The sequence below is a fragment of the Hyalella azteca genome, unplaced genomic scaffold, assembly GCF_000764305.2.
Source record: "Hyalella azteca isolate HAZT.00-mixed unplaced genomic scaffold, Hazt_2.0.2 contig5696, whole genome shotgun sequence".
NCBI classification, from domain to species: domain Eukaryota; kingdom Metazoa; phylum Arthropoda; class Malacostraca; order Amphipoda; family Hyalellidae; genus Hyalella; species Hyalella azteca.
Window position 1 is genome coordinate 383 of NW_025935878.1, and position 71,934 is coordinate 72,316.

Consider the following 71,934-nt stretch of genomic DNA (forward strand, 5'->3'; position numbering starts at 1 on the left):
TAGTAAGAGTAGCGAATTAGCTGCTTAATTAGTTACTGCTCATTCTTATGATACTTCAATGTCACTTTTTAACGGGGACTAAAATAAAGGAGGCGAACCAGTGAACCAGTCTTTCACTGGTGGCCTGAGCCTGGCTGCCTGAGTGTCTGACTCTGACTCAGTGACTGGCTTCATCTTCAATCTTCATCGATGCCGTTGATAATAATGCCATTGATATTTAATCATCGAGTTGAAACAAAGCCCTCTATTATCTATAAGACTATAGCATAGTTGCAAAGAAGAGAGTTTTTTTAGACTCTTCCTAAAGTTCAATTGTGAATCCTATTGCTATAACTATAACGTAGACCAGCTCACCAGCAGGCAGCAAAGTATCATGGATTGGATAATTTGGATTAGATACCAGTACCACTATTTCACTACCAGCATAACCAACCCAGCCTTCTCATACATTATACATTAATACATATAATATTGGTTTAAACTTTTAAATTTAAATCTTGGGTACCATAAAATGGGGTAATTTAGACCGGCGGGGTAACTTAGACCACTTTTTGTTTTTTTAACAAAACCCCCACAACTCAAAAACTATTTGACATAGAAAAATTTTGTCAATGGGCATTAAAGGCCTAATACTGAGGCTACATAACACAATAGAAAGATTTGAAAAGTTTGCATATCCTGTCTCTTATACACATCTAGATGTGTATAAGAGACAGTCACTACACCTTTCATCATCTGCATCGATGCAAATGCCCACCACAAATCCTGGGGATCTTCCTACTCAGACCAGCGAGGCCGGCTCATAGCAGAGTGGCTTCACAAAAATAACCTCATACTGGCAAACACAGGAGCACCCACACACATAAGCCCAACAGGTACACTCACACACATTGACCTCACCATAACTACACCTACCCTGGCTCCCTCCTTAANTTTGCATGTTTCAATTCAAGTTTAATTTAGCTAGTAAAAAAATGGCATCATTTATAAAAAAAAGTGGTCTAAGTTACCCCATTTTACGGTAGATGAGGAAATCAAAAATGAACTGATTCTAAAAAAATGCTGGTTTGCTACTATGCCATCTAGCACATAGTGGCAAAGCGGAGAGTTTTTTAGACTCTCCCTCAAGTTCATTTTTGAGTCCTGTAAGTAGACCAGTAAAGTATCATGGATAGGTACCAGTATTATCATACTTAAGAAATTGGTTTAAATCTTGAATAAATAAAGAAATTAAAAATGAACTGATTCTAAAAAAAATCTCTGGTTTGCCACTATTAATTCTAGCATCTGCCATCTAGTCCATAGTGGCAAAGCAGAGACTTTTCTAGTAATTGTAGTTTGTAGAGACTGGACTCATCCTCAAGTTTGTGTTTGAGTCCTATATAAGTAGAACAGGGGGCAGACAGCAGAGGGTGCAAGCAGCCAGCTGGCAGCATCACCAAGATATGGATTTTTAGCCCAAAGCATCCTCAGCCATTTTCAAGTTCTGTCGCTGGGTAATTTTTAATAAGAAGGTACTGCAAGCATCTTTGATATTATATCCCTTACTCTCCATGCATTGCAACACAGTAACACTTACACACATTGCAACTGATTTCCAGACTAGCTTCACTGCATCCTGATCCATCCAGCATATCAGAAACCTTACTGTAAATTTAAAAGAGGAGATAACGCCTCAAAAATTCAGCATTTCTCTGTTGAAAATGTTTTGGAGACCAGCTCCATCGTCAGTTTGATAAATCTAGAATACAAATAGAGTCAGAAAGTTAATAATGTTTGGAGTCATAAGAAAAAAAACAAAAACAACAGAAGTTAAAACCTAAATAAGGCTAAATTTATGGGCAAAGAGCAGAATAATAAAGAAATACCTATCTATTCACAATTTCTTATGGATAAGAACTGTAGGCAGCATTTAAACTAGGCTTCTCATTAAAAATATACAATGATTCCAAAATGTGCAGATCAGAAGCACCAGAACTATAAGCTAAAACCTTAAAGTCAGTGTTGGACACGTCACACCGGAACATTGCACTGTTTGGCGTGAGTGCGCACAGCCAAATGAGGAGGGCACGATAGTAACTGCTCAGTCCTATAAGTCCTCCCTTTATGCTCAGCAACTGCGACCCTAATGTAAAGGTTGCATGCAGACAGTGCGGTCATCCCAACGTACGCAGATGCACATTGTGCACAACTAAATTTATAAACTAGGGATGATCGCATGTGAGAAGGGAGGATATCTTTGTATCTAAAAAACTTTCAAACATCTATCTTTAAACAGCTGTTTTCAGAACATCAACTTTCACCAGCCTAAGCACCAGCTTTTTTAGTTTTTATTTTTTTAGATTGAAGTTAAACAGGCTTCAAACACTATTACACCGTGGCTTTTGTATATGCTCAACTTTCCATGCCACGCATTCTGAATTTGAATTTTTGCGCAACGTTTTCTTGCTCAATGGATGTCCTTCTGGCATGGTGTTTACCCAGATTAAGAAATTAATGTCTAAGCGGTACAGTGAAGTTGTTCCAGAGCCTGATAGTAGAAAAGTTGTTTACTGTTCTTTTCCATACTTTGGCCATGCGTCCGAAGTTATGTCAAGAGAACTAAAAGATTTGTTTATGAAATACTTTCCGGCATTAATCTTTGTATCTTACTGGTTAATAATTTCAAAATAGGTTTGTTTTTTAGATACAAAGATATCCTCTCTTCTCACATGCAATCATCCATAGTTTATAAATTTAGTTGTGCACAATGTGCATCTGCGTACATTGGGATGACGGCTTGCAACCTTTACACTAGGGTCACTGAGCATAAAGGGAGGAGTTATAGGACTGGGCAGTTACTATTGCGCCCTCGTCATTTGGCTGTGCGCACTCACACCAAACAGTGCAACGTTCTGGTGTCCAACACTGACTTTAAGGTTTTAGCTTATAGTTCTGGTGCTTCCAATCTATGTATTTTGGAATCATTGTATATTTTTAAAAAGGAGCCTAGTTTGAATGCTGCCTACAGTTCTTATTCATTAGAAATTGTGAATAGATAGGTATTTCTTTATTATTCTACTCTTTGCCTGCAAATTTAGGTTTTAACTGCTGTTGTTTTTTTTTTCTTATGACTCCAAACTTTATTAATTTTCTGACTGTATTTGTGTTCTAGATTTATTGAACTGACGATGGAGCTGGTCTCTAAAATGTTTTCATTAGAGAAATGCTGAATTTTTGTGGTGTTTTCTTCGCTTTTAAATTTCTAGTGAATCTGCAATTCAAGCAGTCTAGTGACATTAGACCATACTGTGTCTCAGTGTGGCATGTGCGCTTGCGGTCTTTCAGAGTTGCAGTAATTTCTAAAATGCAATAATTTCAATCCAAATGCGCTGGGAAGTGGCAAGATCTTCAGAAGGTGTAAATTTTGCTGCATATGCATTGCCAAATATCTTTCAATATTCACTCACAGTCCCACTTTCTGCACCCTGGTAAGTAGACCTATAAACTGTGTAAAGTATCATAGATTACAGCATTATCATACAATGAAAGCAGATGGCAGTTGCCAATTATACATCTCCATAGATTGCAATCATAGTGGAATTACAGGAATGGAGCCTTGGAGAGAGGTACTTATTGAGGTCTGCCTCTTGGTTGCATGCTCGTGCGAGTGGCGGCAGTGCCTTGTGCTTCTGGCGGTTCAAACTCCAAACCCATCTCACAGCCCCTTGTACCGGTATAAACCTGGCGCACTTACATTCCCTACTCAAAAAGAACAATCTGACAAATTGATATAAATAAAAAAGTGAAGCTCTGTACTGTGATATTTCTTAATTACTTCAGTCATTTGCGAAATGCCATCAATGACTGAAATAATCACTATGATTTACTTTCATTGGTTGCTCAGACATCTTTCCAGCCCCCTTCCTTAAGTTCCGGCCTTTGTTTCTCTTTTAAGCTCTGCAGTTCATGTCACCACTCACAAGTGCAAAAGAATGTCGAAAATATAACGATCATAAATATGAAGAATATGTATCACAATCAAAAATATACATGATGCCACAATCAATCTATATCACAAGCAAATATCACAACATGGGTGTTGGGAGCTTGCTGTCAGACTCCAAACAGTAACAAATTTTTGGACTTCTTGGAGTGCTGGCTTTGTGGGGAAGGTGTAGTGACATGGCACTCTAGATTATGACAGAGCACTCTAATTTCCCAAAAGCTCTATTCTGTTATATTTACTATAGAATGGCACCATGATTGCAATGTTATGGTCGATGCACAATGCTTGGCACAGAGGTACATGCATCATGATTGGTATGGCTGATGCATGATTTTTGGCATAGATATACGGCCATTGTGATTGTTACGGCCAATGCACAATGAGTGGCATGAGCATACAGGAATTTTAATTGTTACAGCTGATGTGCAATAATTGGCATAGACAAAAGCACATTAGGATTGAGGCAAGCAACATACAAGCAATCAGAACAAGCAGGAGATGCACACAACAGCAGTTTTATCTATTGCTTCATTCATAGTTTGTGATTGATTGTGGATACCAATATGGAGGCAAGATGGCAGCTGGAGAGCTTGAAAAGATGGAAATATCTCAAGCTAAGAGAGATTAATTTAGAACCAGGCAAGATACTGTGGATTGGAATACCTTGGATGCTTCTTTTGGACGCAGAAGCCAGTCAAGTTCCAGCAATCGCTAGGTTAATTATGTCACTGCTTATCCTATTGAAAAATATGTAATTTATTTTTATTAAGAAAACTGAGACACAACTTTTCCAGGGTGCAGACTGAAAATACTCTATGCGCCTTTTTGGACACACAAATGCACTTAAAAAAGGTCCTTCTGGAACACAACTTATTTGTTACTTGTGGACTCCCTGTGCAAGCAGTTGATCCAGTAGGCAGATACACATGGTGACGGCATGTGGCGGTGTTGATTGATTAATCCATAGTTCTTGATTGATGATGGACACTATTTTGCAATTTAATGTTGAGATGGCTGATGGAGAGTTTGAAAAGATGCCAATATCTGAAGCCAAAAGGTCATACCTTAAGGGGACTGTTTTGGTCAAAATTTGAAAATTTAGACTTTTTAGCGCATTTTATCATTTATGAAAAAAATGCACTATTGTGCTTGCCATGTCTGTCTGTCTGTCTATTTGTCCATCTGTGACTTCATGATTTTGTTGACAAGAAAATGCGTGCTCTGTCATTCACTGCAGTGAGTACTGAGTTACCTATATCTGTTTGTATTTGCGCTTGGTTGGACTTATATATGATGAGAAATGAAAAAATGCACATAAAAGAAAAACAATGAGGAAAATGAAAAATCAAGGCTCTAGAGCCACTTGATTATTTTTTTACCAATCAAGTGAAATGTGTCTTGATATTGTAGCATGTGATTTACAAAAGTTATGAATTTTTTAAAAAGTACTTCCTTTTCTGCCATTTTCTAATAATTTCACATTTTCTACAATTTATTTCAGAAAATTCATAGGATTAAATTTTTTTTATTGTACCTTTTATGTGTGTGAAATTTCAGAAAGATCAGTTGATAAATGTAGAAATTTTTCCAGGATCTAAATGATCTCCTTAATGCTTAGGTATGTTACTATCCTTAATGATACCATACTAAATTTTTAACTAAAATGATCCTGAATCTCAGCTAATTATTTAATATCACTTCCTCTAGCACCCAATCCTATTCTGGTAGAAGCTTCTTGTGAATGAGACTAAAATGTACATGCTTCTGGTCAATTTCACCTGTTTTCTACCTTTGCCCAAGTTCTTTCTTAAAAATGAGAAAAACAGCCCTGTTTTGGGCATGATAGGATTTTCAAAAATTGCTTGTAAAACCAGTTATTTGTTTTTACCAGCAATTTTTGAAAAATTTTGCCAGATATTTTAAATTGAACCCATTTCCATTGTTGATAAACTTCTTCTAAACTTCCCAATAGTCGCACACTTTGTCTCAGAAATATTGTATTCCTGTGTTGCATCAGATGCATGCAAATGCCTTGCATCTCCTGCAAAATCTGAAGCACTTTTACAGCACTTTTTTTTTTACAAATAACGATTTGATCCTGGCATCTATGGATCATTTCAATGCATCTATAGTCTAAGACTCTTGAAAAAAAAACATTTCCAGTTTTTCCCCCATATCTGAAGAATTGCACATAGTACTGTGAAATTTGTTCCTAACTTCCTCAGTACTTCCTAGCATATATACTCAAAAATTGCCAGGCTTGTAATGTTAGTAGTTTTAATTATGAAGATAAATTATTCAAAATAGAAAAAACCCACATGTTCTTAAAAAAATTGAGCATGTTAGAAAGAAAAATGACATGTAAAATTTTTTTGAGTGAAATTAGCCTCTGAAAATTATATTTACCGCGAGGGTGTATGCTTCTTTCTTCATTACCAGCCTTATTTTGTCAAGTTCAATAAGATTTTAGTCTACCGTAGGAGCTCAAATATCAACTGGTTACATGACAAAAGAAAAAAGTCTATTGACATTGTTATCCTCATTTGGCCCACTTGACTGTAGGCTTTTAGCAATGACTAATATTTTTAAAGCTGGTTTTATGGGCTTTTGAGTTGTTTGATGCCAAAAATAATATAAAAGATGAAGTTATAGTCTCAAAAAAACGTGTTGTGTCCAAATGTAATTATATAAAGAATTGCATTTTTCCTAAGACTCAAGTGGGTTCTTTTTATAGTTCACTTTGAGGAAATACAGTACCGGTATGCAAATCAAATGAACAGCAAAGTTGAAATTGATGTCAGTCACAGTTTAAGTTGGGCTATCATAAATTTGTTATAAAAAATCTCTGTGAAGAATATTTATCCTGCAATTATGTGACAAAAATGACCAAAATAGTCTCTAAAAATTTATACAAAAGTGCAAAAAATGCAAAATTGACTTTGACATGAGGGAAATATCTGGTGATCAGTTTGATTTAATTGTATTAAAATAGAACTGGGATGACTATAGATGAAGTTGGAGGCCTCGTATATAATGTGTAGATAATTTTTAAATGGGTGGGTTTTCTCTCTACCCACTATTGCCATGGGTTGTTATGAGAGCCTATGACTGTATATATTGCTCCCAATATTGGAATTTTCCTTATGAATTAAATATTGCAGATCCAATGTGATAAGTTTTAAATGCATTGGGAATCATGTGGCACAATTGTGCTATTTAGTTAACAATTGAATGGGAGGTAATTAATATAACAGGAATCTCACTGCTCCAAAAATTCCAGAAATGCTCTGTTCAAGCTTGGGAAAAAACTTGAAAGGTAGATATATTCCATGCCTGATTACTCCAAATTTGTTTTGAAAATTTAATACCATAGCATCAAAATGCAAACTATTGAGGTTATTTAAACATTTGAATAGGCCAAAAGATATGATGATCTAAATTTAAAAACATCCAGAATGTCATGATGAAAATCAAATTCATTTGCATACCTATATCAAAATTGTTCTCTTGTATGACTCAGGAATATGCAAGTGTATTGCCCAACTTTTCATTGAGATGAAAAAGAAAGTGACATCACTGACATGAAATATGATCCTAAAGTAACTAAGGATGTGTGTCGTAAAATATTACGAGATGATCATAAGACGACCATTAAAACACACATCTTAAGTACGTGTAGCGGCTGATTTCTCGCCCGTGATAAGTTGGCTTAACTTGAAAAGCCGTAATTGATGGCTTGACGGTGGTATGAACTCGTAACTATTGATGATAATGGTGACATTGGTCAGTTGCTTCCGTGTGACTGACTGTGATATGATCTGATTTCTTTCGCGTTATTAGGAGAGATTTAATCTTGTTGTTTTAATAGTCTTGTCGGTTTAACTCAATTTTATCTAGTCTTGTTGGGTATTACGAATATTAGTTCCAATACCGTTATCTTTCTGCGTCTGTTTAAATCTTGAGCGCTACTTCAGTTCGATCCTGTTTTAAATTACTGGCACAATCTCTTCTATCACGACACACCGGTTGACAGACACGTCAATGATTCCCTAAGAATGAATATTTTTCTACGAAGACTATTTGGTTTGTGGGCATTCACATCTTGTAATTTAATTGTTTAGCCATAGTGTCCTTTTTAGTAACATAGTGTCTTGTTCTAATTCATGTTACTAAAAATGCCTCATTTTCCACCTGTTCCTTGGGAACGGAGCTGCATCGTGAACCCGTACAATGAACCGTCATAATTAACGACATAAATACGTACGTGTTCTACTATGAAATTGCATTTATGTCATGTGTGAAAACGCACTTTACAACCTATTTTTATATACCACTTCGGTACACTTTTAAATGAAAATATGAGAGAAAGCTACTCATCTTTTTCGTCGTCCATTGTTCTGCCTGGCGTCCTATTGTTTGAGCAATACTAACATGTCACCACACCGAGTGTTCTCAGTAGTTCGCAGGCGAAGCAAAAAATTTTTGTATTGTGAAAAAACTGCAGAAAAATTTTACATCGTTTTCATTAAACTTGAATTCAAGAGGAAGCTGGCAACGTAGAATGCAATCGCGCTAGTTTGCCGAGACTGTATACCGAAAATTTGGTATTTAATCTTCGAAACTTCATTGCTCATATGGCAAAAAATTTTGATCCTGGAAAGAATAAGAAGAAAGCTTCAGGTGACTATATAAAAAGACTTTGGTTTGCTCACTATATTCTTATTAGTTTGCTTCAATAACTCTTTGGTTTACTTAATTATTCTTTGATTTGCTTTATTCATAGTCGACACAGTCACACCTAAACTCCATGTGCATCTTGCTTGCTGCGAGCCGCGAGCCCAGCGTGCGGAGGGAGGCGCGGGGCTCGTAGCTCCTCCGTGGCGGCGTCCAGCAGCGTCGTCCTCAACGCCCTGCTCATATCGTCCAGCTCGGCCAGGTGCTCCTTCAGGTGCCAGTTGTCCAGCGCCTCGGTCTGCAAGTGAACCTTGTTCTCTAGGGATTCTCATGTGGCAAATCCTTTTTACATATGACTCAGGAATATGCAAGTGTATTGCCCAACTTTTCATTGAGATGAAAAAGAAAGTGACATCACTGACATGAAATATGATCCTAAAGTAACTGAATTTAGCTTTGCTATTGGCATGGATAATTTTGTTACTTATGAGCCTGGGCTCTCTTCAATGAAGTGTAAGCCGATCATATCAACTGGGAAGGCCTTTACATACAAGAATAAATTTCTTGGGCAAGGACCACTAACTGACAACACTCAAGCAACACCTGGTGAAATTCCAGTTGCCACAGTCATCTCCAGTATGAGCTCAAAAAGAGAAGCCATTACCAAGCCAATGCTGCAACCTAATCTCTGCCTTTATGAAGTAGTAAGCATGCTGAAATGTTGTTCGTGTAATGCTGTCTTCCATGACATGACTTCACTGCTTCATCATTACCAGACAACTCATCTTGCTGACTCTGAGGTAAGGGAGTTGTATTGCTGTTGTAGAGTTTGCTTGTATTGAAACTTAGGTGACTAGGTATCTACCCTAACAATCAAAAGATGAACCATTTTGAATTCTATTTATTACAATAAATCATAGACTCCTATTCTATTTATTTAATTTTGTCTAACTTCATTAGCTTATTTTCTGCTTTTCAGTGTTGTGCACTGTGCTGGAAATCTACTAAATTTTTTCTATCAGAAAAAAATTAGCATCATTTGCTCAAAGCTATTACTCTTCATTATTTCTACACAGAATTGTGAGTGATAACTAAGAAATTGTGAAGAAAAATCAATTAATGAAACTATTATGAAAGCTTTCTATTGTCAGGGGCCTCCTGTGTGCATCAGGGTCAGCACTGCCGATAAGAAAACCTTGCATCAATGCAACCGTAAGTAGCTTGCAAGTGAAGTAGCTTCTGTGTCATTGGCAAGCATTAAAAATCACTCCTTATATTATTAACTTAATAACTTTCACAATATAAATCCAGAGATAAAAACAGAATAACAAAAAACTATTAAATTGATCAATTGAGAAAATTGAGAAGTGATGAAGCCAAGAATATATTGTAAGAAGTTTTCTGGATGAGCAATTTCTAACATTTATAAAAAACAAAATAATATAGGTAGGTAGGTAAGCTTGTTGTGAGGTTTTCCATTGTCAAACTTAGTGTCTCTTGTTGTTCTAGGTATTGTTTTGCGAGTCAACTTGTACTATAAGTCCAAGGAGGTTAAAGGAAATTCAGTGAAGAAAGTTTGTTCATGAAAATTGCTAGATGAAAAAATCTGGACCGCCATCATTATTAGATGCAAAATTTTTGTTTCTCTATAAATGCTTATGAACAAGTGGATATTAGAGTATTCTTTGTATGGAAAATCAAAGCAACTAACTGCTCCTACAGTGTATTCTGCAAGGCATTCAGTGGCTATGCTAACTACAAGTTTCCCTCTGCAGAACATTTTATTTTCCTGTGAAATATGAATATACTATACTCGGATACACTGTGGCTGCCCTAATTATCAGATATGCTTGGTCCTGATCTCTCTCTGGTGAAATAGTTTGCAAAAAAGCCTGCATTGATATCCATGATGCCTTGTATTCCAATAATTTATAATAGACCATAAATGGGGATTTGTGTAGCTCATATGCAGGTTATAGCAGTGCAGTACATATATTTTTTGAGATATAATGCCTATAATAATAAACATATTGCAAGAATGCTGTTTGATTTTGTTGCAGAACGAACGGTTGTGTGCCACAAGTGTGGGTCCACTATCCCTGCTTCTACACTTGAGGGGGTGAGTTCATGAAACATCATGACAGAGATATGTAGTGTTACAGTATGTCCATTTTTTCATGAATTCTCTAGATGTTCTAATATGCAATTTGTTATTCTTTAAGAATTGATAGAATTGATTTTGTAGAGAACTGTGATTGTCCAGGCAGTATATAATTTTCATGTTCCATTGCTTCTTACATATATGATTATTTTTTTTTTCAGTTTGCATCCAAGGTGAACATACCTGCTTGTAAGGAGAATAACATCAGTGAAGCAAATCTCTCACCTGCGAATAACCCTTTTTATGAAACAGCTTCTTCATCAAGTTTCCCTAGCTCTATGAACTTACTTGATAGTGTTGACACTCCTGGCAGTGAACGTGCTGGCGACAACTTCATTACTACTGCCGCGGATTGCAGTGCACTGGATGAGCGTAGTCCATCTCCAGATCCAATAAACCACCACCACCCAACTGAGGGCTTTCAGGATTCTTCTTGCCCTGATACAGCAATATCTTTTCTTGACGAGTCCTATCTCAATAACAAATACGTTGCACGTGACTTGGTCAATACATCTACACTTGCGAACAGCTCAACATCAGCAGATGTTCTCTTTGTCAACTCTACTTCTTCCTCTGGGCAAGTTGAGGACAACTCGACTGATGGCAGTTCTGTGTTCAGTGAGGATGACGATGATGTGTCTGGTCACAGTGAAGGGAAGAAAGATGCTGGCAATGATTGTGCCACTCAAGTCTACGTCCTGGACGTGCTAGGCGGCACTGACATGGAGGACGTCTCGCAGGTACATTGTCATCAAATACCTACTTTAACATATCTTTGTCATTAAATACTTTAACATATCCTTGTCATCAAATACTTCAATATATCCTTGTCATTTAACCTACAATGTAAAAATTTTATCTTCTCACTAGTAGATAATTGAAGGTATTAAACTCAGGTCACTGATAATACGTGCGCAATAATTAGATATTGCTTCAGTTAGTTGTAGTTGTATATAAGTTGCGATAGTTTTTTCTACATCATGCATTTGTTTATTTTGCTCAAATTAATTGTCAGCTGAATTTGATGTTTCTTGATCAGTCATTTTGTTTTTGTTTCCTGTTAATTTTGCTCTGATAAGTATTTTAGAAAACTTGATTGTTGCAGTGATGATAGGAAAGTTGTTCCTACATATCGCATATGGTTACTTTGCTAAAATTGAATTTCATCTGAATTTTACTTTTCGGGTAGTCCTTTTTGTCTTTGTTTCCTGTTTATTTTATTTTGATAAGTTTTTTAAATATTTTGTTATATATTGTGATGGCAGAGGCATGATATTCTGATCGTTTTGTCAGAGCAACGATGCTGAGCTTCTTGAACAGCCCCCACGTCGCCATCTCAAGCTCACAGGGAACCCGGCGCCTCCTCCTCTCGTCCCTAAGAAGCCAAAGATCCATAAGTTCGTTGCCTGCTCATGGCGGCTCCTTCCTTCCATGTCAACTGTTTGCTCCTAAGATTTTCATTTTTGCCTCCCCTTCTCTACCCACTCATTTGGAAGCCTCGTGCTCATTTGTTTTATGTTTTTGACTGAGTCTGCAGAGTTAAAATATCAATGAATATTCCTTTTCAGCTACCTTGTTCTTAAGGTATTATTTGACTTAATCACTTGTGAATAACAGAATATACATTTTATCTCAACACGCTACCTTCCAACAGATACATGAAAGCTGCCACCGGCCTGGCGCTGCTCTTGCTGCAAGTGATGCCTTCATTTGTCCCTACTGCTCCTTCACCATGAAGAAGGTAGCGTGCTGTGTGGGATCTCAAGGCTACTACCATGTCATCTAATTATATCCTACTTACTGTATATGTGAAGTAGGTAGGTAGCGCATTTTACGATATATTTGGTTTGCTAAATATATCCTATTAGAATAGGATATATTTAGCAAACCAAAGCATTTCCTATTAGAATTTTACTTACTTCATGCATGTAAGTAATCAATAAATTTAATGTTCTATGCAAAAATAGCATGAAGTTCCCAGAGTGCTTAATTATTTGTCATCTCATTTTTTATAGAGTGGTCTGCAAAATAGTCATTTTTAGCGCTTTTTCTCACTTATGGAAAAAATATAACTCAGTACCCACTGCAGTGAGTGACAGAGAGCGTATTTTCTCATGGACGAAAACTTGAGATCACGGACGGACTGACGGACGGACAGACAGACGGACAGACATGGCGAGCACAATAGTGCATCATCCATAATGTGGGATCTCAAGGCTAACTACCACCATGCCATTTCATTATATCCTATTTATTTATGTGGAGAAGGGACCGTGCTGTGTGGGATCTCAAGGCTACTACTACCATGTCACCTAATTATATGCTACTTATTGTATATGTGAAGAAGGTACCGTGCTGCTTGAGATCTCAAGGCTTACTACCACCATGTCATTTAATTATATGCTACTTACTTTATATGTGAAGTAGGCAGGTAGCGCGTTGCATAATATATTTGGGTTGCTAAATGGTATGTAATTTCCTATTTGAATTCTACTTACTTCATGCATGTAAGTAATCAATGTAAATTTAATGTTCGATGCAAAAATCGCATGAAGTTCCCAGAGTGTTTATTTATCTGTCACCTCATTTTTCATCGAGTGGTCTGCAAAATAGTAATTTTTAGCGCTTTTTCTCACTTATGGAAAAAATATAACTCAGTACCCACTGCAGTGAGTGACAGAGAGCGCATTTTCTCATGGACGAAAACTTGAGATCACGGACGGACTGACGGACGGACAGACAGACGGACAGACATGGCGAGCACAATAGTGCATCATCCATAAATGAGAAAATGCGCTAAGAAGGCGCTATTGTGCTCGTCATGTCCGTCCATCCGTCCGTGACTTCACGTCACGGACGGACAAAACAATGTACTCTCTGTCACTCACTGCAGTGAGTACTGATCTACTTTGTGTTGATATTTCAGTGGTATGCTCTACAGCGACACCTGTGGACGGTACANACGCAGGTTCACAACAGCAGCAAGGTGCACCGGTGCCATGTTTGCTCCTACGCCAGCAACCGCAGCACGGAGCTCAGGAACCACATGCGGTAATGCTGCTCACGGCAATGACCATTTGTCTCACTCCCTCATGCCTACAATAAGTGTATTAGTTTAAATTTTCTGTAAAATTGTGAATCCTGTTGGCTCTATGATAGATTATTTTTAAAACTTTCAGTTCTATTTTCCGACCGGCAATTCACGTGCTGCGTGTGAGGTCTGCCTGATAATCTCGACCGTATTTGAAGCTAGCCTTTGTAGTCAAAGCTAAGGTGACATTGCTGATAGATTTTGAGGCGCATAGTTGTTGATGTAATCAATGAAAGTTGCCACAGCGACCACGTATGGCGATATTAGTTTTTCAGAGGGCTTCTGGCATGACATTTATTTACAAGCTATTCGATTCTGTGCCGACTTCAAAGATTGCTCTGATATGATCTTCTAATGACGAATAAGTGCCTCTTGTTTATTAACTGATTAATCATTATATAAGAAGAACTGAAACATAACTGATATTTTTGATGTTTACACCGCGCTTGCCTTTGTGAATGTCAAGGTTCATCTTCCATGAGGTGTTCTAGGTTGATTTTATTGTATTTTCTCTTGAGTTAATATTTATAACTACCATTGATGTCGGTGGTAGTTATAAACACTGATGCTACCAAACTACCAACTGATGTCTGTAGTTTTGTACCAAACCACTAACTACCACTGATATACCAAACTACCAACTAATGTCGGTAGTTTTGTTGGTTTTCACTTTGTTCTTCTAACGTTGTGACCGAGAGAGACATTTGTTCTTCGTTATAGTTTATTTTAAATTTGAATTTATTTTCTTCTTCTGCTTTATGTAGAATACTTCTTGCTTTCCTCTCAGGCGTCACAACAAAGAGAAGTTGTTCGAGTGCTGCGTGTGCAACGCGAGCTTCTGCGACCAAACTTCACATCGTCGTCACCTGCTGCGCCACCTGCCGCTGTCGCTGCTGCAGTGTCCACTGTGTCCCTTCCACACGTCAGCGCCTCTGCACTTCACCAAACACTTCAGCTCGAGGCACAAACTTCAAAGTCAGCTGGAGCTTTGCTTTGAGTGCAAGGTGGGAACCTGCAAAATGTGCATGATAGTTCATGTTGTTGTTGTTGTTGTTCCTTTTGAAGTTTGGGAGAGCTTGGTTCATCAGCCTACTGCTGATGTGGTGCTCATTACAGACACTTGCATTGCTTCATCTCAAAAACTTAGATACGTGTGTCAAATTCATTTAATGTTTGATGCAAATTATGTGCGTCTTATCATCATGCTAACAGTTGTCTTTCCTGTGTTGTTCTTGCTGGTGGTTGAATTTAACTTTAATTAAAGGAAATTGTGAATTATCGCGCTCTGAAATCAGCGTTGTTACTGCAATAATGCCAGATATCGGAAGTATATTTACCATGGTAATTCATGCGGGTTGTTAGTAACCTAGGGTTAGTATTTAGTAGTGGTAGTTAGTGGTTATTGTTAGTAGTTGTTAGTAAACCTAAGTTTCGTCTTCCAGCTCTGTGGGGAGAAGAGCATCGACCTGAAGAGTTACTGCGCCCACTCGCGCTCTCACCACAGCGATCTCCTGCAGCAGCTGGTCGCTCAGCACCAGCCCACTGAAGCTCCTGGCTAGCTGTCAAGCTTGCTGCGATTGTTGCTCTTAAGTTTGCAGCGATTGTTGCTGTTAAGTTTGCTGCGATTGTTGCTCTTAAGATTGCAGCGATTGTTGCTGTTAAGTTTGCTGCGATTGTTGCTCTTAAGATTGCAGCGATTGTTGCTGTTAAGTTTACTGCGATTGTTCCTCATAGCATANGGCCAGGTGCTCCCTCAGGTGCCAGTTGTCCAGCGCCTCGGTCTGCAAATGAACCTCATTCTCTAGGGATTCTCATGTGGCAAATCCTTTTTACATATTCCTCATTTTCGGCGGGTGGAATTGAATGATATTTGAAAGTTTCGGTGAGCTATGGAATGGTACAAGTAAATTGAGGCGGAACGTAAAGTTAGAAATCTGTCGTCATATTATTGATAAAAATCAACAATGGCAATGAAGACTGCTGTCAGTTTGCGGAACCTTTGTTCAGTTAACATTATAATGCATTTTATTTATCGTACATATCATTGGACCAGGCTCAGTATACAAAATTGATTCCATCTTGACCAATTCACTGCCGTTTTTCGTCTCAGTGACGCAATTGCGGTCGAATTTACTTGTGGTCTTGATGCATGTAGTTGCAAAAAGGCTTCGATTGAATTAAGCAAAAATTTTAAGTTCATGCAAGAATACCTGGAGGAATAAGAGCCTGTCAGTGGGAGTGTGCAGTTGGTTGAGGTGTCGGTAGAGCTGTCGTAGCCTGTGTTTGAGTACCGCCATGGTGATGTAGACGGCGTAGTCGGCACCCAGCAGCACCACTGCCACCACCCAGTTGCACACCTCACCCCACGACATCACGCCCACCCAGCACGCGTCTAACCACGACTTCGTTATGTTCCAGATGCACCCGCTGCTGTACACCTGTCACCCGAACGTTTTCCGCTATTACTGCCCAATACATTTAATTTACATTTGAAGAAACCTCGTCAAATTATATTGCAGGAAGCCACTGCTTATTAGAATGAAGCGTTTAGCATAGTCGAACTATTAGATTTTGATGTACGAGTCATGATTGGGAGCAGACAAGGTTACGGTCCCAACTTGCTTGTAAGAAACTCACCTCACGAACAAAATATAAATGAAATGACTTCGTTTTGTAAGGCTAAATATAAACAAACTTGTAGAGCGGTGAAGGTGGCGGGCTGGTGCTGCGAGAGGAGCAACTTGGCGAGCCTCACGACGAGGCCAGAGGAGCCCAGGAGAGGCCACAACGCGGGGCCTGCGGGCGTCGTGGGCAGCCTCGTCAGGAACGCCCTGGCCCTGCGTGAACCACCATCGTCATGAGCTACCCTCGGCGTCACAAGCAACCCTCGGCGTCACAAGCTGCCCTCGGCGTCACAAGCTACCCTCGGCGTCGCAAGCTACCCTCGGTGTCACAAGCTACCCTCGGCGTCACAAGCTACCCTCGGCGTCACAAGCTANGTTGACCTTGGTTTTATTCCTTGCATGATATTTCTGTAAACATTGCACCACTTCTGCGTTCTGCCGCAGCAGTGCCGCTTACCGGTACCAAATTTCCATGAAATCAGCTGCCAGCGGCCCAGCACAGCTGGGGGCCTGAGCCCCTGAGGCATTATCCCCGGTCCCCAATCCAAGCCCGTAGTTGAACGTGCAGAACGTCCAACATATCATATGTGGGTGGCCCAGGTACGTTCCTTTAAACTTTAACCCCAGGGTGGCCCAATGGTTAAAGTTCAGACTTCAGAATCAGAGTACCAAGATTGGTGCAGAGAGGCGTGAGTTTGATCCCAGCTATGTGTGCCAGGTTCTGGTCAGAATTGGCAAGGAGGCCAGGCGGTTAAAAGCATAGCAGAATTGTAGCAGTGAGTTGCGAGTTCGAGACCACAAAATACTGTGAATGTTGTGCGATGTTAAGAATCGGCGACAGGCCTACGGCCTAATAACGCTGAAACCGCTATTATGTTTCGTATCTGTAAAAGATTAACGATAGATTAGGTTTGCTTAGCTATCTACGGTTTCTTCATTGGTCGAATCAATTTCTGGCTTGAAATGATTTCCACCAATTCCACGTACTCCATGAATCATGAGTTTAATTCATTTTTTCAGAAATTTGTCAAAGCTAGTAAATGTAGTAGTTTTGAACTTCCTTTACACTACATAGATAGGAAAAATGTTGACGTTTACGCCACTATATTTATTTTTGCAATATTCCAATTAGTTTTGCTACTGAAACAGTTTTACGCCGTGCCGGAGGACTGTCCCGAGTTACCCCGCCCATCCCGAGTAGCCCTGGTTGTCGGTATATCAAAATTGTTCTCTTTTATGACTCAGGAATATGCAAGTGTATTGCCCAACTTTTCATTGAGATGAAAAAGAATATTAATTAGTCTCACTTGTCTGCGTTGGCGTCGGCCAGGATGTAGAGGACGATGGTGAGCCAGTCGACCGTGCGCTGTTGTGCTCCCGTCAGGTGCCTCATCGCTGTCACCAGCTGCAGCAGCTTCTCGGACGACCATCTGCCTGGCGTCACCATCTCCAGCTGGCTGCTGTACCTATCGCAGATGGTAGCCGTGGATATTCTGGATGTTATTCATTTCCGCCGAACAATTTGTTTGCACAAATATTGAGTAGTCAAGCAAAGCCGTCGAACCTAGAGAAATTTTGTTGGTCTACTAAACAAGTATATATATCATTGTCGATGGCGATTCATGTCTGTTTCATCATTTATTACTCATGATCAATCTATCCGTCGTTAGTAGTCTTCAAAAAGTTTCTATGCATTTTGGTTACTTATTAAAAGTAGAATTCCTCCCATCTCGTCTCACCAGTGTCTCGTAAACATCGAGGAAGGATTGGATCCTAACTTGTTCGTTCTGTCAAGATCACCTCGTTGACTAGGATTTGGTTTTTAATAATAATACACATTATATCTGATGAATATTACGAGCGATAATAACTAATCCTAACATTCACATGCAGAGGGTATTTTATACTACATTGAAAGTTGACTTATAGCTTAAAAATACGATGATCTGCGTGAGGACTCATCAGTTTTTAGCGAAAAGTTGTTACCTCCTCGCAAGCTCCAGCGCGGCCGCCATGACGGACTCCTTCATCGCTGAGTGGTGGGGCGATGTCACGTCTTGTGCTGGGGAGGCGTCGGGGAAAACAAACACCTTCGTAGGCCTGGGTGAAGACTCTGGGGACGGGGACGCGTGTGGGGACTTGATCACGTCCGGCGAAGCTTGGGACTGTAAACTGCCGTGCGCCTCGAGCGCCCACTCCAGTATGTTGAAAACGTGGCTGTTCTGCGCTCGCCCGCAAGGAAAAACATTAAAATTGTTCTCCACTATTTTATTAGGATCATTTTGCATAATGATGATTCATAACAGTTTTGATGGTGAAGTCCGACCAAGTTGTTTGAATTACGCTTGTTATGCTATTTAATTTTAATCGAATCGTCTAAAAATAGAAAAGAATTAGGATAAGCCTGACGCCTTTCCGTTAGATTAGAAACATGAACCGTAACCTTGATGTCAGCCCACCTTTATGTTGTCGGATGAGACTAGGGCGGCTTGGAAGTGCCTCTTGCAGTGTCTGAGCCACGCGTGGTCGTGCAGGGACACGCGTGTGTTCTGCAGGAACTGCCACAGTCCGGACTGCTGCAGCAGGTTGCGCCGAGCACCTCCGTGCACGCCGACCCTCTCAGATGCCTGCAACTGGTGAACAAAAATCAACAGTTGAGTATTGAATACTAAGCAATTGAGTATTGAATACTAAGCCAGCGGCGAGAAGCAAGCAACAGCATCGAGCATCAGGTGGCCCAAATGAGGGCGGATGAACGATAATCAGAGGCGGCGATCCATCGTGGCCTGGGACTGCTACGTCCCAAACAAATACCAAGGAAACCAAGCAATGGTACTGTAAGCAACGAACACTGTAAGCGATGAATAGAGTTAATGTATGAATGCAAACAATAAGCAATGTACTCAGTAATATGAACACGATGAACGATGAAGATCGTAAGCAATTAAAATTGTAATCAATGAACATTATAAGCAATCAACACAATATGCAATAACACAGTGAGCACAACATGAGTTTTCAGAACCCTAGTCATACTTAGAAAATGACAAGAGTATCGTGACTTTCTCTTGATCAGTTAGATTAAGATATTGACTGAAGTTAAGATTTTCTCGGTTTTACCTGATGCAAAATACGCGATGGCAAAGAATCGTTGAATTGGTGACCAAAAATATTCAGGAGTTGAAATATATCACTAGATAATAATTAGTTTGCTTTCCATTTTTGATTCCTAAATATCGATTTAGTTTTTTTTCCATTCTTGATTCCTAAATAATAATTTAGTTTGCTTTCCATTCTTGATTCCTAAATAATAATTAAGTTTGCTTTCCATTCTTGATTCCTAAATAATAATTTAGTTTGCTTTCCATTTTTGATTCCTAAATAATAATTTAGTTTGCTTTCCATTCTCGATTCCTAAATAATAATTTAGTTAGCCTTCCACTCTTGAGCGCGACGCCAGTTAAGCAGACCTCATCAAGCATGGTGTTGCGGTGGGGCGGGAGGACGTAGAGAGGGCGGCCCTCTGTGCCCAGATGAGCGGCACGCTGTAGAAGGTGTGCACGCAGGACGTAGCTCTCGTCCAGCACAGGGCCTTCCTCGAACTCCTCCGTCAGTTGCCGGCTCAGCTCCTCCTGCAATTTAACGAATTTCATCGCTTGGCAAAGAATGAATTTTAAGTATAAAATAATTCAACGAATTTCATCGCTTATCGCTTAGCAAAGAATGAATTTTACGTATAAAATAATTTATCGAATTTTATCGCTTAATAAAGAATGAATTTTAAGTATAAAAATGTAATATTTAACGTTCAATGTCAATTAGGTTTATGGAATACAATTAAGGCAATATCGAAAGACTGAAGCAAATAAGGAATGCTTGCGTGTATCTTGGATTTATCAACAGGCTACCTTAAAAAGAGATTATTCAGAGACGACTGCAACGTAAACAATGTTGAGCAATTGAGAATATATTAGCGATATAATTAAAAAAATATGTATAAAAATTTAGCAAGAAAGTGTACCCTGTAACCGAGCTTGTCCTGAAGCATGAGCCTGGAGTCAAGGGCGCTTCCAGCGGCAGCGACGAGAGTGAGCGCTGCTTCTCTCTGGTCGATCTTCTGCCAGCTGAAGAGGGCACCCGCAAGGTACCGCACGCCGTGCTCCAGCAGCAGCTCCACGCCTGCCGATGGCGAACCATAATGAAGAATAGGATACATAAATATCGTGTAAACAGCGCCTCCTTCGCGTATCCCGATTTTGACTTGATAAGACAAAAATGTTAGATTTCTAGGAACGAGTAGTGCTTTGTAACGTAGATAACGATGACTGCGATGAAACATTCATAGTATAATACGTTCTTTATTATTAACTGCAGAAATAATTTGTTAACCGTCAGCTCTGAATTCAATTCGTTGAATATACATACATATATAGTCTGGCAACATTGTTCCAAGTCTAGACAGATAATAAATGGAGGTAACCTGCTGTGTGAGCTGTAAGAGCGAAGAGCGCCAGTGGCAGCTGCTGCTGTTGCTGCTGCTGCAGCCACAGCAAAGAATTGTCTTCCTCCACGACGCTGCGCAGCGCCGTCATGCCTGCAACACATAATCAAAATCAGCGTTTTAAAGAAGAAATCAGATAAAGCGTTTCGTAGTCTGCTGCTTTAGCTTCGCTCCGAAAAGTTTTTTCTTATAAGGTAATGATGAATTTTTGGTTATTTTTTTCGCTATGAAATCCTTGGTTAATTTGATAGTTTAAGCAATCAAATGCATGGTCTCAGCATTTTTTAACGAATACGTGCGCTTCACTAGTCCGCTTTTCTGCTACTTGCATTCTCAAGTCATGCACTCGAATAGCGCACAATCTCAGCGCCGGACACCGAGTTCGTTCAGAACACCTCCCCGTCGACCGTCGTTTCTTTGGCTGTCAAATGTCGCAGGATTGAATATTTCGCTCAAGAAACCTCAATTACCATGCGGAGTAGCCGTGAGGATGGCGACTACTTCGGCTGGCAGCGCCGAATTGTGGTGTGCATCCACGGCCACGACATCCCTCTCCCTCCAGTCCACCGCCGGCGGAGGCTCCCACGAGTGGACGCTCGACGCTGAGTGGTGGGATTTGGCCAGAGCTGCGGCTGCCGTTTGGCGCAGGAGACTTTGGCGGTGTTCCACTGAGATGGACCCGTCAGCCACCGCTTCCAAGAGGCCCAAAAGACTGAAATGATTTCGACAAGCATAAGGAAGCTTACTTTAGAAGCTATATGCAAACATTTTCGGTAAAGTAAGTAATAACACATGATTTCGAGCTTTAAAAATTAAAAACTGTCGCCGTCATTTTAAAGAAAATATGTAAAATAATTTTTTTAGTTCGGATCAGTTAATTATTTTGATAGTTTTTAGAATCAAATCTTGCTTTAAAAAAACTGTCGCCGTCATTTAAAAGAGAATATGTAAAATAATTTTTTTAGTTCGTCTCAGTTAATTATTTTGATAGTTTTTAGAATCAAATCTTGCTTTAAAAAAAACTGTCGCCGTCATTTAAAAGAGAATATGTAAAATAATTTTTTTAGTTCGTCTCAGTTAATTATTTTGGTAGTTTTTAGATTAAATCTTGTCATTTTTGTGAACGGACGGTATACTAATTAGTCTTTGATTCATCATTCTCATGGTTCTCAATCCTGCCTTTTATCGGTGACAAACCCTTTCCAGCCGTATTGTAAGTTAAACCATATTTATTTATTACCCTCTAGCTTAGCTGTGCATCTACGTTGCCTTGCAAATAACATTTTTTGATCATTTATACAGCTCATTCTTCCGATTGGATAAATATTTCGCCTTTAGTTTTAGGTTGCGCTATGACCATGCAGGTGTCACATATACAATGTATATGCCGCCAGTCAATTTGAATAAATTTCGGCATTTTGATATGGATATAATATGGTATTTTGCGCTGTAAAGAAAAGTGATCGCTAAAAGGTTAAGTCATATGGTAAAACTTAGTTTATGTTTGCGCTATCGCATTTATAATATTAATAAGAACGTCTCACCTCCTATGATACAAGCTCGTTAGATTAGTCAAAGCTTGTCTAAATGTTTGATGGCTGGCGTAAAGGTAGCGTCCTTCTTGCGAGTTGATCAAAGCTGTAGTCATCTCGAACACTCGGGAATAGTTTAGGCTCATCTGGTGCTCTTCAACAAGGAGTCTTCCAAACAGATTCAGAACTTCATTGCAGAATTCATTAGGCGATAAATGTAGCGAAGTTTTGTCAAAGGTTCCCAACAAAATGTACCTGATTCCTTTACCAGTGCTAACAATGACCTGCAGTGTGCTGATGAGGATATTTAGAGCATCTCTGTCCATTGACAGCCGTTTGGTAGTGAGTTCATGTACATAGTGATGAACCAGTCCTGCTTTGCAAATCTGACGAACAAATAACTCACTTGACGCACTGACGTCCCTGAGTTTCCGCCGGACGCAATTAGATAAATTCCGGTCATTCCCTCGTCCTTCGTAAGTGAATAAAATCTTGAGCAAAATCGAAACAGAAATTGGCTCGCCTTCGGCTGTGATGGCAATCGGGAACAACTGACGGCCTTCTTCATACTTGACAAATTCCAAGATCATTGATACGCTGTACAAAAATTGCACCTGCGCAAATTCTTCTTGCGAAAGACCTGAAGACTCCTCTTCGTTGGTTTTTTCTTGGCTTTGATTATTTTCGGTCGAGATGAAGTTTAAACAAACCTGTAGGGCTTCTGTTAGTAGAACTGGAGACCGAGAAATTGCTGCCAGAACCTTTGTTCTCCCATAGCGAGGATGTAACCACTGCTTCAGCCATGAGGCTTCTGGATCCAAAATAGAAACTAAATCTTTGCTGGATAAAAACTTTCCTCCTCCCGTTTTTTCAGCAAGAAAATCTAGCCATCGTTCTATAAGAGTAACAGTAACATGTTGTGGATAGCGAATCCAAAGCAATGGCAGGTCGGCTTGGAAGTACAGAAGCAACTTGATGATGCGGATCAGAGGACAACATTGCACCAGTTTCATGCTTGAAGTACTTGTGAGGTAAGTGGATAGCTTCTTGCTAAGCCAAAACTCTGAAGCAGCTTCAATAAGGTTGGTATTTGCTTCAGTGATCGCCAGTTGAGTCTGTGACGCTAGCAACTTTGAGTGCATTTTGAGCGCTTTGTCGAAAATATCGTTCTGTTCTGAATTTTCGGTGGCTAGTGGCAAGAACAGACACTGTTTGAGGCCTTTCTTGAGGTCAAACCATGATTGTTGTAGGACTGGCTCTCCTGGAGTCACCGAAAGAAGCTGATTCAAACACTCCGACCACTTGCCCATGAGCTGTTTGTGGACGAGCGTGGCCGCAATATTGTCGTACTGTTTCGATGTCAGAAACAAGAAACCAGACTGGTTTAAAGAAGAATTCAATGAAGACACGTTGCTTGAGAGCTCTTGACCGTGCTCCCAATTTCTGTTTGAACCCAAATAAAACTCGTGCATCACGGATGACATTTCTCTTTCGAAATGTTGATGTAAATAATCTGAAGAACTAAAGAGCGTGTTTTGAAACGATTCCAAGTAGGTTTGAAATTCATCATTTTGAAATAAGTTATTCAAGACTGTCACAACTGGGTTCTCCTGTTTGATTTTATCTCCAGCAGTCTCCAGGTATTCATGAACAAGTCGATCAACTGTGGTCTCGAGTGAGGTTCTTGCGCCAGCTCTCATGGCCTTCACGAGCTGCAGGGTGTGGAACTTGGGATCTGTGTCCGAGAGAAACATGAGCATCTCTGCGGTGTTGTCGCTGGTTCCAGCCATACTGATCATCGGTGAAAGACGTATTAGGAGATCTTTTAGATGTTTAACACATCCGGCTTCTTCGGTGTCTATGCTATCACGACTTCGTGGATTGAATTTCGTGGATATCGGATCTGTGGATGGTAATCCTTCATCTAAACTGCCAGCAAATCTGTCATCAGAATGACGTTCGTCACGATGCCAGCCCTCCCTCTGGCGGTGAGAAACATTACCTGTGGACGCGGTGCCCCTCAGGGTGGCCTCGGAGCAGGTGTCTGAGTCGCTCTCGTAGCTGGCGGCGTCACTGATGTCTGCGGTCTGCAGGGCCTCACTCCTAATGCTCATGATGGCAATGGTAATTGTTTACACTATTTTCCTTTTAATTTTTTCATTAATCACATTCCTTTTTATTATACTAAACCAGAATTATTTCACGGAAGATTTAAACACGATTCTAGCTTAAAAATTATAAATATTGTTTATAATTTTTGAATATTTGTATACACTCAGGCTATTCCGAGAACATTTTTAGCATAAATTTAGTCTGTTACACTTTTATTATTACAAAGGAACTTCAAATCCTTTCTTTTGGTACTTTTATAATAAAATCATATCAAATTTTCATTTTATTTCTCAACTTTCACCATCCAATGAATGGTCTCAGATGTTCCACGCCCACTAAATTCATCGCAATATATCTTAGCACTTTATTTCTCAACTCATGCGATGGAGTAGAAATAAATGTGTCGGTGAGCTCAGTGGTGAGCGTAAGCGACGCACAGCTCAGCGACCAACACTGATGGCTATCGGTTGCCATGGCAACACTCACAACAACAACTCTTGCGTCAAAATTACCTGTGTCAGCACTATAGTTAACCTAAAACTTGAAAAATTCGATCTCCTATATCATTGAAATACTAATCATAATTACCGAAGTCAGACTGTAAGAAATTAATTCGCATAGATCAATAAATCCCGAAAATATGAAAAATAAGTAAAAAGATAGGTTGTGAAGATTTTCATTACACATAATACACAAGCAATCATTACATCATTAGTTGAAAATTGAATAATTTCAGAATATTCCTATAATTCAGATATTCGGATGGGACGAGCAAGATATACCACTATGCTAGATATACTATTAGTTTAATTTAGATATTCGCTGTGAGCTGGGGCGACCTTGCAGCGCCGGCGTGTGGTGGCGCGCACGTCGCGCCGGGCGTGACGGACTCGGCGATGTCGACAAAAAACGTGTGAGCGTGGCAGATGATCACGTACCCACGAATGCACCAAAAACAGCAATTTTTATTTTTTTTACTATAGAAATATTATCAATTTGTTGGCATTGATCTATAACAGGTTATGGCAAGGTTTGCAAAGGACTTTGAGCTGCGCCAAGGCTACGATGGTAGGAACAGAACTGTCGGCTCTGTCGTCTCAGGGAGTGGTCGGTGGAGGTTGTGTTTCCAGCTCATGGGGAGATTTTCAGCACACTCTTCAGTGCTTTTGTAGGGCTTGAGAATAGACGTGCGTTATATTGACGAAGTTCAGGATATGTGATGTCCTCGCTGATGTAGGTAAAGGCAAATAAAAATTTTGGCCTCCGCAAATAACAAAAATTGCGTTTATTTTGAAATAATTTCTCTTTTTCCGTTTTTTCGTGAGAAGATAGTTGAAGGTAAGAAAAACTGCATAAAAAGTATAGTTGCAAACCTTTACCTTTTTTGGATAACCACAAAAAGCTTTCAATGTTCTGCGAAATTAAGAATCGGCGACAGGCCTACGGCCCTAGTGTTTCCTAATAAACGCTGAAACAGCTATATCATTATTATTGTATATTATTATCTTGCACAAAAATATGATGGTGTCATAAGTTTCTTAGATTGTCGTCTAATGTCATTTATATGAACCTAATTAATGGTCACTGCAATATTCCACCTCAACATCATTTACCGCTGGTATTTTCTTTGTCTCCAGACAATGTGGCTGAGCGTGACACTGCGAGTGGTCTTTTCGCTGGGTTTCGTCTGCTCCTTGCCGAGCGTCAGTCTCGCCGCAGCGAAGCAGCGATCCTCTCCCCCAGCCAGGTCCAGGAGCGGTCCAGCACCAACCATCATCTTCAACAGCGCCCGAAATGTTATTCAACTGCCAGCCTCTAGAAGCCCTTCACCCCCACTTATGAAACACTTCAATTCTGTTTCAAGGTTAAATCCACGCAATGCGCCTCTGAAGTCAGCCGCTGGTGGTCCAATAGCTCAGAGATTGCCGAGAGTTTCCGCTGATGTTTCGAGAATACCCGCAAGTTACTCAGTCATTGGAGCTCCCTTAGTACAAACAAATATTCAGTCGTCAGTTAGTAGACAACAGCATGGCGGCACATTAATGTCACGGCCACGTAATGAGCTCATGAAGACGATACCTGGAGCAATAACTCTGAGCTCATTGCCTACAATGACAACTCCACCTAAGCCTTCCAGATCTTCAAAAATGGTACTTCCCGACCATCAAAACGTTGAAGTACCTGTTAAATTACATGCACAAGCAGCTGGGGCGACAACCAAGACAGACCATCCAGTCGGAGTGCACAAAGTGGCTATTGAACCCTCAGGATCAGGAAGTCAAAATAACAGCATTCCGATGCAGACCATAGCTTTTGCGAACAGCGCTGTGCCAAGCTACGCGAAAAAAGCACATTCGCCGGTCCTGCCCGCTGGAAGTGGCACTGCTCTACCCAAATCCTTGCTGGGTGCTGCCGGAGCTGGTGGCGCCGTGATCCCAAATTATTTCCTGATGAATCCTCCGATGCAGAAACAAAGAAGTACCGATAGTTTAACAGCTATTCGAAACGTCGGCAAAAGCGGCGACGAAAATAAAACGCAAAGTGAGGTTGGTGTGGATGTTACATTGAGAGACCTTCATCATGAGTGGAAGAGTGAAATATTGAAGCAATATTATCACACCATCAGCTCTGCAAATGTTCCTTCTATTAGGAATATGTCCGATGCCCTGGACAAAAACAAAACAGAACCCCAAAAGGCAAGTAGCAAAATTTTACTGATGACTGCTAATACGATGAATTCTTCGGACGGAGTTTCATTGAATAAATTACGGAACGTACCAGTCTCCAATGATAACAAACTGGCTCTAGTTAGAGATGTGGCAACCACTTTGAATTCGAGTTCTAGAAATTATGAAAGGGTCTCTAGAAATGCCTCTGCATCATTACCAGTAAATGTAATAGTAAGAAACGCATCGAGCAAGGATGGCGTTTCGCTCATTAATGGCAGTAATACAATGAAGTTGGATCAGAGAGAAACAGTCGTGAAGACGTCGACAAACGAAAGAACAGCTGGGATAACTGCTGTAACAACTCAAAGGGTAATATCAGCTGTAATTCCTCCCTCTGTGGGTGTGAGTCTTGAAGATCGTAAAAATAGCAGTCGATTAGACAAAACGAAAGATGTTTACATTCCAACTCGAAGTACCACCTCTGATAAAATGACTGAGTACCTAGGTGACGCAACTTCGCTACTCAACGTCCCTACTACAACTCCCGAAAAATACCCAGAAACCACTGAGGCTCGCACTTTTATCGAAACTTCTGATGTTATAAAACACGATAATCATCTTCCAATTAGTTCACCACCTATCAATACTAATACGAGACAAACCCAAAATACCAACGACTCAGAGGACACAACAGAATACGATATGAAATTCAAGCGTCCCAAAGAAGGTATCACCGGTAGCAAAACCGATGTACGATTCATGAATGAAGGCTCTATTTCAAAGGCAATAAATTCTGCGCCTCTGAACGTCATTCCATCACCACCGAGAAAGGATCCAAATCGTTTCCTTTATATAAATAATAGTGGAATAGCGGCAGAAAATATTAGACTTAAACCGGAAGAAAGAACCGTCCTGGTCACATTAGTTGACAAGCAAGGTAAGAAAATAGTTGTTCCGGCAATATTCACTCCAACAGACACAAAGGCAGCTCCGAGCCAGGCCACTGGTCTGTCCGCTCTTCAAGTGAATGCAGATGCCAAAATATCCCTGCCAGCTACCCCGAAACCAAGTGTTCTCAACACTGCAGAAGAAAACAAAATAAAGGACACTAATATTCTGAAACATCAGGAACATAAAAAACATTTTGTGCAACACGAATCCACTTCTTCGACTGCTAGGAGTACAACATTACCCATGACAGAAGCCACTAACTTGATTGATCTTATTTGGAGATCAGCGACTGAGGCCGTAACACCAATGACCACAACAAGCATTCCCACTACTGAAGGCACGAGAGTCACCAACTTGATCGATCTAATATTGCAATCAGCTACTGAATCACCTGTAACGACGACACAAAAAACGACTAAAGGTACCACAACCAGAACAACTAACCTAATCGATCTAATATGGCAATCAGCTTCTGAATCACCCGTAACGACGACACAAAAAACGACTAAAGGTACCACAACCAGAACAACTAACTTAATCGATCTAATATGGCAATCAGCTACTGAATCACCCATGACGACCGTACCAACAACGACTACTGTAACCACAACTCGCGGAACCAACTTGATTGACCTCATCTGGCAGTCTGCGACATCAGAGACGGGCATTGAATCAACCACTCCACAAATGACACAAGTGGTGGCTACCGAAAGTACTCCTAACAATACTCTCATTCCAGTTTTGAAGGACATCATCAATCAGATAGAAGCGCGACTGAATGAGCTTCAAGAAGGAATTGCTAACGGAAACACGTCATTGATAGAAGAAGTTAATTTACTGGCAGCTAAGATGGTAGAAGATTCTGACAATCTCGCCAAGGTTTCAATAGATAGAAAGCCAGACAGAGATTCATACTTGGTGCGGAGCTCAGATAGAAATGGAAACAGGAGGCCTGGTGTGCGTGTTGCTGATATTGTTCGAGATACAGCCATCAGTCCAGTTCTAACAAGACTACGAGATGAAGTGAGCAGAGGAGCAGAGAGGATCAGAAAAGAAATGTCGCATTTTGCGGACGACACTGCAGAGACTCTGATGAGAGGAGTTGATGATGCAAGTGAACGCGTGTCGAAGATCACAGCCACGAGTTACAGAGGGGCTTTGCAAACACGAGACGCTTTTGTGGGGCTACTTGGCAAAGCTCTCGAGAACATGGGAGTGTTCGTGAGCAATGCTTTGCAAGACACAATTGAAACAGCCTTTGGAACTGCTCGATCAGTTGGTCAGTTCATCGAAGGATTGAATGAGAATCTGATAGGTGGCATTCTTAGGCAAGGAGAATCTGTTCGCAACCTTTTCGCAAACACTATTGAAGAAATGGGCAAAGCCGGCGACAGAACGATAGAAGTTGTCAACCGAGTAGTGGACAGGAATATTAAAACAATTACAGAAGATATATGAGGAATTTAAAACCTAATTTAGTGGATAACTTAGCCAATTCTTTAATTAAAGTTAAATGGAATCAGAGTCCATGCAGCTAAACAATTATTTTCTTAATTTTTCATGCATATAACTGTTGCGCAAACTAGAAATAAATTCATGTTCTGCACATTTCATACGAAGGAATATGTACATATAATTTTATCAATGTAGAAAGAGATTCCACGATTTTTGTAAGTTAAAGTACAGTTTGTACAAACTGCTCGCGCCTCGAATGTAGACTGATTCTATCTAATATGAATGAAGAACATGAATGGTTTTCTTGTTTACCAAACTGTTGGAACCAACAATCTTTAAAATCATAATTTTCGTATAGTAAACATTTTCTGAGTTATTCTGCGAAAATTTGTGGCTCTGGTATCGAACAGACTAAGCTAAACAAGAGAATATCATTTAGTTACAGCTGTATAAATGTACATATGACATCACCTGCTTTTTAGTTATTTCAAAAGACCTTCGAAGTACCGCGTTGCATATGTACACTACTGCGTGCTATCTCAGGCCAGTAAATAAAAAATTCTTAGATCCTCGTTTAAAAACCTCATGATACGAAATTGTGATTAAAATAAATAATATAATATCACTCTATTTTTACTTCTACCCCTGAATGAAAGAAATACTTTGTAATATGATGTAAATTGCAACGTCCCCTAAAGATTTGTTGGAATTAAAATGTCAGCTAGAATTTCTCATTTTATTTACGAGTTTTACAGTTTATATTCCGACGATGACACCGATTTTTTAATTTGAATAATGAAAAGACTGAAATTGATCTTCGCACCCGTAAATTCTCTAACAATTTCAGCTGTCATGACTCAGGCATTTAATGATATGTGATGCTTGATGTATTTATGCTCATTTTCTGTGCTTGAGCCTTTTGGTCGAACATATGAACTAAAAATACTTTCATCATATATTTATTCCGTAGTAATGCTCATAATTACGATACATTGATCACCCAATAAAAGATTTTTGCTTGCAAATCTGCTATGGAAAATACGTGTTAGAAATCATTGGGGATGCGTTATAAAGAGAAAATAATGCTAAGAAACGCTTTTATGTGTGTTACAACTAATTTGATGATTTGAGTCTCAAAAATGATGAAAAAATAATTTTTTATAACAATAAAAGATACGAAATTACTGGAAATGATATTTATTGTTAATGTGATTCCAAAGTACATAGTAATGAATATGAATATCGCTAAAGAATATATAAGGTGAGTGCGAGATTGGATTTATACTCACAAGACCATCGAGATCTTGTGAAGCCGGTGACCCCCATATGGCCCATGCAACCGCTCAATTAAACCAAACACAATTCATTTACGTAAATGTGTTACTGCCTTGCTTTCCAGGTTATTTGTGCAACGGCAGAAAATCACGCGAAGAAAGCAATTTCTGCAAGAAAAAGCCTGTTGATGTAGTACAGTCTTCAACAGTCCCTCCAAGAGGGTTGATGCAATGAAATATTGGCCTGTTGAAATGGCCTGTTGATGCAATGAAATATTAGAACATTTCTTTAATAAAATTTTGGGGAAGTAATTTAAATTTAAATTAGTGTTTAACAATCTCTTTAAGAATATCGTGGAGAAGGCTGTTGATTTAAAACGATCTTAAAAAAATTCTAAATGAAAATTGTATGTTTTTGAGCTAGTGCAATCTTAAACAATCTTTCTAAGGAGATTGTGGAACATTCTTGTTGACTTGTTATAAGCACTTAGGTCAATATCGAATTACTAGAATCGATTATAAAATCTATCGATTAATCATTCAATTTCATCTAATATAAAATATGAGATTATATTTTAACAATATTAATTCCGAAAAATTATTTATTTATAAGTTTATATTATTTTAAAATGCACGAACCTTGAAGTTAAGAAATGCCTCCGGTTGTCTGCACAATAAGGTGCAGCGGAAAACACTTTAATTGAAACTCATTATTCAACTGGAATTTCTTATGTGGATACCTGCCAAATTATTTTCTATCAAAAGATTTTAGATTCCAGAGTTTGCTCAATGACACTGAAAATAAGGAAAATGTGATTTCAGGGTAATTGAGAACTTTAATTTCAAGATGCGTAAATTAATTGTGAAAATTATGTTGAAACTCAGGATCGCATACTAATTTTTCAATAGGGACATTTTAAAGATAAATAAGGAATGAAGAAATCATTTTATGCTTACATCTTCACACGCATGAGCGGATTGCGTGAGACCATCCCCTCTGTAGGATGAGGCTTGCACGTGTGTGTGAAGAGATCATTTTCAATTTCTGTAAGATCTATCGATAAATATTTCGTTTAAAGTAGAGTTATCTCGATATTTAATAATGTCAGTAAGACCTAACATGGCTTGCTCTATATACAAACACACCTAGAACAGGCCAAGCCAAACTCGGCCGTTTGTTCGTTAAACCTCGTAATATTAGTGAGAGAATCTTGCCAGCATATCAAGTTGTTTTTAAAATGTATACCAGAAACGATGAGAAGAGCCGTTCTTGACATTATTTTGACAGCGCCGGTTGTCAGTAGTTCGCTATAATCAGCCGGTACGCACAAATTCCGAAGAATCGCCTCCCAATATCTAATAACCTCTGTAATATTTCCATAACTATTGATTTAAAATGGATGATTATTCAGAAGCATCTACATAACCTGGGTAAATTTTCTTAAACACGCGGCCTAACGCTAAAAAACCCTCCGGAAATATTTTAACAGTTCCAGCGTCTCCAAGGAAACGCAGGATTGTTTTATTTAAAATATATCTTGAAGTTGATTCATTATACGGCATTGTTCACATTAAAATAGAAATATCAAAGACGTATAAGCAATTCATTAAAAAGGTTTTTAGCTCCGAAAAAACGATCAAGACAATAATTGTAATAATAACATGCCGGCAAGTAAAAATATGCCGTACCAATAATAAATAATGCACAAATAATAATTCTAACAATAACAGGCCGGCATGTGATAATATGCCAGTACCACATGTCAGTGTTTCCAAGCACCTCCAACATCGCTGGACACTTCGAACTCGGTACACTCACACATGCATGGGCAAATAAATGATGAACTAAGAATAAAGCACTGATCCCATGTTCAGATGGCGCAAAAATCTCAATATATCCTTAATTGCATAGTTGAAAATGCATCGAAGTATGCATGCCTAAATTTTTAATTCGTGCCAGGTACATCCCAAATGTCTTGATAGGGAGTAATACTATTCGTCACCAGTTCAATCTTTGGATTCAAAATGCAATACCGTCAGATCTCATTCATAAGCAGTTATGCCTCATTATCTGCATTCCAAATTTTTGCAATTAGGAAAAGGAAATTATCTCAAATGTCCCAAATCATTTGACATGGAAATAGTTTAACAAAATATTTTACGGTGCTTGAATACTTATCCCTTAAATATAAAAAATACTGCGGTTGAAAATGAAACCCCATGTGTATCTAATATCTCTTTTTAAATGCATCCCTTATTATAAGTATCGTGCTTGAAAGCCCATCCTGCATCCTGAATGTCCTAGAAATACCTCCAGGAAAGTATTCAAAATTCGAAGCACAAGCCTGCGGAAGGTTGGTGTTGGGCTTGCAATGCGGAAACGTCCTATAGTAAAAGTTTCCCGGCAACAACGTCTGATCCACCAAATTTTATTCAAAAACAATAATTGAATGATTCTTAGAAAATTCCAGGGAATTTCGTTCATAACAAACTGAGGAGTTCGTATAAAAATTGTGGACAATAAGGTGAAAAGTTAAAGCTAACGGCTAACGATACCTAAAATTATTTTGTCAAGAAAGATTTTTCCCAAAACCTGCAGGCGTTACCGTGTCGTCACACAGCAAACCGTTACTCCTAAAAGAAGAAATTTTTATTCGTTGAAAGTCCCATGAACTGGAGTTGTACATAGAATCTATATTAAAGTGGGCGGTTTGTGCACTTCCTAAATCAAAATTTCATGATCCCTGCGCTATAATACTAATAAAAAATTTCATGACATAATTTTTGCTTTAATGTTTCAATTATTGGTTGCATGAGCATTTTAAGACCAATTTTTAATAATTAAGGATTTGACATCGTCTGCTCCATTATTTTAAACCTGAGTGAAATCGTTGCAACAAAATCCTCCTAATAGATGAGGAAGCCGCCTGAAAACACACGAAAATTTGCAGGTATGGAAGTTCTCTAAATTTAATATGCTTCTCAGGTTCTTCTTCTCAGGTTCATTCTCCTCTTATAGCCTGAACTGTACGGCAGAATCAGAAACAAAAATATCAACGCAGCTACATGAACTGGAGCCTTCATTATTTACTCTGCTGATAATTACTGCTCTACAACTTAAATAACAAAAGTATATATATTTAGAAACAAAATATATATAGAAACGGAATATAATATAGAAGCGAATTCATGCTCGACTGCCAAGCATGTATGGATAAGACAAGAAACCTACTTATTTTAAATCGATCAAGCAGTTTATAATGCATTCTCAGTCGTACCAAATTGATCGCTGCAGAGTTAAGCTAAGGCTCCAAAAAACAATGACCTTGACGAAACATCCCTCCAGCTGAACCGGTTGTCGTCCTTGCCTCAACTACGTAAAATTAACCTGGAATTTGTACGAGAAAAAGCGACCTGTAACGGTTGGCGATTCACCTTATTAGGAAAGAAAGTCTACTGGTCAGTCAAATGCACGTTAGCGAAACTCGGGTCCCTTCCCGAGATTCTAGTTCATTCAACATATGATTAAGACTCAACGTCTAATCTCGAGGTGTGTCCCTGGAGAACCGTTTTTTCTCGCCCGTGCGGATTATCCGAAACCTGCATACGTGACTCAAGTCACTCGAGCCAAACCTTGAGCGCCGACTCGTGTGCGGGGCAGCGCAAAAACTGAAACCAAATATACTTTGCTGGCCCATCTCGGCCGCTACAACCTCACGCACACTCAGTCCTGAGTCAGAGAGTGCCGTGTTAACAACTGATCTAATAAATGTAAGTATCCGTTGCATTCATTTACTGTACAAGCGCATGCAGAATTTGACTTGTGAAATTTTAGAAGAACGATAGAAATTTCTGCTTTAAATAAAGGTAGTTAGCAATAAGGCGGCACCAGTTTACTCATTTGTGTGAAAATTAATAACTAAGCAATTAATTTAATCTATTTTCATCAGCTAGCTTAGATATGCTGGTCGTAAACGCTCATCTAAAGAATAAAACGGCGATCAGACGCGGTATACGAGGAGTATTTGCTTAGCAGATTCCCGCTTACAAATATATTATCGTACATAATAAATAATAATATATCCTTTAAGTGTATTTATCGCATGGCATGCAGATGGAGTTCCGTAAGTTCATTCAGTACATCCTAGTGGCGAGCCTTGCCCTGAGCGCCCAGGCGGCCCCGCTGGGGGATATCGTCGTCGAGCTCACGGACGGCTTCTCAGGCCGCGTCACCATCATAGGGGACGCTCTCCGCAACATCTCTGACCTCACCGTGGACGGTTAGGCTTAATTTTTTTACGAATAAAACAAAGGCTTAATAGCCTTAATACGCTCCACATATTGCAGGCGCAAAAACATTTTCTACTCCAATTCAGTTTCGAAATTGTGTATTAGTTCGTGAATTAGTTCAATTAATTGAATAATTTATCAATTTAATTATGTGAATTAATTCAATAATTAATTCATAATAGTGAATTAGTTCAATATAATGTTTGAGGTAAAGCCTGAGTTTGATCGGTTCTTCCTTTAAATAGTTGACTTTGTTTTTCGTAATGTGATTCGGAATAACGTGATTCAGGATGATGGTATTAATAAAAAATTGCAAGGATTATGAAGCCAGGACAGCGCCAGACTAACCTTGCGTTATATTAATACGTCACAAATATTTCTATAGAATAAATGTAATCATTATTATCAATATTAATGTGGTACGTCTTTGGTTTCAGGGATCTCTGATGTTCAGAAGGAGATAAACGACCTGCTGGAGGACCAGCTCAACCATCGCGTGGACGACGTCGAGGAGCTCAACGAGGCGGTGGGCGACGTGGCGAGAGAGACCGTCCAGGGTATCAAGGATACCGCCAACGCCGTGGAGGGATACGTTGACGACTCCTTGAAGGATGCTGGTGAGATGCAGGACTCATATTATATAATTTTGTTCCTGTTTCGACCAAGAGTGAGATGAGGCCGAGAGATGTTCATCAATAAAACAGTTATGAATTTATTGATATAACAATAAAACAGTTATGAATTTATTGATATAACAATAAAACAGTTATGAATTTATTGATAGAACAATTAAACAGTTAGGAATTTATTGATAGAACAATTAAACAGTTAGGAATTTATTGATAGAACAATAAAACAGTTAGGAATTTATTGATAGAACAATAAAACAGTTAGGAATTTATTGATAGAACAATAAAACAGTTAGGAATTTATTGATAGAACAATTAAACAGTTATGAATTTATTGATAGATGATTTATATTTTTTTAGAATTAATTTAGCTTTTGAAGGTTTCTTTTGTCCTAACTGACGTCTAATTTTAATACAATATACTAAACAATGTTTCTAGAGCATGGAGAAATTAAAAGAAATTATTCATTGAAACCAAGTAAAAATATTTCTTCCATTAAAGTTAATATGCGAAGTTATATTTGTTGGATGCATAATAATATGTAAAATATCATTCATGTGCCAGGACGTTTTGCTGACAAAACTTCCCAGTCTGGCATCAACGGCTTGGTAGACGCTGCGGAGGTGACCAGCAACATGGCGCGTGATGTTGCCACGACTTTCGTTAAAGTCTGGCAAGATACTGGCGACGCAATGCAAGAATATGCTGGCAAGATGGCTGACAATTCCATACAATTAGCTCGTGATGCTGGAAGTGTGTGGCGAACTGTTGCCAGGAATGCTGTCAATGCCCTCACCAAGTATGATGGAAACAGAGGCAACTAACCTCTACAGCAGAAGATATGTAGGAACTTGATCGAAAGTTATTATTATTCGATAACGCGACGATTAGCACCATGTTGCAAGTGATTCAATCTATGGTAGAAGAAATATTATACATCCCAATTTTAAATATCAGAAAACCAACTGACTTTTCGTCAAATTTCCGAGATTAAATTTTGTTAGGCTCTTTAGATAATTTCTAATTATCCACATTCTTTTAAATGCATTTATATGTACTACGCTGAGCGCTTTGTTCCTATGTATGATAAAATAATTGTTTATTCATATTTCAATTGAAGATACATTTTAGAATTGCTATAATCCAGAAAGTCAATTGACGGTAAATATGAATGTAAGTGACAGGCTTTCAAGCCTAAAGGAAAAATTACTGGTTTCAAGTTGGCACTGATATTAATTGAAGTTCAAAACAGATTGCACGAAACTGACAATTTTTGTTTATTAATCTTAATCAAGTTGTAAAAATTGTTGTATAAATCAATGTCAATCGGGTTACTTCCTTTATTCTTTACAAATAAAATTTCTTGGTTTTTCATCCCTTTCCCTAAAAATTGCAGAAGTTTTTCAGTCTATTTTATTAAACTATCTACAAATCTAGCCAAAACTTTGTAAATAAAAATTTCGAACGAACGCACATAGAAATTTTATTACGCTTAAAAATTACAGGCAAGATTCATGTGAATGATACACATAAGGTAAGGAAATGGGACGTATTTACATAAGACACTCATGTGTTCGAATCATGAGTCGCCTACCAAATAAATAATCTGTTATAAATTAAATAAGTTCAACAATTAAAAGGAATAAATATTAGACTATTGAACATTTCAAAAAACAACAACAATAAAGGTTAAAACTTTGCTTCAACGTACAAAAGACATGTAAAAACGAAAGGATATTGTGTGACTTGAACAATGCATGCAAGTTGAAACATTTAATACTGAAATTTGCTCTAAAAAAATATGTATTGTAGGAAAGGATGGAAAGGGGCTATCAAAATTGACTATGGACAGCACCTACTTTACATTATGCCTTGCTTGATCGAACTATGAAAACAGAGTTCGTTAACAGACAAATTTTACAAACGAGCTCTTCTTGTTTGTTACAAAAGCAACCGACGCAAAATTCTATAAAACGTAATATTCAATAAATGGAATCTATTATTTGTAGGGTAGTCTAGTTTTTGGCGAGGTTTATTTCATGAAGAACAAGAGCTAAATAAGTTTCAACACTATTGAGAATTTTGGCGCAATTTCAAAGTTCCTCTGTTCATTTTGTTTATTCAATTATATTGAATGAATGTCATAGGATTACTGTGAAAAATGGTCGCTTACGACGTAACTTTTTATATATTTTTTAGATGAATTAAATGTGGAACATCTAAACATCCAAGTCGTCAAACTCGGTTGGTTCCTTCGCAGAAATTGTTATTCTGTTATTTGCAAAGAAGTTACCGAGGCCTCCACTGAATAAGTTCGAGATGGTGCTGAAACTGCTTGTAAGCTGAAAATAAAATAAGAACTTACAGTCAAATTATAAGTTAAAATTAATTATAATTTATACAGACATTAAAAATGAAAATGAGTATTGATGTACAGACATGCTTATTGATGTACGCATACAAACGTCATGAGGGATAAACAATTTTTTATAGATAACCAAATATTTTATTGATTAATAAGCTCCAGAAATACTTACAAAATCTATCCCATTTCTCAAGAACTGAGCGATGTTTGGGTATCTGATGACAAGCATCTGGGTTTGTGGCGCTGGAACGCCAGGGAAAGTGTCAGCCCTCGCGACGCCTGGGAGCTTCAACTTGGGCAACGAGAAGCTAGGCAAGGAAGGCTTGGGGATGCCTGAAGGGAAAAGACTGGCCGGGTCTAAGCTCGGAAATGAAGGGAACGACGATGAAGGGAAACTTCCGAATGTTGGAGTTGGTATAGATGAGAAAGAAGGTTTGGGAATTGAGGGAAAAAATCCCCCCGTTCCAGAAGTGAGTGAGTCCAGGCCAGCTTTGCCCGGCAAGGTTGGCTTGTCGTTCTTAATCCCGAGGATGCTCCAGGTAGACTTTGTGTCGCTGCTTGTAGATGGTGAGGCAAGAAAAGTTCCTCCACTTGCTGGCACTTTTGGTTTCTCCGTCCCGATAGAAAGTTTTCCCTGAAAATAATGTTTGTTTTTATAATAGGAATATACGATTCAAAACGGCACGATAGAAAGAAATAGTCAAAATAAAAAAGTATATAAGATCAAACGTAAGTTCCACAAATTAACTGAAAGTTAAAGCAGTTTTTAACATTATTATGCTAATTTGCCAACAAATATTAGGCGAAATTCTTATTTTAGGACTCACAAAATTTTTTAAATCGAATACGAGATTAGATGTGGTGCCTCCGATCTTCCTTGCCTCGTCTACCGGAGTAGGTCCGTGGTGGTCTGCGTGTGGTGAGGTGATGATGTAAAAGGCGTTAAGTTTGAGAATTAAATAAACTTTATAGTTGCCCTTAAACTCTATAGTAGTTATATAAACTCTATAGTTGCCGTTGCTTATTTGAAAAAAACTCCATATCGCTTGCCATAGCATCAAAAAAGTTCGTATAAGCTATAATGATGGACATTTTTGACGATTCCTCAACATAATAAGGCGACTATAATTGTTATATTTTTACTTGGAAATCTAGTTCCGATTAATACTGCCAACTTAGATAAGCTCATAGTGAAAAACAAAAAGTCTTTCGCTTAAAATCTTAGCAGATTCAATATTAAAATTTTGCGTGAAATCACAACTTAAATCAACGACTTATTTAAATTTGGTAGCAAAAATCATAGTATTGGTCTGTGTTAGTATATAGGCGTTGAAGAACTTCAATACAGCATCCAAGTAGCATAAATTTGCTGCAATCAATTATCTAAACGCAGGAAACTGGCCTGTGGTTGTTGTTGTTGGTGAGCCACTAGGACAGTGTCAGGATGAACAAATTGTGGCACAGAGTGGCTAGGTGGGATCCTCACCTAGTGTGCCACTAGGACAATGTGAGAAGAATAACTTGTGGCACAGAGTGGCTAGGTGGCATCCTCACCTAGTGTGCTACTAGGACAGTGTCAGGATGAACAAATTGTGGCACAGAGTGGCTAGGTGGGATCCTCACCTAGTGTGCCACTAGGACAGTGTGAGAACAACTTGTGCCACAGAGTGGCTAGGTGGCATCATCACCTAGTGTGCCACTAGGACAGTGTGAGAATAACTTGTGGCACAGAGTGGCTAGGTGGCATAATTATTCATTGTTATTGTTTAACACATTTCTGTGACTTTAATGCAGTTAACTGGGCTTCAAATTGGCGAATTTGGAAGTTTTTCAGACTGCGATGCCGACTCCTCGACAATGAATCAATTTTCTCGCTCTAAGAACCGCCTAGATTTCCATCCGAAATTTTTAGGATAGCTGCAATCTCAGCGAAAAGTATGATAATGGCGATAGAAGCTCCTTTAAAATATATTACAGTCACGATATGTTTAACACAATAGCAAAAAATATAACTCAGTACTCACTGCAGTGAGTGACAGAGAGCGCATTTTTTCGTCGACGAAAACTTGAGGTCACGGACAGACGGACGGACAGACGGACAAACAGACAGACAGACGGACGGACGGACATGGCGAGCACAGTAGTGCATTTTTTCCATAAATGAGAAAATGCGCTAAAAACACCATATCGCATGCCGTAGCATCAAAAACTTTCTCATAAGCTATATTGATGGATATTTTTGACGATTCCTCAACACAATAATGCGACTATAATTGTTACATTTTTCACATGGAAATCTAGTTCCGATTAATACTGCCAACTTAGACAAACTCAAGGTGAAAAACGAAAAGGTTATCACTTAAAATCTTAGAAGACTCATAATTAAAATTTTGCGTGAAATAACAACTTCAATTAGGCATTTATTTAAATTTTATAACAGAAATCATTGTTTTGGTCTACTACTATAGCTACTATACAGCTACTATATATTACTATACTATACAGGCATTCAAGAACATTAATACTGCATTCAAACAGCATAAATTTGCTGCAATCAATTGTCTAAACGCAGGAAACTGGCCTATGGATGTTGTTGTTGGTTTGCCACTAGGACAGTGTGAGAAGAACAATTTGTGGCACAGAATGGCTAGGTGGCATCCTCACCTAGTGTGCCACTAGGACAGTGTGAGAATAACTTGTGGCACAGAGTGGCTAGGTGGCATCCTCACCTAGTGTGCCACTAGGACAGTTTGAGAAGAACAACTTGTGGCACAGAGTGGCTAGGCCGGATACGCACCTATGGCTAGGTGGCATCCTCACCTAGTGTGCCACTAAGACAGTGTGAGAAGAACAATTTGTGGCACAGAGTGGCTAGGTGGCATCATCACCTAGTGTGCCACTAGGACAGTGTGAGAATAGCTTGTGCCACAGAGTGGCTAGGTGGGATACGCACCAATTAAGTGTGACACTAGGACAGTGTGAGAACAACTTGTGGCACAGAATGGCTAGGCGGCATGCTCACCTAGTGTGCCACTAGGACAGTGTCAGGATGAACAATTTGTGGCCCAGAGGTGGCATCCTCACCTAGTGTGCCACTAGGACAGTGCGAGAATAGCTTGTGGCACAGAGTGGCTAGGCCGGATACGCACCTGCGGGTAAGGGGACGGAGACAGAGCAGCGGCTGCTCACTGCCACGAAGAGGAACACCAACTTCAGCATCTGTAAGTCAAAAAAAAAAAAAACTCAACTCATATTTCACGTTCAGGTACAAGCCTTCAAAATAGTGTTCGAATTTTTGTTCATCGACAGTCTTTCAAATGCCTCCTATAAAGGCGTCAAGGTTCCGATATATTAATTAATAAATTATGTTTTTTTTTTCAATTTTGAAAATCTATATGCCTATTAATTAAATGCACGAATACAAGAGAATGGTGCACATAATTAAGTTAAGTTACGCGTAATTTAAAATTAAGTTTAACATAATTAAGTTAATAAATTTGTGTTGAGATCTAGATTTATAAATGGTACTTAAGAAGTGACTAGTAATTAATAAATGATCTTAATTTACAGTAGATTTTTTCGACGGTTTCTTATCAAGGAACATGACAAAGTAAATTGAGTAATTTAATTTACCTTGTGTTTGTCCCTCAGTGATCCAAGACCCGATACTTGATCGAGATCAAGAGATTGCGCAGAATAGGAACCGTATAAAAATTATCAAAATAGGAAAAAGGCCGTTGCCCACAAGAATAGGAGTGTCAACAAAATAAGTCCTACAAATATTTATTTTTCAAAATATCGTTGCCAAAGTTGATACTCAAATTGTCTGGAAAACACGTGCAAACATATGTATTAAGACCAAGAATAAATCTGCCCTACGAGCTGGTGTTTCGAGTTACGCCCAATATTAACCACTCGAATTGCACAGAGAAAACTTTCCGAGTCAACCTCGACTGTATGTAGGATCTGTACTATTATCGTACATCGTACATAAAATATACAGAAACTGAGTGATTCTCCAGTCGCAGTGGAAAGCCACTTTCTCCACTTTCGTTAACAAGATTATAGAAATGAAAGTTTTCGAAGCAAAATTACTATGGCGAAGCCAAGAACAGACGATGATCTCACAAAGCTTGTTCGTCAGAGTTGATTTCTAGCCCCACATAGATACTACTGGGGATAGCAAGTCGTCCAAAAAGTTTTTCAAAATGAGCTAAAATTTTTTATATTAACTGGATATATGCTATAAATTACCGTAAGTCATTAACGACTATCAAAATTATTGAAAAATAATATGCGTTTAAAAATTACTTTTTAAAACAACACTTCTAAAGAAGCATGTGTCCCCGATTTTACTAATGTACAATGAATTTATTTCTTTATTTTTAATTATAAGAAAAAATTTATTTTTAAATTTTCTTTATATTAAAATAAATTAATTTTTTAAATTATTTATTCTGTAAATTTTTTCATGCGTTGTCTCCGACTTTACGCAAGTGTGCAAAATTTCGGATTGCTTGGATAGGAAGAAGTGTGTTGAATATCGATTATAAAATTTGTAGCCGACAAACAGACAACAAGAACTGGAGTTAAAGAGAAGTATTGTAAAATTCAAATCAATTGCAGCTCTGAGATATTCCAATAAAAAGTTCGGGAAAGTAAGCGGGTTGATACGATTTTTTAAAACTAATTTTTAATCGTAATATGGATACAATGTCGAGCTGCCAACGGTTTTAAAAAATATAACTCAGTACTCACTGCAGTGAATGACGGAGAGCGCATTTTCCTAAAATCGACGAAAACGTGGTCACAGACAGACGGACGGACGGACATGACTGGCACAATAGCGTTTTTTTTTCATAAATTTGAAAATGCGCTAAAGAGCTGACAGGTTATAAATTGGTGTCGCCACTAATTTTAAAACAAAACATTGGCGATAGCAAAATTATTGCGAGAATCTGTATAGGAATTTGAAAACGACTACAGCGAATAACTAGTATGGTATATAAGCTATGTTCTTAATGAGCGTCAATAGCCATTATGGCTGGTGATAGACGACACATGATGGCTGCAGACATCATCAGCTTTCAAAATCTCCCATAGTCATTAGGGCAGATAATGGAAGGCTTCAGGATATAATCTGATGACGAATCATGTCTGCTCTGTAATCGATATCCATTCAACGAGATTGTTCTGCGACACAGATCTTCCATTTTGAACAATTGGTGGTAACAAAAAATAACTAATAATCCCGTTTCTATTCTGTGGAACATGACTTGCTTCTTATCTCATACTTTCTATGAATCGAAATTTACGAATTACTCATGTTAAAAAGAAACGAAATAGAGAAGGCATCCTTGCTGGCGATTATGCATTGTTTATGACAAATATTTTTAGCGCATTTTCTCATTTATGGAAAAAATGCCCTATTGTGCTCGTCATGTCCGTCTGTCTGTCCGTTCGTCCGTCCGTCTGTCCGTGACTTCACGTTTTCGTCGACGAGAAAATGCGCTCTCTGTCACTCACTGCAGTGATCACCGAGTTACAAATTTTTATTTATGTAATATTCCAGGAGAGAACTAATGACCATAGAATAATTATTCCCCCGAGAGTCTTGGCTCTTAACTAAATATTAGATGCAAGTTAATTGCAATTGAAGGTCGTTAGCCAGTCTTAACTACGCATAGTATTTACATCGAAGTTATAAACAATCATTGTACAATCCTTCACATGCAAGAGCATGCGCAACGTTCCACGCTTGATACAAAACTTCTACAACGCAAGCAGCTGCCCACCACCTGACACCAGCAGGCCTGCAGGACGACTGAAGACGCGCGCACCGAGTGACCTGTCTGGCACCGCATGTCCCGCGTCGCACGATACAGGAGAAAGCGCGCGGTGGACTTTTCGAAAAGCAATTGTCCTCTTGGGCGCGCCCGGGCTTATTTTTAGCGCATTTACCATTAGGGGGCTAACAAAAAATATGTTGTGTCGGATTTAATTGCCTATCAATCAAGGAACCAGTTTGGTAGACAGGCATCGCCATCGCAATGGCGATTGTTTTCGAGATGGCGTTGGTGTTCGAAATCTTCACCGGTTGAGCCCTTTCTCTTTCAACATGCACCCGAAGAGAGCCACGACCTGTTCGGGCTTATGAACAGTTTTGTCTTGTGCGTGTGTGCATGTAACGAACTTTGGCGTCCCACAGCGACTTCCCGTTGTCTCGGTTAGCGGGCTTGAGCTTTTGGACGTGGCAGTCGTGCCGTAAGATAAAGCGCTGCCGCGACCCGATCTCTCGTGATTACTGAGGTCAGGAACGTCCGTATACGTGAAAGTAAAAACCCTATATAGATGAATGACAGTGAAATGGTATGAATAATGAGTGTGTACCTCAAGTTCGTGCACGGCTACTGTGATTCATTGATGTCCGAATCTCGAAAATTTGTACAAAAGGATTCGACGTCAAAGAGGTCCTTTGTCGGCCAGGAGGCCGTACTAATGGTCTGGAGTGCGGCATCCAGGTCATAATAACATACAGAAGTAATAATAGAATAATATACATAAGCTGCCTACATATCTGAAGTTCAATAACTATTTTCTCATTTGACTAATACTGCATCCTAGTCGTGCTGTATGACGCACAGACGATCCGAATGAGTGTGCATACGAAGGTATTAATTGTCACTGGGTATGCCTATTATTAGAGAACAAATGTTCCCTGTGTCCTGTTAACTATTTACTGCAAATCAACAAAAAACACCGATAATAATGTGTGTTTAAAGCTGGAAAAATAGAATTAATTACAGTAACGAGTACAATATATTTTAAATGACCTAATGCATCGGCCGAACTTTTTCGAGCCTGTGCTGCGATGCTGATCATTATTACGTGCCTTTACGTCCCTTGTAGAGCGTTAATTTCCGTAATGATGCTCCGACTCAATTAACTGTTGTAGGCATCAGTCATTCCTTACCGACTTTTTAGCGCATTTTCTCATTTATGGAAGAAATGCCCTATTGTACTCGTCATGTCCGTCCGTCTGTCTGTCCGTCCGTCTGTCCGTCTGTCTGTCCGTCCGTCCATCCGTGAGACTTGACGTTTTAGTCGACGAGAAAATGCGCTTTCTGTCACTCACTGCAGTGAGTATTTAAATTTTATTTGAGTTTTTTTTTTCAATCTGTACCCTTAGGGCAGAGGCGCTTAGATCTGAAGATCAAGGCAGCCCCAGAGGCAAGAAGATAATCTGTGAGGAAAAATTACCACATGTACATTACCTTGTTTAAAAAAAATGTGGCCTGGAGGTTCTGGAAGACTTGATTTCACACCATACTGTTACTTTCACTGAGTCGCTGTATTACCTTTCTAAAATGCCCAACAGAATCTAAATGAATTATCACATATATCCAATTAAAGAAGTAACAATGACATAAATTCAGCGTTTTGTAATGGATATTCTTTGACGTAACTGAGCTGTTAGCAGCAGCAAGCCAATTGTCTGTGACTCTCTCTACACTGCTGCAGTGACAGATGTGGCCTTTACAGTCCCAGGGAATAATATGATGAAACCATAGCTCTTGATGAATACTATGAATTATGCACAGTGGTTCAAATTTTCTTCTTATCATAGACATAGTCATGAGAGCCGTGAAGCAGCGATTGAAGGTATCAGCAAGTTGAACTTATTGCGGTATTTGTTCCAAAGCACACTTAAAAGTAAAAATCTTGAAATTAACCTGCTAATAGTTGTATCTGAGATGTTCCACGTCTATTAATTAATTGTTTCTGAATAATAAGTCACGTTCTTCTGCACGACTCCTTTACAAATATCTAGATGAAACAGGCTGATCTGAGAACTGAAAAATGTTTAGTTAAGTGACCAACCACAAATGCGCGGTAAGGGTTGTGCTATCGTCCGAGCAATATTACGGACGTGTTAAATGTCCATGATATAATTAAGATTCGTTATTTGGATATAGTCTAATTCTCCATGCCTGAAAATTTTACACAAGTTGTGATCCTTTTACAAAGGTTTTGTCAAAGTACAAAGGTTTGTCTGCAAGCTTAGCAAATAGTGAAAGAAATTTCTTGACTCATATCCCATAGGGCTCATTTTACTCAAGCATGTTAACACGTCACATTTTTATGGGGCTTAAAGGGAAATAGAAGGAATGAGTTATTTAATATACCAAATAGTAAGCAGAGATTTCCTTCTATCTTTGCTTTCCAAGCGCTGTATTTTGTCCGGAAATTAAGTTTTATTATCTACATGAAATCACCTATGAATTATTACCACAGTAAGTAAAATATCTGAACCAATCTTATGTTTATCATGCATTAAGAATAACCAAAAGAACCACTCAAAGAAAACAGCATTTAAGACATTGTTCCCGTTCTTACAACCATGTACGTGCTGCGTTTATCTAGGTCTTGAACAGCAAAGTATGTGTAATTAAAATTCTCATTGAAATTACTTGCGTCGTCTACTGAAGCAATTGGCATGCTAAAGGCATTTTTTTGTCGTATTGAAGCTGCGCATTGGGCGCACGACAAAACGAGCGGCACAATAGACCGTCGCTTTCCCGCTTCACGTTCCGGGCCCATACTTTCAAAAAAAGTTATGAGATCATAAGTTCATCAGCCAATCATTGACGGCCTTTCAAGCAAAATTCAGCAATCATAGTCAAGAAAATAGAACGTAAGTACTTACGTTTACTTAGCTTAGTTTTGAAAGTACGGCCCCCGGACGCGGAGGTTGACGGGATGGCATTTATGCGTGCGCAGGCATAATAAGCGTTCCACGTACAGGTGCTGTGCTGTACGCAGGAGGCGACTTGCCAAAGGTGACGCAAACGATGGTGGCTGGGGGAATTTGAATTTTCAGCGCCATTAATTTTCCGTCCTTTTTTAAGTTCGAAATTGCAAACGAATAAAATTCTAGACAAAATCAACTCAGTTGCCATATATAGTTAATTTACCCCCAGTTTATCATTAGATATAACATTCTCTATTACTTATAAATACCAAGTCTAATTATTAATGTTATATACTTATTAATGTTGACCAGCTATGATTAACAAGGAGCTTCACACTACACATTCAGTCGTGCGAGGAGAAAGTCTCATGAAAATATAATTAATCAGTTAAAATTAAAATCACAAGAAATTATTCGATTGCTGTTTATTCAATACAAAGTATTCTTTATTAAGAGCCACAGATTCCAATGAGAGAAAATGGATTCTCAAAATACCCCGCCCGCATTGTGGCCATAGGCTTTGCGGATTCAACAACATTCGTTCTGTGAGTATAGGTCCTGATCGGCGGTGAATAGTTGAGACTAAAACAATGGTAGAGAGCGTTACGAGAATTTAAATTGATGCAATGAATTCCGACGAGCCTGAACCCGTTTCAGAACAATCTAAGTTCATGCGTGAGCTTAATTTGTTAACCACGCTGCGCATCACAGTTCTTTTAATTGATATTCTTTTTCTTTTCTTAATTTCCTAATAGTTCTTTTCTTTTCTTAAGATTTAATTCTTTTTCTTTCTTCATTTAATCGTGGCCGTCATCACAGGAAGACGTAAATCGTGCGCATGGCATGCTGGGCGCTGGCCCAAGTAAGTAATCAGCGCAGCCCACAGGTCGGCAAAGAAAGTTCTTTTTAGGTTAGAAGGTTAGGTTTTTCTTCAGGAAGTGTTGTTGAGAACGTTGTACAAAACGGATATAACCTGTAGATTTCGTGTGTAAATCATTTTAAAACCAGTAACTAACGTTTGCAGTTACTATAATATAGGTAGTATATACATCGTTATCTCATGTAACGATACACAAACGACGCCATTTCCATGCAATATCGAAAAACAAGATCCCTATTAATTCAATTAATTTATATCAATAATCATCGAATACAGACTTACCTAAATCACGTAATGATTATGCATAATTTTTTCTTTTTACGATTAATCCCGAATTTTTATTTTATTTTTATTTTTCACTTTTTTACTGTTGATGAACTCCAACATTTTTTCTTAATTTGGGAAGTGTACCTGCTGAGGATAAGTGGCAGCGCTTAGAACTTTCACGTATATAATATTTTCTGTTATCAGCTCCAAAGACTCCGCAATGCAGCCAGAATGCAAATCTCTCCTCCGCATTATAGATAAATTTTTTCCTGCAAAATAAGGAAGGGCAGTTCAAGTGCCAGCCGGAAAGACTTTCTCGAAGCACCGGCCCCAAGTGTCCCGTCTTTAGCTTTCTCCACACTACTGTGGTCATCATAAACACGAATAAATGTTACTCTCCCTCGCTAGTATTTGGTCGTGGCCCTCTAAAAGGAATGTTGTCAACGCCAGCGAGTGAAAAATCTCGCCGACGGGGATTCGATTGAGCGCTTTCACTTTTCAATGGACTTATGTTTTCTGGTATGCGATTCTATCAACCTCGAGGCGCAGATAATCCTGTCGCATGATGTATGATAAATAATTAGTGTGTGTAATAATAGTTCAAAGTTCTTCTGAATTGTACTACAAGAAAAACAAAACAACAAACGCGTAATTTGACCTGTCGTAGTAAACCATATCGAAGGATTAATGCAATGAAGCCATAGACGCCTCACTCCAACGGATTTGGTATGTGAAGACGACTCGGTTATTTTTATTTTAGCCAAGCTTCGCGAGCAAGAAACTGATTCATGTTGCAAAAACTCCATCCACCACGGGCACTTTTTAGTGCACCTCCGCAACCTTGAGCTCTAGACGACCATATGCCTCATAAGCCAGCTCATGCCACTCACTACAGCGAGGTATTTTTCAACGAAAAAAGAAGAATTCTGTATAAAAAAGTCGAAAAAATTTAGTCGGAAACACTTTCATAATAGTGAAACAGGTTTCCAAGAAAACTTGTTTGTGCTGGACGATCTCTATCCTACTCTCTACTTCCTTCAATTGATATGAGAGAAAGGATCGTTCGTTGAGCCTCACTATATAGTACGTAATGAAGGCTAATTATTCTACCCTGTTATGTCCAGTAGTTGACTATGCCATGCAGTCTTTCTAAACAGGAAGTCAACCTTTCTAAATCATCTGCCTCTGAACGAGAAGCAATACATTCAAGAACACCAAGGAGAACTTTTACAACAAGAATGTTATAGGTATAGTCTTGATGTGTTCTCTTTCATTATAGAAGCTTTCAATTCCCAACAGTTTTTTGAGACAATTAAGACATCGCTGAATTTCGTAGAGGGAGATAGTATAAAAAAGTAAATATTAGGCATTCAACCTGAGGAGGCTGGCATTCTAGTTGTGCAATTAATATGGCGTGTGACTTGTGAATAATAATAATAGACGGACATTGTTTTGGTCATCAGTGTCCGACCATCCGGGAGTGATTGCATCACACAAACTTTCGCTCGACGTGAGCGACAATGAGTCAAGTCTTGCCAGCTGGAAAGAAACATGAATTTCTACCTCCGATTGCCTGGCCGTAAGTCTTCCTTTACACATAAACCTGCCAGACGTTAATTAAACCCTGCCGAGGATACTTACATTCCGGATTTTCATAAAATCTACGTCGTCTCCGGTTTCTGCTTCTAATTTATTTATTGATTTATATTTAAAATATTTTTCATTGAGTGATGAAATTTCCTTATCATACTAAGGGTTGCCGGATTTATTAGACTTCCCTATTTCGGCCATTATTGTTCTGCATGCGATGGATGGTTCACAATAAAAAATTGTTCAGTATACACTGTAGAATTTAGAGTAAGAAATATCTTATATATTCACACAGAACTCTGCCTTCCTATGAGAAACTTTCTTTTCAGATGGGAGGAATGGGAGGTTTCGAATACCAAATCCATCTATGTATTTTCCGCCTCAATGCACTTCGGTTCGCACCACAAAAACATTTTAGCTTTGGCTTTAGAAGCATCGAGCAGGTGTGAGTGCAGATCCGAGAGAGACTCCTGAAGATTTTGACATGGCAGCGAAGCCACGCGGGCCTTTGTCGTCCATACGTCAATTAATGATCTCAGACAGCGAGCTGAGATGCTCATTGTTCGATGTGCAAGTCAGAGTCACGCTTGCTCGGCGCAGTTGGAGACTTTAATGCAGATAAACGAGTGATCCTAGTTCGGCCAGAAGAAGAAGAGAGAAAAAGAAAAAAAAGTATAGCGGCTGATCTGGTCTTTGGAATTTAACATCTTGAGCGCTAACACGATTAGTGAGGCTGTCACAGGTAATCAATCACGTATCAAGAGAGCAGCTACTCGGAACCGAGAAACTGCGCTCAGAATCTCAGTCATTCAGAAACGATTGAAGAGCGCCAGGGCATTGGACTCGAGATTTGAAGATATTTTCGTAGGCTAGAGCGCCGTTAGAAAGTCAAATAATTTGTACTGAACAAAATATTTGAATATCCCTTAGTTCATTGAAATTTGATACGATTTAAATATGAACAAACATGGTTGAATGTGTCTTTTGAAATTCAAACGAAGCTTCACCAAGATGGCGCAGGGGATTCATCTTGATAGCAAGACTACATACTAAACTATGCTTTATCGGTTTGGAGAGAGCTTTAAGAACTGAACACTCTCTACTTTAAAGTGGATAAAAATGCATTCTGCATTAATACATAAATTAGCAATTGCATAATTGAATTCAATAACGCCTATTTCAGAAATTGAATGCCTAATACAGGAATTTAAACGATAGGCTGCAATTATTTTATATGATTTATGATCACAGTGCGGAAAAATAGACCAAACTTGCAATTAGAACTGAAATGGAATAAATACTCTTCAAATGAAACAAGCCTTGTTGATATCGCTATCATTATTACTTTGGTTACGCTGGAGAAATATTTATCATTATCAGACTGTGGGAGTTGACGGCTTCAGAAGCTGACACCAGCGTTCATTAGCGCATGAAGAAGCCGGCCATGTCTCTTGCATCGGCTTCCATTACAATTGATTTTTCAAGGCTCATCTGGCAGCAAAAGAAGACAAAAATAATGGATGTAATGTTGTTGTTCGCGTGTTGTGAGAAAGAGTTTTTAAAATTACTAATGGCTGCGTATCTAGCGCTTATTTGTTCCGCACCAAGGATATCGCAATTTTATTCAGATAACAATTTGTAATGAAGGCCTCTTATGGATTTTAATAACAAATGGACTGAACAACTCCACTAACTGCATTTTAACAACTAATGATTCAAAAATTTTGATTCTAGGATGTGACTGATCATTAGGAAACAGATAAGGTCTCTGGTGAAATCGAGGGTTGAATCGTCACTCGCTTCATTATGGAAAAAATGATTTAAAATCAATTTCTTCATGAACTCAAAAACGTCGGTTCTCAATTTCGTCAGAAGCAAACAGGCTGAATCATATAGTGAAATCCAATCAATTTTACAAGTGAAATGTTTCTGGAAGCTGTACAGCATTAGTAGTGATCATAATAACTGGTTCGAAATAAAAAATAATGAATATATATTGTAATTTGAAACAACTTACTGGCCAGCGAAAACGCTCATCGCCACGACATTTTTAATCAACGAAAAGTTTCTATCAAAGGCATTCGCCCTTCAGGGACGCGCATTCCAGCCCAGATCATTGCCTTCGCCTTAAAAGTTTCGACGACTGGAAACGCTGCACATTAACGAAACTTGATTGTTGGAAAATGAATAATTACCGCTTATTTTTAGTTTATTCAATTTTTTGCGAAGTATGGTGAAGCACTTTTCCTTGGGTTAACAAAGTTCTAATGTAACATGCAGAGCCTTCTTCAACGTAGAGAAAATCATTCCTGATCAACGACGAAAGATAAGGCAGCAGAGAAGCATGTACGCGAAAGAAAGCTTTGTACGCGTGCGTCGTAGCTTCGACCGTGTCAATAAAACGAACGCCGTGGCCGAAAAGAAGATTTGTGGCAGATGGTCAGGGACCTGCTGCACATTGCTCTGATCGTGGAATGAGGAAATGTGTAAATGTGTATAGGAGGATAACAGATACAAGTCCTGTAGTGTGACAGCAGTGTTCGGCACCATGACGCAGTCCTCCCTATTGATACAAGTAATTTTAAATGACAGCGTTGTTTGCCACGATATGGTACAGTTCTCCCTGAAATCTCTACGACATTTCTCTAACATCGCTTCTCCAGAGCCCAGGGCCTATACTTTCAAAAAAAGTTAAGAGATCGTAAGTTCATCAGCCAATCAGTGACGGTCTTTAATTTCTAGCAAAATCCACCAATCATAGACAAGAAAATAGAGCGTAAGTACTTACGTTCACTTACTTAGCGAGTTTTGAAAGTGTAGGTCCTGGTCAGCATGTTACTTGACCCTAATCCTATACACATTTGTGTGGGCATAACTCAGCCCCAGGACCATTGCAACCAATGCAAGACTGATCGTATCCGTCGTGCCTTAATTGGTCTCCTTTAAAAATTTTCTACCATGAGATTGTGGAGGAGATCATGAGGCCGTATTAAATGAGTCATGATAGCTAGGAGTATATTATTAGAATAGATGAGCCCCCAATGAATTTGGATGCAGATTCAGATAAGTTCTCTGATAGATACCTTACACATTGAATACTATCGTATAAGACAAAAAACTGCCGTATTCATCCTGTACCTTAGTGTAATGCGGAATAAAATTTGTATTCATATTCGTAAGCATATTTCTGTAGATAACTAAAAACATAATTAAACAATTCATCCATGAAAACTAATAAAGGTATAATTCACAACAGTGCTTACGAATTGCCGCACGGATACAAGAAAATTGTGTGAAATGAAAACTTTAACTTGAGAACATAAATGTTCGTATATTCGTATTATTATTATGTTGTTAAATATTCGTATTATTAGTTTCCGGTATTTAAAGTAGTTTTAAAATATTTATTGACTACTTCTGTATAGTATGATCTTCTGAATGATAAACAAGTGCAACGGTCCTTTTAGAGCATTTTTGTTCCTGCTTTAACGCTTCAGGGTGTGGTATTGATAACGTTTCGGCCGATAGGTCCAGTCTTCCGTTGGTTTGAGAAAAAATCACGTACAGTAGCAACGCTTGAACGCTCGTTGTTCACGAAGAAGAAAATGCCACGTTGCCCTAATGTTCTATTACAAACAATGGGTAGCCTTTAATGACTGCTGACGAAATACGCAGAGACTGATTATGCGGAAGTGTTAAGAAACTTGAAATTGAATTGAAACTTGAAATTCTGAATTAAATGAGCTAATTAAGTGCTATAGATTACCCCAAGTGATTTGTCCGCTGAAGAGGCCAATAGCCGACTGAGTTCGCTTAGAGAGTTAATTAGCAATAGGGTAAGTATAACAGAATATAAATTTAAAACATTATCAATATAAGCATGCAATTAATCATATAATTAAGGAATTTAATTAACCAAATCTTAAAAAAAGAGAATGAGCATGCAGATGAGGATAAAAGTGTTATTTATTAAAGGAAAATAGGAGCAGAATTTAAGAAAGGCTGTCCCATGCATCAGCTGTATCCTTAACTTTGAAGGTCGCACAAGAAAGCGATATTTTTCTCCATTTTGCCAACAAACGTGGAAATAAAATTTATAATTTTTCAATTTTATAAAATGAATGCAAAATTAATAGATACTTTTCAATATACCTTCGACGAAAAATTTCGTTTGTATATCCACTTGCAAAATGGGCGCCGAGAAAGGCCGCGTAAACCGCAAGAAATGGGGGCTCACACCCATTAAGGAAAGCGACCGAGGTGAAAGCCAAGTCGAATGCAAATCTTGTGAGCCGGAAAGCGAATTGTTGGTTCAGACCGCTGATGGATCCACAGTCTGATTTAATGTACGTGGAATGCCAACAATGTGGCACATCCTGGATGCTGGTCAAAGTTAAAGCTTCACGTTGAAGCACACTGGAGAGAAAAAAATGATATATCGATGCAAGCTGGATCGACAGATGCCAAACCTGTTTCAGAGAGAAATTTGAAGTGAAGGAGATGGGACATGAAACGCAGCAATCGGTCCAGTAACGACCATTAACCTTTATACCTTTCCTTAAGTCAGCTTCAGCAACAGGTTTCCGCGGCGTTGAAGAGAAGTGTCGTGCTCTCTGTATTGTCTGGACATGTATTCAATGGTAAACCCAGCCAAAAACTTTTATCAACGACTTGCAATGCAACAGGGACTTCTATGGAAGACAGAATGGAATACTATTGATCGATGCTAATAAGATCATTCCTAGTTTAAACTGTTACAAAATATTCTAAGTAGAGAGCTTGAATGGTATCCATGAAGCCGAGCAATCGTAATGTGGGTGTTTGCTTCGAGGATAAATCGTTTAAATGGAATTACTCACATGATTGCTGGTGATAACATACATATAAGAGATAAGTTACTATACTGTTTCTTTTTAGAATGATGGCTCATGCCTCATTGCCTTGATTATACAAATGTGTGGTTACAAAGATTTACATTGCACCAACGCTTGGAAAGAATTATTGCGTTAACGTCTTCAATAGAGCTTTCTGAAACAAGGACTTAATTAATTATTGAACACGCGCACACTGTAATGAGTGCGAATACATTGTACACACGAACATTGAGTGTGCATACATTGTACACACGAACACTGAGTGTGCATACATCGTATACGCACATTTTTTGCCCATGTAATAAACTAAATACATCGCAAATAACATTACATTAGAAGCTCTCCTTCTCCTTGCGTAGTCCGAAGTTTATTGCATGGTTTATGGGAGGCGTTCTCACAGCTCGAGGAATTCTATTTTGAATACAATAGCGGGCCTCGACGTGTATAACCTTAGTGTGGATTGTATAGTGCCGCATAAAGGGGTATTTATTGGGCACTTTATGTAAGCTTGTGAAACTTCCTGGCCAAGAATAAAGCTCAAAAACTCATAAGGTTCATCATTCGGGTAAAAGTTTCAAGCTTAGATTAATTTCATTATTTTATGGAGCCAACTTTCTTACCAAATTTCATTAGCAAATGCCGTTATTATTTTTTGTAAACAAATATTCATTCAGAGCAAGTAAGTAAAACAAAATATAAATCATCGCTCAATGTTAATTTCTCAAAGCAGAATCCATACAATGGTGTCCGTTCCAGCAGCCAATTGATCGTGCGATAGAGAAATTAGAACAATTTCATGGCTAAAGAGAGAGCTGACCTGAACATATGGCCATTAACCACTGCTTATATATTTCTCCGTCAATCGTATTAATTGTGATGATATTCTTTCTATTATACAAATGCCGTGAAGAAACAGGTATTTCATAATCGAGATAATTGAATCATAATACGTAATTGAATCACTAACATTATTATGGGTCGAAGCCCTCAAGTAGAGTTTTGCAACTGGCGCATAAAACCGTCCGCTTTCTACATTCATTGGAAGATTTACTCTGCACGGTTAGGATGCATGTTACTCAACCAACGGCTTTGTAGGAGCAATTATTCAGGCTTAACTGTTCGTGTATCTTAAGGAAGGCCGAGAAAAAAAGAATGTCCAATTGAGTGCTATATCCGGCATGTTCTTTATAGTTAAGGGACCAATTGGAAGTGGTATTTTAGAAAATATAGAAGCAAAAATTTCTTACACATTGTTTAAATTCAGAAACTTTTGATGACTTGACATGCATCTTATTTACTGATTCTTTATACAGTTCGAAGAAACTTTTGCTTAAATTCGTGTCTTTTAAAAACGGCGTATAGCAGTAAAACGTATCCCAGTCGACTTGCTCGAGCGCTGACAGCTCTTTGAGTTCCAAAAGCCACAAGGCGGGCGCTGGGGAGGCTTGCAAGCACAAGGCCTGTCCTCCCCATTCTTGTTCCGAACATTCCCTAGATTAATTACTTCTTTACGGAGCGTTTAGATAGAATTTATTATCAATTCGATATGTTTAGTAGCCGATAGAGCGCAAAGAATAGAATCTTTAGGATGAATTTCAAGAAGATGAACAATAATTTCATGAAAAATAACAATCATTTATTTATATCGATATTTTATATGTTCATTTTAAAATTAATAACATTATAAATATTAAATAAAATAATGTTGATTAAAGGATGATAGTACACGATGAAAATATTGAATTATCTCATTATATTTAATACCTTATTATTTTTAAATTTAATGGCTCGATCGTGCAGAAGATTTGAGCGACTTTTGCTTCACTCAGTATTGTAGTTTATATACTAAAGAAAGCGATTTCACTTCTTCCGACCGAACATGTACAAGTAAACGCCCACCACAAAATGTGATCAAAGGAGCTGACCAAAGATGCCAGGTTAATAGAGGGCGTATATACCTTTTGACGGAGCCCTCGTGAAGACTTTCTCCTAGAGGGGTGAGGGATGGACGAGGGCACCATCAGGGCTCGATGACAGGCTCACCTGCTCACTATAAGTCTATAAGTCGTTAAAATTATTATTTAATGTTCAATCTTATGAGCGGGCAGGCAGAAACGATATGGATTTATTGTTATCTATGGTGGCATAAATATTATTTAGAATGAAAAATAAGGAATTCTATGGGGTAAACTATTATTGAATCAAAAATTTCAGAGTTTGATCGAGTGTAATAGGTCCAAATATCGCCTAGTCTCCTGATTCGATGCCCAGTATTGTAACAATTTGCATGGTACCTCAAAACAATTGAATTTCAGTGAAACCTTATTACAGGATATTACCCAGGCATCATAAGCCATATCCTCCCGCTTTCCTAGCCGCCGGGAAAGAAAAAACTTTAGCAACGGCGGGGGCTCTCTGGGCACATTGCTTTACAGGCGGGGGATGTTCGTTTAAAATTAACAGGCAGGCAATTTACGTTTAACCTTCGCATATTATATGTTACCTGACTGACATTTAGGTGAGATTTTATCATTATAATTTATTCGGTATTCGTTACAATGAAGAAGCTTAAGAAAAAGCCATGCCTTCGGTTTTTTCTCGAAAGAGCATTTCAGTTGACCAGGTTCATCAAATAACGGTAGAAGTGATTACGTATGCTATAGAAACGAATTTATTATAATTAAATAAATAAATTTTTCATTGTAAGCTCTTGAAATTTCAATCACTCCCATGATTCAACTACACACTACACACATATTCTCACACATTCAAGTCGTGGATTTGTTGTACACATTACTTGAAATCATGAACAAATAGTTAAGTAAAGGAAAGAAATATCGGAAATTAGGCCTCCTAAATTTAGCAAAAATCTCCCTGTGTTTGCTTAAGCGATACTTGCAAGGTTAGTGTCAATCTCGACATCGTAAGTGTTCAACATATGCATGTTACTAGTTTATGTATTTGATAAAATCTCGTGCAATGGTAAAGTAGTTCTATTTCATTGGGTAACATAACAGTATAGAAATTGTAGTATATGTAGAAATTTTATGTTTTATACATATGTAGTATATGTATATCAGTATGTGTAGAAATTTTTATTTTTCGTATCATTGAAACGTAAAAAAATAACGAGGATTAATTACTTGTGACTCGTTTAGCCTTGAGGTGTATATATTTCTTCGTTAGCTACATAATTCGAAAGGTTTTATCCATTGCTAATTGTAAACTTCAACACAAATTTCGACAATAAAAATTCGCGAAACTCCACAATGAGCGTTGCAGAATGTCACTTCTTTTATACTGCGTTAAAGATGTAGAACATCAAGCCAAGGAGGCCAGCTTGTGACAAGAATAATTTCCGTGAAAGCAAAGATAAGGAAACAAGCTTGGCTAGTTGTCCTGCCAAGCTTATCTCGCTCGAGAAAGCTCAGCGAAAACCACTTTCCATCGAGCTTTAAATGATAAATCGGACAATTAATTTGTTGTGGCACGCCTCTCGGCCGATGAATCACAAGGCGCACTAATGACCAGCGCCATCTGAGTCGCAGCAGCGGCGCTAACCAACAATATTTTTTTACCTGTCCCGCTTTCCTTGAAGACTTATGAGCTCGACAGCACAGGGCCAAGTGGCAGAAATAAACAGGAATGGTGACTTCAGTGAGCCTGCGCACCGCTGCTCAGGGAATAATTTGTTGTAAGTTGACAGGTAATGCGATAAGAGAGCGCTTTACAGCGCGCGTTGGCTCGGACAGCAATTTCCCAGAGAAAGTCCACGGCAAACTGGATCACGGCAAACCTGATGCTGACGCCTGCGCAAATAATGCATTTGACTGCAATGAATGTATTTAGGTACAGAATATGGACGTCCAATCTTGTGAGTGGGAAATGCAGCACTTGAAGTTTAGCTTTCAAAATTAGTACCAATCAAACGAAAAACCTATGTTAAAGTCGATCAGAGGAAGATAGTCGACAGCAAATGAAGTTCTCATAAATCTCTTTTATTGTGTGGCTGCATTGACTCAAGAAATCATAACCCCTACGGACATGATATACGTACAATGTGTACCTGCATGTGGGCCGTAAATTACTGTTACAGTTTTTTTTGTAATTTAAATTCGCCGAATGAGTGAGGGGGAAACTTGTGTGTTGAAAGAGCCAAAATGGCAGCATTCATACAAGAACAGCGGGAGAATGAGGGGCGTGATAAATCGCGGTAAAGAACGAGTGCACAATATATGGCACTTAAATTTATTAGTAGTTCTAATAAATTCACGTTCTCTTAATATAATATTTCAAATTTTAAAAGGAGATCTTATCCGTTGTAATAGATTTTTAGACTGAATTCGAAGTAAAATGTCGCCTGAGCGTAAAAATAAGTTAGTAGCTTAAAATATGTTCGTAGCGTTAAATATACTGATAGTTTTCTTAACACCATTATCATTTAATTTATTAGAATCAGGGTTGCACTGCGGTAGCCATGGTTGAACTAATATAAGGTTGACCCACGGCGATGACGATTTTTCGCCGTTCTGCGCATCTCTTGAGTGACGTCACTGTGGGCACAAAATGCAAATAGTGTAGATCAACACATTATTTTTATGTCATATTTGAAAGCCTTTAAAAATTACCTCATCAAAATGGCACAAGAAATCTTATTTACTGCATGCAACTAGTCTTATTTTAAGCCGGTGTTACAAATTAGCTTGGCGTCACGAGGTGACGTCACAAGAGCCAAGGTGACGTCACGGTTGGAATAACAAATGACATCCGCAGGGCGCAGCTGCACTAGGGAAAACCGTGTTTTAGTTTAACCATGAAATAAATTGACCTCATTAAAATGGCCTAACCTCTTCTGGCCTAATCCAAACCAGTTACAACAGTTGCCCATCCGGAATAAACTTGAGTGGACCTAACCTAGTGACCTAACATAGTAACCTAACCTGACTGCGCTAGTGAGGTATTGCCCAATGAGCTGGTTATTGACTGCAAGAAGGCTGTGAATCGGGGCAGCGTGAATAGGTTTGTATGTGCGGCCGGATGCAGAACTGGCTGCTTATGAGCGAGCATGCTTTAAGAATTGTCAGATGAACTACGGCGCTGTTACTGTATCTTTGAGCAGAGAGTCGCTGTTCAGGATTTCGGTGTTTCAGCAATTTCAGCCGTTTTTTCGTTCTGTGGCTGAATAAAATTATTGCATGCTTAGGCTAGGCGTTGGCTAAAAGGCATATTTAAGAGTTAAATTTGTGGCCTACGACTGCGCCTCTAAATTTGATGAGTCATTCAAAGTGATGTCAATCGCACCTAGCTCCGCCCTGTACTGTTCAATTAGGGTGGTAAATTTCTTGCGGGACGCGGCAGAGCCTCCATGACGCATCATGCTGCTGACAACCTTCTCCAGCATGAGCAACTGCCTCAGAATAATTGTTTTGTTTCAAAATCAACAAAAAAATTACTTCTTGCTACATATTGCATGCGCATGTCCGAGAATTGCTCAAATATTTTTCGGTTAATTCCTTCACGATTCTAATCTTCACTAAATATTTTACAATATATCTGAGAATAATTGTAACAAAATTATTATACTCTTATACACACTAATATCATCCTAAAAAATAAGGTTATAGAAAGGCTGAGTGCAATCGATTGATCCAAATAACAATTTAATAATATAATATCGATTCAACTAAGGTTTGCCCAAGAGAGCACTCTGTGCCGAGAGTCGAGTTTTCATGAGGTCAATGAAACAATATTTTCTGTAGAATGTCCTTCAAAGTGTCTTTTAATAGCAATGAAAACTTTGAGCAAAATACAAAACAAATTGTTTTTAGATTCAATTGCCGATCTAAAAATTTTGACTGCGGTATGCACTCGTTCAACCAGCGCTATCAACCCTAAGTTTAATTCTTTCATATACTTGAAAGAAATTGGTATCTTTGCTGTGAATGAACCGTATTCGATTACTGCTGTCCGCTCATGGTCAAAAATTAAAGTAGTATAGACAAGCACTCATTGTTTTGGATATAAACGATTGCGTGGTATGCAGGCTTTTGATAGCGAGATCTCGCCCATAGCACAAGTTAACACTCGTACAGAATACCTATCGTTGTCTATCGGTCTTGAAACTATACACGTCCGCTAATGAAATGTTACTGAGGGAACCTTCTCGCAAGCAAGGCGCAGCGGATATCATATTCGTGCAGTAAGCATAGTGCAGTCGGTTTCTTTTAGGTATGATTCGATAATTGTAGCCGATCACTTGCTACCGGTTAACATGATGCAGTTATGAATATGTATATTGCATAAGCTAAACAGGAATACACTACGACTTGAGGAGATATATTAGACTGCAAATGATCAACGTCCAATCACCAATGAAAAGTCGCTTTTCAAAGCCATCCGCTCCGAAAATGCCGATAAGGCGTTATGTGTAGAAGCTTGGGCGGCACGTACCATTGGCCGAAGACAGGTTTGACCACAGAAGCCGTAGTTAATGTTGAATGGGTTAGCAAGTTTGTGAACCAAGAGCTTAATATTAGGCCCTCCGTCGCAGCCTGTTACTAAGGATGTGCCCAACCATTGTCCTATGTAATATTTCACAGAAAATTAAAAGTAATTTATCATGAGTCGTAAAAATAAGCTTCGTCACTACTCTTTTAGAAATGATGTCTGAAAAATAAACTATACCACGGACAAAAGATCTGGTCTAGGTTATTTTGGCTAATCTCTCGTGGTTGAAGTAAAAACGTCCATGCATGAGTCGAGGAATCGATTTTTTCACGTTACATTACAGCTAATGCTTGGTCTGATTTAATTGGATTAGCCCTCCAATCGAAATACTTTCCAGCCGCGTTTTTGTCAAAAAAATGATTATAGGATCCATTTATCAGGGATCCGATCCATTTTCCAAATGGATCGGATCCATGATCCGATCCATCCATGATCCATGATCCGGAATGGATCATGGATTTATTCAACCAAATTATCGGATCCATTTTCCGCGAATTTGATTAGTTGTACTTAATTTTGCCACCGAAAACTCAAATCCTCCACCAATGTGAGGCTCAATACAATTTTTTTAGCTTTGCCGCGATGATGGTAAAAATGTCGTTTCGTATTAGAAAACATCAAAATGTTTGTCCATAACTTTCGCGAAGTTTTTTAAACTTCTCAATTAATAAGTAGAGGATCTCCGATTGCTGGCCACATGCAGGTCACACTTTTCAAGTAATAACGAATTATTATGGATTACGTATCTCATTCGTAGACGAAGGAACGATATATCATGTATCTCACCTATACCTGATTAAATTTTATTATTATTAGCGTTCGTTATGATGGGAAAGATACCCTAAAATTTCGCTACTTTATCCAGCAATTTTCAACGCTAAATATGATACGAAGATATCATTTTGCCAACTGAATATCTCAGGTATTAGATCTCATAAGTATATCCTCTTGCAACATGAGATGAGAGCGATCAGATTTGTAGGTGAAACACTTTTTTCTCGAGGAACTGTCTCAAATTCTTTCCTAATTTCCGAATTTTCCCCAACATTTAAGGTTTCCCTGAGTCCCGGCATAAATTAATTTTTGGGGAGAAGTAGACATGTTATCGTGCACTCCAGATTGTTTATATATTTTGCTGTACGTTAGGGCCCCGCTGTGATTCATACAATTTTATTTAAAATCAAAGTCTTTTGAATGAGCTGTTGATTCTCGCCAAAACATTGCCATATGCAGCAAAATTCTGATGCATTAATCTGGTCAGCCAAAACTTAATTAGTCGAAATGAATGAGTTATGAATTGAGTTTCATGTTATGAGCTGAATGTAACGTGTAATGAAATGAGCGGCATGTAACGTGTAATGAAATGAGCTGCATGTAACGTGTAATGAAATGAGCGGCATGTAACGTGTAATGAAATGAGCTGCATGTAACGTGTAATGAAATGAGCTGCATGTAACGTGTAATGAAATGAGCGGCATGTAACGTGTAATGAAATGAGCGGCATATGTAACGAGTAACGAAATGAAGTGAATGCGATGAGCTGAATGTAATGTGATGGATGTTATGAGCTGAATATAATTTGCTGAATGTAATGAGCTGAATCCCAGCAGGCATCTGACGTTGAAACAATGTTGATTATTGGTTGATTTCGGGTTGAAATGTTGAACAACCAAAATTAAGCGTCATATCAACGTCGAAATCTGACCAACACTAAAAGGGTCGTATATGCAATGAGCTGAATGTAATGAGCTGAATGTATTAAGCTGAATATAAGGAGCGGAAAGTAATTAGCTGAATTTATTGATCCGAATATGTAATGAGTAATGTAATGTTGTGCATGTACCAAAAAATTTAATGCGCTGCAGGTAATTTGCAGTGTATTAAGTTGCTTGTCATAAATTATTCTTTGTAAAGAGCTGCCGCTTCATGTTAGTGAAGAAACTCTCACGTTTGACATGAATAACTGACCGTGGCGCCGCCACTCTAGCATCGGGCAGTCTACGAACTTATATTCCGAAGCATTCGTAATCAATTCTAGCCTTCAAGAATACCTGACCTTATAATTACTCCATGCCATCCATGTGAATTGTTATTTCCTTGTTCACGCTAAAACAAAAAATATTCTAAACACCTTGGCATGTTGGAAACATTCTCTCAATAAAGCTACAAGGTTTAACATACAACTAAATCTCAATATCGTGACCTGTTATACTCGTGGACGAGCTAAAATTCAGCCATTTTAGATTTTAGTGGAGTTATTTAATAAAAATGCCATCTCTATCAGAAGCGAAGTATTTACTTATATGCGGTGAATGAAGTATAGCTTAAATGCAAATAACTACACTAAATATCAATGCAAGATAATAATAAAATATAAAAAATAACCTACGGACCCACAAAGACAAAGGTGACAGTGAAATCCTCTGGTCAACCTAGGAAGGAGGAAGGGGTGGGGCAGGGACTGCTCTATATAGTAGGTTAACTTGCAAATGGGGCAAAAATAACCTCTTAGCATAAATCGATATGTTCCATATTTTGCGCACTAATTAATAACTGATAAATTTTTCTCAGCGTTGTTAACTTAATAAGCGCATGTAAACTTTCGAAAAATAGCATGAAAGTCAAAATTACGCGAAAACTTACGTTTTTTCGTCGCAATCGCCAGTGGCCTTGCGACACCTCCAGAAATTGCTCGTTTTGGAAATACTTTGAAGGGGATTCATTTGGACGGTGTGCTCATAAGAAATCATAGTCGGAGAGCGAATTTTCAAAAAAGCTTTTCTTGTATCCACTATAATGGTCATGCAAACACTGTTCAACGAATGAGTGGATCAAAAATTTTCTAGTTGATAGACGACAACGTGTCAGTACGGAACCGTTTAAGACTGGGCATCAGTGCGCAGTGGCGAGCCACAAGTAAGCGTTCATGTGCCTGTTTTGCTCATTGCCATTATAAACGATCTGCCAGAAGTAGTGTCCAGCGTGTGCTCCATGTATGCCGACGACACAAAAGTTTATTATACAGTGAAGGATGCGTGTAATATAGTGCAATTGCGCATGATGATCTTTACAGTTTAGTTAACTTGGCTGATACGTGGCAGCTGCGTTGTAATGCCGACAAGTGTAAAGTACTTCACCTCGGGCAGAAAAATGATCAGCAAGATTACAGTATGAGAAGACATGGTTGCAACGAGAGAGTAATAGTCGAAAAGTCTGGTGCGGGAAAAGATTTGGGAGTTTATGTCGACAAGGAGCTGAAATTTTCTTATTATGTTGAAACGCAATCTAATAAATCCAATGAACTTCTTGGACTGATCAGACGCTCCTACGAGTTCCTAGATGCAGAAGCGATAAAGCAGTTGTTTGTTGCTGGCGTGCGCCCGAATCTAGAGTTTGGAAACGTTGTGTGGTCACCGAAATTTGAAAAAGACAAAAATCTATTAGAGTGTTCAAATACGAGCAACATGGATAATTCCAGGCTTGAAGAGCAATACATATGAAGAAAGATTAAAGATTATGATTCTTCCAAGCCTCAGCTATCGACGTCTGCGTGGTGACCTCATTGAAGTATACTCATGGTTTATACAAGGTCCCAGGAGGATTACTAGAATTTGAAACAAGAACCAACATCAGGGGCCACGGCTATATAAACTAAACAAACTGCGCTGCAATTCATCCATTCAACATTTCTTCTCGCTCCGAATTACCGACATGTGGAACAGCCTCCCCGATTACATCGGTGACGCTCCGAGTATGAATGCGTTCAAGAACAGACTAGATAAAGCTATGGAAAAATATATGTTCAGACTTGCAATGCCTAGCACCATATCGAACCCGGTGGAAGTCTAGTAGCTATTTCAAACTATCGTCAGTCATGAAAAGATCCGGTCGAAGGGATCTCCTGTTAAATAGATCATCCTGTCAAACAAATAATCTTGATTAAATTTAGATCTCCTGTAAGTAAAGTCAAGATTATCTGCCTGCTCAATTTAATTTTGACCTACCAGATGCAGTTACTTCATAAGCTGAATATCGTGGTTTAAAATAACAATATGATAATTAACATCCTCCTTATGCAAGTAGAACTGGGTAACATTTTGCCCCATGTAACTCAAGCCTCAACATTGGCAAAATAGCCCTGACAGGTGCACCAGGCAGATAATTTTGGCAGGAGATCGTCGAAAAATCCGTTCCAAATAATAAAATTCTCAGAGCCTTGATCCTGGATGGGTGGTACCGTCCTTCCGTAGATGGCGAGGTTCAGCTCACTGCCATCAGACCAACGGTACACGCCGTCCGCTCCTCGCTTCAGTCCCACGAACGCATTCACTGAAAGCAAATTCGTGAAGTTTTAATGCCTGGCAAATTATATATGTTCTTGAATGAAATTGTATCATCTAAAATTAATAAAGGGGAAGAAATCTTGAGACAATTCACGATATTTTAATTCGAGCCTTTCCGGATTCGAGTTTCAATTTCAGTTGGAACTTTTGGATGTACATGTATTGAATTTGCACACCTCCGATTCAGAGTTGATTAGTATAGAACCTAGATTTACAAACGTAAGACAAAGAATGAAAAACAACCACAAGATGATAAACCTATCCATTACGAATATGAAAAAAATAAGAAATAATCCGTTATTCAAACTGGCTTCTAAAAATCTTTTTCCTTCCCCAATCCGACCACCTAGATCTTATCTGCTTGCTATTTCAGTCTTACCTCCCTCACCCCCATCCAGGCAAAGCGTTTGCCGTTGCCACAAGCCAGCTAGCAAGGCGCCAGTATACAACTAACAGCTATACGCAGCACGTAGTGACGAATGATGAATGGTTTTCGAAAAGATTTGAATAGTTTTGTCTCCTCAAGACATAACACACACAGTGGCCTTTACAATTTAATTTTAAAGGCCAATGAACTTGTGGACGTTGAACAAAACAATTGATACTTTGAGTGCTTGTGGAAGAGATTAATTGATTTTGAATTATCTAGAGATCACTGTTCTGCAAGCTATCGAAATAATTATTACTCCAACAATGGAAATGTTCAGCTTTGGGCCTATGTCTGCATGAACGGCCATATAAGTAGATCTGGCACATAGGCTCCCGCAAATCTGAAACGAAACGAAACGAAGATCTGGCACATATGCTCTTCAGACGAGAGCTATGAACATCAACTGTACAGTTCGCAGCTTTGAGTTGTGACGTACCATCAATTGGCCTACCAGCCCTAACTGAGACCAATGAAGGAGAGGGACTACTTCAGTCCAAAAAAGAATTGTTGAATGTAATGCTTTATTAATAATAACAAATAAATGATTTACTATTCAATTAGTCTTCTTATAAAACCATACCTTATTTAGTCCCTAAATAAGGCCTCTGTATTTAATCCCTAAATAAGGCAATACTCTATTCAGTCATAAAAAACAACACATTCACTCTTCTACATTGAAGTGAAGTAGATCCTGTCCTTCACTGTCCCAGTTTTCCATTTAAGATGGCGTCTGGGTATTTACTCGATTGATGATAGTGGCCTCATCTACCGCTGAAATCTAACAAATCAAGGTATATAACGTTATTGTCCAAATTTCGGATAAATAGCGTAAGAAAGTACTGGAGTTGCACGTTTTCCAACCTTTTTTTCAAGCAGGCGTAGCTGCGGTCGTACTACTGCAGCTACATTAACTTGTTCATGACGCTTCTCGAGCGCGGCCTGCCCCAAGATCACTCTACGGCCTACGCTGTCCCACTTCTCCTGCATGTCCTTCCACAAGCTCATCGTCGTTTCATCGCTACGGAACTTCCTAGTTCGGGCTCTGGCCTTTTTTATTCCCGATAAATGCCGTGCATGAATCCAGGGAAAGTTCGTCACTTCTTGTGAACCCTCGGCGATCGCCTGTCACGGAGAACAACGGTGCCTTGAGACGCTCAGGCCTCGCGTTCCTATACCTTACCCACCCTACACCTCCTCCTTTCCACCCGCTTCACGCGTCGATCCCTTGTTCCCCCCAGACACCCCTTGTCTTTCCCTCGCCAACTGCAGCTCAGCTGTTACTCCAGCCGAAATTTTTTAGGGAACTTTACTATACTCAACTCAACTCAGTTTTGTATGTTTCTCTGTCCTTTTCTGTATTTCTCTCCGTACTTTTCTCTGTTCAAGAGATCTAGTTCGTGCATTTAATAATGGCTGGACAGAAAATAAAAAAGATAGTCGAAAAGCCCTCTACGGTCTCTAGAGAAAAGCCCTCTACGGCCTCTAGAATAAAAAATAAAACCAAATCAGCCCAGCTGGAGATGAAAGTTTGCAAGTACTAAAAGAGTTCCGAAAACGGCACAGTAAAAGTTAAAAGTTGAAAATCTGGGACCGCAAAACACGAGCGTCCGCTCTCGACCACGGTTGAAACTTGACCGAACAATTGTAAGCATTGTTACCCTATCAGTCTTATCAAGTTAAAATTACTATTACTATTAACAATTAATGATGACCTGACCGCTGATGGGTCAACACCGCTGATCCTCAGCGGTCAACAAGCCAGACCAGCGGTCTACAATGCCAGACCAGCGGTCTACAATGTTAGACAATTATTCGAGTTTTGAGCAAATCTTCAAACCTTGCGATGCTGACTTATTTGAGAATAATAACTTACATAGATACTGTATATCAATTGTTCGGAACTTTGAGTTGTGACGTACGATCAATTGGCCTACCAGCCCTAACTGAGACATTGAAAAAGAGGGGCTACTACAGTAAGAATAGAATTGTTGAATGCATTGCTTCATTAATAATAACAAATTAATTATGTGCTAATCAACTAGTCTTTTAATAAATCAATACCTTATTTAGTCCCTAAATAAAGCAATACTTAATTCAGTCATAAAAAATCAACACATTCAACACTTCTTGATGTGAAGTAGATCCTGTCCTTCTCTGTCCCAGTTTTCCACTTTCGATAGCGTCTGGATATCAACTCGACTGATGATCTACCGCTAAAATCTAACAAATAATGGTACATAACCCTATTGTCCAGATTACGGGTAAATAGCGTCAAAAAATACTGGAGTTGCACGTTTTCCAACCGTTTTTTTTCGAACAGTGTACGATCGCCCCTGAAGTAACCATGCATGCTCCTCATCCCTTCTACTCTAATAAGCTGGCGTAGCTGCGGTCCTACTTCTGCAGCTACATTTACTTGTTCATGACGCTTCCCGAACGCGGCCTGCTCCAAGATCACTCACTATACACCCTCCCACTTCTGCTGCACGTCCTTCCACACGCTCCTCGTCTTTTCATCGAAATGGAACATTCCAGTCCGGGCTGCGGCCTCTGTTCTGCCCTATCATTTGCCGTATCTCCTACCTCTCCCTGGTCGCCCACTTCAAACCCCAACCTAAGCCACCCTCAAAGGTTTTCACGCCTGTTCTATTATGGATTGTTGAATCATTAAGGCAACATGTATCGGATTGGGATGGAAACTTACTCGCGTTCACCCCACTCAGCTGATCGCATTCACGCCGAACAGAGCAACGTTCCGGTATCCGATAATGTGAGTAAAATTTGCCGTTCTGGCGGTCTTTTCGTCTCATGAATTTTCAACTCGTGGTAAATTTTCATTTAGAAGGAAAAAGTCTAGTTTGAATACCGACTTCAGCTGTTATCCGCTTCAATTTAATTGCAGATTATTATATCCGCTTACATCTGTAGCTTCGACAATTTGCCTTTCATTAGTCAATCTGAAAGTTTATTCAGTACATTCAGTTACGCGACTTAAGCACTCTTTTGTTTACGACTTTTCGAATTGAAAATATAATAGATATCAAAACATTCTGAACTTATTTCTGAACTTATTTTGATATGTTGATTGAAAATTTTAGGTGTTTCTGCGTTTCAGGAAATGCACTGTCTCAATGATAGATTCAATAACTGAAAAAGTTGATGGAAGATGTACATAACGGAAAACATTTTTTATTTGAATAGGTAAACTGTTGCATATAGTGTGGACATCAAGAAACGAATCATGGCAAGGAATATCTTACTATTTAAATTCTGCAGGCGTGTTTTGAAATAAAACTGCTTACGCATAAGCTCCTATCAAAACAATACGATATTATGGTGGTGATAGTATTGAGAGTATACATTCTTACGAGTTTTCAGGTAGTCCAGAGATGCCTTGGTCTTGACGACTGGGATCCTCATGCCGGGGTGAGAGCAGCGCCTCGCACAGTCGGCATAAGAAATATTTTGGGCTTTGTTGTAGTAGCCGCCGTCCGCCTGTCTTTCAAATTTTTCTGTTGAAGAGAGAAATTGTCAGTTAATGAGACTCCTAGTCTCACGTTAGAGGCGATCATGCCGTTCTGAATGACTTAAATAAACAATTTTAGTCTACTAATGCTGAAAGGCATTTTTATTTCCCATTAATCTGCTAATCAGTCGCTATATCATGTAGTCAGGATGAATATTCTTTTGACATATTTGATTACTATGTATTTATGGTAGATCATTCACAAATTTATTGTCAATTACTAATTCAATAACTGAAAAAGTTGATGGAAGATGTACATAACGGAAAACATTTTTTATTTGAATAGGTAAACTGTTGCATATAGTGTGGACATCAAGAAACGAATCATGGCAAGGAATATCTTACTATTTAAATTCTGCAGGCGTGTTTTGAAATAAAACTGCTTACGCATAAGCTCCTATCAAAACAATACGATATTATGGTGGTGATAGTATTGAGAGTATACATTCTTACGAGTTTTCAGGTAGTCCAGAGATGCCTTGGTCTTGACGACTGGGATCCTCATGCCGGGGTGAGAGCAGCGCCTCGCACAGTCGGCATAAGAGATATTTTGGGCTTTGTTGTAGTAGCCGCCGTCCGCCTGTCTATCAAATTTTTCTGTTGAAGAGAGAAATTGTCAGTTAATGAGACTCCTAGTCTCACGTTAGAGGCGATCATGCCGTTCTGAATGACTTAAATAAACAATTTTAGTCTACTAATGCTGAAAGGCATTTTTATTTCCCATTAATCTGCTAATCAGTCGCTATATCATGTAGTCAGGATGAATATTCTTTTGACATATTTGATTACTATGTATTTATGGTAGATCATTCACAAATTTATTGTCAATTACTCAAAGACAATGCGTGGCTCGTTTCTCAGAAATTCATCAAGCATGACAACAGGGATCAATCAAATTATCACTTGTATGCAACCTCTGTCAATGTCTTTATTTAATTCGTTGAAGGTGGAAAGCGCACCACAAGTTGTCTACACTTTCTGATAAGTTACAGAATAGAAAAAATCACGTGGAAGTTATAAACCGATTAACAAACCTGGTGCCGCAAGGAATGGCGGTAAAAAGTGCTAGCTGCGTCATATTGGGTTGCACGTAGGTGCTTGAAATGGATTTCTCAGTTGGAAGATATGGATCAGAATTTGTCGTTAGTTATTCGGTTCCGTGTTGGGTTTAAAAGAATGCCATTTTTATTTTTGAACTTCTTCGTAGTTCAATTTCTCTAGCTGTATAATAATGAGGTACAGTAGCAGGGTCAACAAGTCTTATAATTTCTCCAAATGAAAGGTTTGCAAAATCTGGCGACGCGTTTCGCTCATCAATGAGCTTCTTCAGGTATAAGAATCAAGTAGCTGAGTAGACAAGGTGCTCCTAGAATGGCTGCAGAAAGGAGGACTAACAATGAATTATTGAAGTAGTGAATGAAGCACGAGTAAGGTTCTTCTTCAGTCTAGTGTACAGTCACTCTAGTTATAGCTGTTTCAGAGTGCGTTGAATTCCAGTTGATTAGTTGTTTAGGTGCGGTTTTGCAATGCAAAACCAGATCAGCTCAATAAACGATTTTTTATAAATTATCCGAGCAACTAAACCCTATAGTATCCTTGCTTCGTTGAACGTAGAATAACTGTTCACAAACGTTCCTGTATTCCCGGCAAAAATTGGCCTGGCCTGCCACCTAGCATATGCCGACTCAACCAACTCGCCTCCGTTGGAATGAACAATATTTAAGAAGTTTTTACTAGCCTGCACGACTGAGTGCTCTTTTACCCGCATCAGATGGCGAAGAGTGTGCGATTGTCATCATGGCAATTGAGACATTGTTCATGTGTTGGTGCATTGAATTCAGGTGGGGTAATTCAAAGCGTGATCGGTGTGGTAGCTGTACGTTTTTTTGGTTGGCGAATGGCGTTCAATTTTTCAGGTGTTCTTAACCAGTTGTTCGGGATTTGTAATGTGCTTATAATCATTTAAAAATATTACTTCTATGTTGTACAAAACTCTACAGACAGTATTCTTTAGCAATATTTGCCACGTCGTGATTGTGGTGATCGACTTTGATGATGTTTAGATACTCGACCATATTTGCTGTTTTCACCATGTGTTCAAGTTTGGAACCGCTATTTCTTCTTACGTCAAGCTCTCTTTAATTTTTTTTTAATTTTAAAGGAAAGCGTACAAGCAAGAAGCATGAATTTCTTCACCTTCGTACTGGTAAGTAGAGCCGCCAGAGACTGATGTCATCCCGAGCTTGTCGCTGAGAGCGCACACGCCGCTCGCGTTGTAGGAGTGCGCGATGCAGCGCCGGTCGACGAAGCATCGCCCGCGACACGCGCCTTAAGGGAAAAAATATAAAATCAATTTGGTTCATTATGAAATTAAATAAATCTAGTGTTTTTATGATAAGCAAGATCAGCCAAATGGCAGTTCTTCAAATTTACTCCTGCTGAGATAAA

At 38.8% G+C, this 71,934-nt stretch overlaps 6 protein-coding genes across 7 annotated transcripts; 4 read left to right on the forward strand and 2 right to left on the reverse strand.

Annotated features, from left to right (window-relative positions):
- Nucleotides 1-9,027: 9,027 nt before the first annotated feature.
- Nucleotides 9,028-12,275, forward strand: LOC108666732. Its single transcript, XM_018153650.2, has 5 exons — nt 9,028-9,462; nt 9,814-9,874; nt 10,723-10,781; nt 10,985-11,563; nt 12,117-12,275. Exons 1-5 carry the CDS (start codon nt 9,085-9,087, stop codon nt 12,273-12,275), a joined length of 1,236 nt encoding a protein of 411 aa, XP_018009139.1. The 5' UTR covers nt 9,028-9,084.
- A 1,521-nt stretch (nt 12,276-13,796) lies between these two features.
- On the forward strand, nt 13,797-15,646 carry LOC108666734 (zinc finger protein 136). The gene is made up of 3 exons (XM_018153653.2): nt 13,797-13,874; nt 14,702-14,918; nt 15,357-15,646. The coding sequence occupies exons 1-3, from the start codon at nt 13,870-13,872 to the stop codon at nt 15,471-15,473; spliced, it is 339 nt and encodes a 112-aa protein (XP_018009142.1). The 5' UTR covers nt 13,797-13,869; the 3' UTR covers nt 15,474-15,646.
- LOC108666733 (protein broad-minded) lies at nt 15,627-25,085 on the reverse strand. The gene is made up of 11 exons (XM_047880606.1): nt 22,584-25,085; nt 21,510-21,751; nt 21,019-21,132; nt 20,560-20,717; nt 20,009-20,170; nt 18,998-19,171; nt 18,525-18,760; nt 17,846-18,004; nt 16,610-16,751; nt 16,125-16,352; nt 15,627-15,695 (listed from the first exon to the last, which is right to left on the reverse strand). The coding sequence occupies exons 1-11, from the start codon at nt 24,683-24,685 to the stop codon at nt 15,627-15,629; spliced, it is 3,786 nt and encodes a 1,261-aa protein (XP_047736562.1). The 5' UTR covers nt 24,686-25,085.
- A 633-nt stretch (nt 25,086-25,718) lies between these two features.
- On the forward strand, nt 25,719-30,383 carry LOC108666735 (mucin-5AC). 2 transcript variants are annotated; one of them, XM_018153654.2, is made up of 2 exons: nt 25,719-26,021; nt 26,321-30,383. In XM_018153654.2, exon 2 carries the CDS (start codon nt 26,324-26,326, stop codon nt 29,759-29,761), a length of 3,438 nt encoding a protein of 1,145 aa, XP_018009143.1. In that variant the 5' UTR covers nt 25,719-26,021; nt 26,321-26,323; the 3' UTR covers nt 29,762-30,383. The 2 variants fall into 2 exon arrangements, with proteins under 2 accessions (XP_018009143.1, XP_018009144.1); XM_018153655.2 differs by having other exon boundaries at nt 25,719-25,920.
- A 4,334-nt stretch (nt 30,384-34,717) lies between these two features.
- Nucleotides 34,718-37,324, forward strand: LOC108666737. The gene is made up of 4 exons (XM_018153657.2): nt 34,718-34,803; nt 35,147-35,312; nt 35,760-35,939; nt 36,517-37,324. The coding sequence occupies exons 2-4, from the start codon at nt 35,147-35,149 to the stop codon at nt 36,774-36,776; spliced, it is 606 nt and encodes a 201-aa protein (XP_018009146.1). The 5' UTR covers nt 34,718-34,803; the 3' UTR covers nt 36,777-37,324.
- A 566-nt stretch (nt 37,325-37,890) lies between these two features.
- On the reverse strand, nt 37,891-42,146 carry LOC108666736. Its single transcript, XM_018153656.1, has 5 exons — nt 41,951-42,146; nt 41,467-41,536; nt 39,145-39,227; nt 38,490-38,951; nt 37,891-38,294 (listed from the first exon to the last, which is right to left on the reverse strand). Exons 2-5 carry the CDS (start codon nt 41,534-41,536, stop codon nt 38,172-38,174), a joined length of 738 nt encoding a protein of 245 aa, XP_018009145.1. The 5' UTR covers nt 41,951-42,146; the 3' UTR covers nt 37,891-38,171.
- Between the last annotated feature and the right edge of the window lie 29,788 nt (nt 42,147-71,934).

Bases quoted from the DNA above. Each gene is read 5' to 3' on its own strand.
- LOC108666732 (XM_018153650.2), top strand. From the start codon at position 9,085: ATGAAATATGATCCTAAAGTAACTGAATTTAGCTTTGCTATTGGCATG. The intron at 9,463-9,813 runs GTAAGGGAGTTG...TTCTATTGTCAG, and splicing joins CTCATCTTGCTGACTCTGAG to GGGCCTCCTGTGTGCATCAG. The intron at 10,782-10,984 runs GTGAGTTCATGA...TTTTTTTTTCAG, and splicing joins CTGCTTCTACACTTGAGGGG to TTTGCATCCAAGGTGAACAT.
- LOC108666734 (XM_018153653.2), top strand. The intron at 14,919-15,356 runs GTGGGAACCTGC...TTCGTCTTCCAG, and splicing joins AGCTTTGCTTTGAGTGCAAG to CTCTGTGGGGAGAAGAGCAT.
- LOC108666735 (XM_018153654.2), top strand. From the start codon at position 26,324: ATGTGGCTGAGCGTGACACTGCGAGTGGTCTTTTCGCTGGGTTTCGTC.
- LOC108666737 (XM_018153657.2), top strand. From the start codon at position 35,147: ATGGAGTTCCGTAAGTTCATTCAGTACATCCTAGTGGCGAGCCTTGCC. The intron at 35,313-35,759 runs GTTAGGCTTAAT...CTTTGGTTTCAG, and splicing joins CTCTGACCTCACCGTGGACG to GGATCTCTGATGTTCAGAAG. The intron at 35,940-36,516 runs GTGAGATGCAGG...TTCATGTGCCAG, and splicing joins CGACTCCTTGAAGGATGCTG to GACGTTTTGCTGACAAAACT.
- LOC108666736 (XM_018153656.1), bottom strand. From the start codon at position 41,536: ATGCTGAAGTTGGTGTTCCTCTTCGTGGCAGTGAGCAGCCGCTGCTCT. The intron at 39,228-41,466 runs GTGCGTATCCGG...CACCACACGCAG, and splicing joins CTCCGTCCCCTTACCCGCAG to ACCACCACGGACCTACTCCG. The intron at 38,295-38,489 runs GTAAGTATTTCT...TTTTATTTTCAG, and splicing joins TGAGAAATGGGATAGATTTT to CTTACAAGCAGTTTCAGCAC.